Source organism: Carya illinoinensis, chromosome 10 (assembly GCF_018687715.1).
Source record: "Carya illinoinensis cultivar Pawnee chromosome 10, C.illinoinensisPawnee_v1, whole genome shotgun sequence".
Classification (NCBI taxonomy): Eukaryota; Viridiplantae; Streptophyta; class Magnoliopsida; order Fagales; family Juglandaceae; genus Carya; species Carya illinoinensis.
The window spans coordinates 14422527-14494615 of NC_056761.1; the positions used below are offsets into that span (position 1 = coordinate 14422527).

A 72089-nucleotide genomic window follows, 5' to 3' on the forward strand; every position below is an offset into this window, starting at 1 on the left:
TCGTATATATAGTATACTATAGTATACTATATATAATATAATATAATCTATTAAATATAATATCATATATATTATATTAAAAATAATAAATATAATATATAGTGTATTATATATATAATAACATATATTATATAAATTATTATGATAATAAACAATATATTTAATAATATCATAATTCGGTAAATTTCAGTTTATACGTTTGAACGTATTAACGTACCATTCGAACGGTGTTGCATATATAAGTTGCCGTGGACGTCATTTTCACGGATGCCAAACGTGTACATAACTTCCTTTCAAGGTGTTAACCGTCCATTTCCGCCGCCATCTTTGGCACCGTGAACAGTACCCACTCGAAGCCTATTCCTCTAAGTACCGGTATTCTTCTTTTTCTAATCATTTTACCGTTTATATTTAGGTTTTTTATGGATTATTTGTTTTAATTAGGATAAAGCGATTTATCCATCAATACTCACCATAGATTTGCTTTAATCCATTGTAGGAAGGTTTATTTAGGTTTCTATTTGATTTATTTTGGTGAAAAATCTATGGATTCCATGGATTTCAATGGCTGAGTTGACTCGGTCTGGAATACGAAATCGATTCACATACCATTCGAACACTATAAACATCGCTCAAACGGTATCAACTAACCATTCGAATGTTGTTTTAGACGTTCAAACGGCCAGACCAATCCAACCCATTCAACCGTTCATGTAAACGTTCGAACATTACGGGTACCGTTCGATCACTACATTGGGTGTTCAAACGGTAATAGTTATACATTCGAACATTGTTTTACACATTCGAACTGTAGTAGCCAATCCAATGACATTCGAACGTTGTTTTATACGTTCGAACTATACAGGTGTACCGTTCGAGCACTATTTTAGACGTTCGAATGATATAATTAAATTTAATAATATTAGTGAATTGTTATTTTTATTCCATATTATAGTTCCATTAAATTTTAATGAGAATAATTTCTATATTATAATTAAATTAATGCCGTAGTTTATCACTTTTTTAAATATTATATTTCTATTAATATTAATCTAATTAATATTAAATAATGTGATATTATTTATTAAAAATTATGTTGTTCACAATGTCTCACTTTATTAAATTGCTATTCGTATGAAAGTACTGTGAATAGTTATTTATTGTATTTTTATTGTTAATGTTGTATATCTAATTTTTAATTGTAAATTTTAGGTTGATTATAATGTCTTCTTCTAGGGCGGGACGTAAACGACGCAATCCTGTTGAGACTTGTAGTGGTCCAGTCAGGGAGAGGACTGTTTCACTAGAGCGACTGGTGAAGATTTATGATTTCTAGAGTCTCGTCTGAGAGGGTCATTCCCGGCCATCAGTTTTTAGCGATCGTGGTTGGGGACCTATCCTAGATGAGTCGAAGGAAGCATGGGAGCCAGTCTCCTATATTGACATTGTTGCTATTCTATAGAGAGCTCGGTAGTGCCAGGCCAGATGACGGAGGGGCCTACAGGATCTCTGTCCGAGGAGTTTCAGTTGTATTTTCACGGGATGGACTTGTTGAGCATCTCGGTATTGCTAGGCTGCCAGATGCATATTCGAATCTGGTGCCTAGAGAGTCTGATCCTTCAGCTGAGGCGGAGACAACTAATGAGGAGGCATCAGTTTATACCGATGAGGTCGATACCCTTGCTGATCATGAGGTGAGGGATTTGGTTATTGGTCCAGATGCTCCACTGTATGATGGGATGAAGAGCATCAAACATGCAGATCTATCTTCTTTCTTCAAGATCTTGAATTTGATAATTGCCAACAACATTGACCCTCGGTAGCATAAGACAGCGGTTGGCATTGATTGGATGAAATTTATGATACGAGTCGCTCGTGGCATTCCTATCGACCTAGTGGGGTATATATTCGATAGGATTCGATCAGAGTCTCGGTACATTTCGATGGATATACTGCCATTCGGAATCCTGATTACCCGATTTTTGCTATTTTCTAGTGTTGTGCCTAATGTTGCTGAGCGTAAATGGGAGTCGATGGGACCGATAAACAGCACCACCCTCTCACGCAGCATGGGACACTCGAGACTGCGTCTTCGTGGACATGTTCCAGAACCCGTTGATCCTCAGAGAGATGCACAGCTGGGATATCATGGAGTATCAGCTGCTGAGACATCCACATAGGCCGATGCTTCAGTAAACAATGTTACTCATGAGGATATGGCTGAGATCGTGTGTGCAACGATCAGCGAACAAACATCAGCGGTGATCGATGCAGTGCGTATGGAGATCCATTTTGCTGTGTCTGTGCTTCGTATAGAGATTACAGTGTTACGTACAGTGTTTGATGCCATGTCTGCGACTCAGGTCACCATCAGTACTCGACTGATACAAATAGAGGAACGTATAGCTGCAGTTGAGGAAGTGTGCAAAGACTTCCTGGGGTATTTTAGAAAATGTTCAAATGGTATTTTACTTACCATTCGAATGGTTACATAATCGTTCGAATTATAGTCATGGCACGAATGTATATACAATTGTGCTGGGGAAAGGTAAAAACCGTTTGAGCGAGAAATTTAACCATTTGAACTATAACCCATTAATTAAATGATGTAACTCGTTAATAATAAAAATTGGAGAAAATCTATATAAATTCAATAATGAAATGTATTTCTCCGAAAAAAAATAAATCAACTAAAAAAATCGTGAACAATAAATTCAAATTTGTTTTAAAAATACAATTTATGAACATATGAAAGAAAAGTGACATTGCCCATCGTTCCACACTCCACACTTTATATATTAAAAAATTATTCTTTATTATGTTTATCTTTTATTTTATTTTATACTTGTTAACCTAATTGAGTTGTTCTACTTATCATCCATACATCACATGCTTGTTATCAGAAAACGGAAAAAATAAATAAATAAATATGGTGTGTGGTATTTGAGGATGCTAAGTAGAATTATTGATGAAAGAAAACTCAATAATAAGCTAACTCAAGTTAACTCGAATATGGCTCAAGCTATCTTTCTAAAAGGACTTGCAGCGAAGCTACGCCAGTATGAAATTCTCTTCCTTAAGTGAAAAATCCAAATAGTCGAGGGCTTAGTGTTTGTCCCAGAAAGATCAGTGTAATTGGACAGGTCCAAGAATTGCAAGCTCACTAATTTGTTTGATGATGCTTGGAATAAGGCCAGCCTTGCAAGCAGTCACTAACTAATGATAATAATATAAATTTTTTTGTTTCTTTCTTTAGTGCGTAAACTACACGAAGTTGTTAAACTCAAACTAAACACCAATAGATTCTTTGCCCAATAGTAGGGTCACCAACATGTGGAAACATGCAGTTCTCTACTAATAAGGCCAAGCTATCTCGACTTTAACGTTGCCTTGCACCAATTAAGGGGTAGAAAATGTAGATATTGCAAAGAAAAAACAACCATGACTTTTAATTAATTGTCATGTCCTTTGGCATTGCCTGGAGGGCCTAGAAATGAAAGGCTCTGGAGTAAGTGGTCCCAATGAATGAGACAAAATAGATATGACAAAGTTCTAAATTCCTTGTATACTATTCCTGGTTGTCACAACCCCCTACTTTCATGTAATGTTCAACAATCATATCAGTCTAATTAGTGACAACACTTGACAAGTTGTGAAGACAAGAGAGATGTTTTTTAGGATGTAAAGAGTAGGATATTTTAAAAGATTAAAAAAGCATAGAGAATATCATTACAAGAAATTAGATTTTTTTGGACAAAATTTGTTTGGGACGAAATTGAACAAAATTTTTTTGAGACGAAATTTAATTTCATCCCTAAAAGTACTTAATTGGGATGAAAATTAAATTTCATCCCAAAATATGGAAGCGATTTTTTAAGCGTTCAAAAAGAGAAATATATGTTCGAACTAGACTTTCTGGGACAAAATATGTCATCTTTAGAAAAACAACTGTTCGAACGATTTAGAAAACGTTCAAACGGTATTTTACTTACCGTTCGAACGGTTACATAATCGTTCGAATTATAGTCATGGCACGAATGTATATTCAATTGTGCCAGGGAAAGGTAACAACCGTTTGAGCGAGAAATTTAACCATTCGAACTATAACCCATTAATTAAATGATGTAACTCGTTAATAATAAAAATTGGAGAAAATTTATATAAATTCAATAATGAAATGTATTTCTCCGAAAAAAATAAATCAACTAAGCAACTCATGAACAATAAATTCAAATTTGTTTAAAAAAAATAATTTATGAAGTTATGAAAGAAAAGTGACACTGCTCATCATTCCACACTGCATACTTTATATATTAAAAAAATGTTCTTTATTATTTTTATTTTTTATTTTATTTTATACTTATTATTGAGTTGTTTTACTTATCATCCATACAGCACATGCTTGTTATCAGAAAAAGGAAAGAAAAAATAAAATAAATATGGTGTGTGGTATTTGAGGATGCTAAGTAGAATTATTGATGAAAGAAAACTCAATAATAAGCTAACTCAAGTTAACTCGAATATGGCTCAAGCAGTCTTTGTAAAAGGACTTGCAGCGAAGCTACGCCAGTCTGAAATTCTCTTCGTTAAGTGAAAATCCAAATAGTCGAGGGCCTAGTGGTTGTCCCATAACGATCAGTGTAATCGGACAGGTCCAAGAATTGCAAGCTCACTAATGTGTTTGATGATGCTTGGAATAAGGCCAGCCTTGCAAGCAGTCACTAACTAATGATAATAATATAAATGTTTTTGTTTCTTTTTTGAGTGCCTATACCACACGAAGTTGATAAACTCAAACTGAACACCAATAGATTCTTTGCCCAATAGTAGGGTCACCAACATGTGCAAACATGCAGTTCTCTACTAATAAGGCCAAGCTAGCTCAACTTTAACGTTCCCATGCACCAATTAAGGGGTAGAAAATGTAGATATTGCATAGAAAAAACAACCATGACTTTTAATTAATTGTCATGTCCTCTGGCATTGCCTGGAGAGCCTAGAAATGAAAGGCTCTGGAGTAAGTGGTCCCAATGAATGAGACAAAATAGATATGACAAAGTTCTAAATTCCTTGTATACTATTCCTGGCTGTCGCAACCCCCTACTTTCATGTAATGTTCAACAATCATATCAGTCTAATTAGTGACAACACTTGAAAAGTTGACAAGTTGTCATGACTAGAGAGATTTTTTTTAGAATGTAATGACTAGGATATTTTAAAAGATTAAAAAAGCATGGACAATATCACTACAAGAAATTTGATTTTTTTAGACAAAATTTGAATGGGATGAAATTGAACAAAATTTGTTTGGGACAAAATTTAATTTCATCCCTAAATGTACTTAATTGGGATGAAAATTAAATTTCATCTCAAAATATGGAAGCTATTTTTTAAGCGTTCAGAAAGAGAAATATATGTTCGAACTAGACTTTTTGGGAGAAAATATGTCATCTTTAGAAAAACAATAGTTCGAACGATTTAGAAAACGTTCAAATGGTATTTTACTTATTGTTCGAACGGTTACATAATCATTCGAATTATAGTCATGACACGAATGTATATACAATTGTGCCGCGGAAAGGTAAAAACCGTTTGAGCGCGAAATTTAACCATTCGAACTATAACCCATTAATTAAATGATGTAACTCGTTAATAATAAAAATTGGAGAAAATTTATATAAATTCAAAAATGAAATGTATTTCTCCCAAGAAAAAATAAATCAACTAAACAACTCATGAACAATAAATTCAAATTTGTTTTAAAAAAATAATTTATGAAGATATGAAAGAAAAGTGAAACTGCTCATCATTCCATACAGCACACTTTATATATTAAAAAACTGTTCTTTATTATTCTTATTTTTTATTTTATTTTATACTTGTTAACCTAATTGAGTTGTTCTACTTATCATCCATACAGCACATGCTTGTTATCTGAAAAAGAAAAAAAAAATTAAAAGAAATGTGGTGTGTGATATTTGAGGATGCTAAGTAGAATTATTGATGAAAGAAAACTCAATAATAAGCTAACTCAAGTTAACTCGAATATGGCTCAAGCTGTCTTTCTAAAAGGACTTGCAGCGAAGCTACGTGACTATGAAATTCTCTTCGTTAAGTGAAAAATCCAAATAGTCGAGGGCTTAGTGGTTGTCCCATAAAGATCAGTGTAATCAGACAGGTCCAAGAATTGCGAGCTCACTAATTTGTTTGATGATGCTTGGAATAAGGCCAGCCTTGCAAGCAGTCACTAACTAATGATAATAATATAAATGTTTTTGTGTCCTTTTTGAGTGCGTATACTACACGAAGTTGATAAACTCAAACTGAACACCAATAGATTCTTTGCCCAATAGTAGGGTCACCAACATGTGGAAACATGCAGTTCTCTACTAATAAGGCCAAGCTAGCTCGACTTTAACATTGCCATGCACCAATTAAGGGGTAGAAAATGTAGATATTGCAAAGAAAAAACAACCATGACTTTTAATTAATTGTAATGTCCTTTGGCATTGCCTAGAGGGCCTAGAAATGAAAGGCACTGGAGTAAGTGGTCCCAATGAATGTGACAAAATTGATATGACCAAGTTCTAAATTCCTGGCATATTATTCCTGGCTGTCACAACCCCCGACTTTCATGTAATGTTCAACAATCTTATCAGTCTAATTAGTGTCAACAATTGACAAGTTGACAAGTTGTCATGGCTAGAGGGATTTTTTTTAGAATGTAATGACTAGGATATTTTAAAAGATTAAAAAAGCATGGATTATATCACTACAAGAAATTAGACTTTTGGAGATAATTTTTTTGGGACAATTTAATTTCATTCCTAAAAGTACTTAATTGGGATGAAAATTAAATTTCATCTCAAAATATGGAAGTGATTTGTTAAGCGTTCAAAAAGATAAATATATGTTCGAACTAGACTTACTGGGACAAAATATGTCATCTTTAGAAAAGCAACAGTTCGAACGATTTAGAACTGTATTTCGTCATAAAAACTAAATAAAACAACTAAACAACTCATGAACAATAAATGCAAATTTGTTTTAAAAAAATAATTTATGAAGATATTAAAGAAAAGTGATACTACTCATCATTCCACACAACACACTTTATGTATTAGAAATTTTTCTTTGTTATTTTTATTTTTTATTTATTTTTATACTTGTTAACCTAATTGAGTTGTTCTACTTATCATCCATACAGCATATGTTTGTTATTAGAAAAAGGAAAAAAAAAATAAAATAAATATAGTGTGTGGTGTTTGAGGATACTAAATAGAATTATTGATAAAAGAAAACTCAATAATAAGCTAACTCAAGTTAACTCGAATATGGCTCAAGCTGTCTTTCTAAAAGGACTTGCAACGAAGCTACGCCACTATGAAATTCTCCTCGTTAAATGAAAAATCCAAATAGTCAAGGGCTTTGTGGTTGTCCCATAAAGATCAGTGTAATCGGACAGGCCCAAGAATTGCAGGCTTGCTAATTTGTTTGATGATGCCTGGAATAAGGCCAGCCTCGCAAGCATTCACTCACTAATGATAATAATAGAAATGTTTTTGCTTCTTTTTGGATTGCTTATACCACACGAAGTTGATAAACTCAAACCAACCACCAATAGATTCTTTGCCCAATAGTAGGGTCACCAACACGTGGAAACTTGCAGTTTTCTACTAATAAGGCCAAGCTAGCTAGACTTTAAGGTTGCCATGCACCAATTAATTAAGGGGTAGAAAATGTAGATATTGCAAAGAAAAATCAACCATGATTTTTAATTAATGGTCATGTCCTCTGGCATTGCCTGGAGGGCCTAGAAATGAAAGGCATTAGAGTAAGTAGTCTCAATGAATGTGACAAAATAGATATGACAAAGTTCTAAATTCCTTGTATACTATTCCTGGCTGTCAGAACCCCCAGGCCACTTTCATGTAATGTTCAACAATCTTATCATAATCTAATTAGTGGCAACACTTGACAAGGTGACAACTTGTCATGACTAGAGAAAGATTATTTTTAAAATGTTATGACTAAAATATTTTAAATGATTAAAAAATAATTGATAATATCACTACAAGAAATTAGATTTTAAGAGACAAAATTTGTTAGGGATGAACTTAATTGTGAGGAAAATTAAATATCATCTCAAAATATGGAAGCAGCTTTTTATGAGTTCAAATAGAGAAATATATGTTCGAACTAGATTTTCTGAGACAAAATATGTCATCTTTAGAAAAACAACGGCTCGAACGCTTCAAAAAAGGTTCGACTGGTGTTTTACTTACCGTTTGAACGGTTACATAATCATTCGAATTACAGTCGTGGTGCGAATGTATATACAATTGTGCCAAGGAAAGGTAAAAACTGTTCAAAGGAGAAATTTAACCATTAGAACTATAACCCATTAATTAAATGAGGTAACTCGTTAATAATAAAAATTCGAGGAAATGTATAATAATGAAATGTATTTGGTCTAAAAATGAATTAATCAACTAAACATCTCATGAACAATAAATTCAAATTTGTTTTAAAAAAATAATTTATGAAGATATGAAAGAAGAGTGATACTACTCATCTTTCCATACTACACACTTTATATATTAAAACATTATTCTTTAATATTTTTATTTTATTATTTTTTATTTCATGTTATTCTTGCATGCACCAATTGAGTTGTTCTACTTATCATCCATACAACACATGCTTGTTATATGAAAAAGGAAAAAAAAATTAAAATAAATATATATAGTATTTGGTGTTTGAGGATGATAAGTAGAATTATTGATGGAAGAAAACCCAATAATAAGCTAACTCAAGTTAACTCGAATACGGCTCTAGCTGTCTTTCCAAAAGGACTTGCAGGGAAGCTACGTCACTATGAAATTCTCTTCGTTAAATGAAAAATCTAAATAGTTGAGGGCTTAGTGGTTGTCCCATAAAGATCAGTGTAATCGGACGGGGCCAAGAATTGCAGGCTCGCTAATTTGTTGGATGATATATGCTTGGAATAAGGCCAGCCTTGCAAGCAGTCACTCACTAGTGATAATAGTAGAAATGTTTTGGCTTCTTTTTGGAGTGCTTATACCACAGTAAGTTGATAAACTCAAGCCGACCACCAATAGATTCTTTGCCCAATAATAGGGTCACCAACACGTGGAAACATGCAGTTTTCTACTAATAAGGCCAAGCTAGCTAAACTTTAAGGTTCCCATGCACCAATTAAGGGGTAGAAAATGTAGATATTGCAAAGAAAAATCAACCATGATTTTTAATTAATGGTCATGTCCTCTGGCATTGCCTGGAGGGCCTAGAAATGAAAGGCATTGGAGTAAGTAGTCTCGATGAATGTGACAAAATAGATATGACAAAGTTCTAAATTCCTTGTATACTATTCCTGGCTGTCACAACCCCCCACTTCCATGTAGTGTTCAACAATCTTATCATAGTCTAATTAGTGACAACACTTGACGTACAAGCTGACAAGTTGTCATGACTAGAGAGATTTTTTTTTTAAAATGTTATGACTCGGATATTTTAAAAGATTAAAAAAGAATAGATAATATCACTACAACAAATTACATTTTTTGAGACAAAATGTGATATGGATGAAATTAAAATTTCGTCCCCAAAAGTACTTAATTGGGACAAAAATTAAATTTCATCTCAAAATATAGAAGCGGTGTTTTACCGGTTCAAATAGAGAAATATATGTTTGAAGTAGACTTTCTAGGACTAAATCGCTTCAAAAAATGTTCGAATGGTATTTTACTTACTGTTTGAATGGTTACATAATCATTCGAATTATAGTCGTGGCATGAATGTATATAAAATTGTGCTGGGGAAAGGTAAAAACTGTTCGAACAAGAAATTTAACCATTCAAACTATATAACCCATTAATTAAATGAGGTAACTTGTTAATAATAAAAATTGGAGAAAATGTATATAAATTCAGTAATGAAATATATTTCTTGTAAAAGTGAATAAATCAACAAAACAACTCATGAACAATAAATTCAAATTTGTTTTAAAAGAATAATTTATGAATATATGAAAGAAAAGTGATAGTGCTTATCGTTCCACACTGCACTTTTTAAATATTAAAAAATTATTCTCTATTACTTTTATTTTATTTTATTTTATTCTTATTCAACTAATTGAGTTGATCTACTTCTCATCCGTACAGCACATGCTTGTTATTGGGAAAAGGAAAAAAAATATTAGAATACATATGGTAAGTGGTGTTTGAGGATGATAATAAAATTATTGATGAAAGAAAACCGAATAATAAGCTAACTCAAGTTAACTCGAATACGGCTTAAGCTGTCTTTCTAAAAGGACCTGCAGCAAAGCTACGCCACTATGAAATTCTCATCGTTAAATGAAAAATCCAAATAGTCGAGTGCTTTGGGGTTGTCCCATAAAGATCAGTCTAATCGGACAGGTTCAAGAATTGCATGCTCACTAATTTGTTTGATGATGGTTGGAATAAGGCTAGCCTTGCAAGTAGTCACTGGTCATTAATGATAATGGTAGAAATGTTTTTGGTTATTTTTTGAGTGCGTATACCACACGAAGTTGATAAACTCAAACCGACCACCAATAGATTCGTTGCCCATAAGGGGTAGAAAATGTAGATTTATTAACGGTTTGGATTTTCAAGGTGTCGTTCACACGTGATGTCCAATAAAGAAACAATTGCATGAGAAAAATATAAATCTTGATAAATGTTGAAGAGAATTTAAAAAACATCCGGGAGAGTCTGGAAAAAGAAAGTCACTTTCCGCTTTATTTCTTTAAGATTAATGCTATTTATAGTTATGGAGTGCTGTTACACAATTCTTTTAAAAAGAATTAGGTTCACTATTAAAAAATTAATGTTATTTATGTGAGTTTCATATTTATTCAATTTTTTCAAAAAAATTAATTGTGTGGCTCTTGCACATTCTATTACTACAAATATCATTCTCTTTCTTTAATGTGCCTTGTAATGTTAAGAGCACTGGTAGATTTTCGGGTTTGCTCCGGGTTTGCACAAATTATATAATTTTTTTCATTATTTTTAATGTATTATTCTTATTTTTATTTATGCATTATATGTAAAAAATGCACAAATAGTAATAAAAATTCGGTACAAACCCATTGAATTTATCTCGTTTATCTTTTATATTTTTTTAAATGAATACCTTTAAACTGATTTAGTGATATAATTTTAGTGACTTAGAAAAGATCGTTCTTTTGAGTAGTAAGGGTAATGCTACACTTCATCCCTTATTTTAAGTGGATGTTCTTTTAACTGGCATTTTTTAAATGATTGACATTTATTACCTTATAATGCGCTACATAAACAAAATAACTACTATGGATGATAGTCAATATCAATCCCCCATCAATAATATTAAAAAATTAATAGACATTATATATCGTTCAGGTTGAAGGGTGGAAGATGAGCTTCAAATAGGAAAGTTACAAATTAAATGCACGAAGGTAATAATATCCCACAATTATCATGCAGCTGAAGGTGGGTTGGACTATTTTTTAAACCACTTTATGCATCTCTATTAAGCCTGGGAAAAAAAAGTTTATTAAGCCTATCCTATAATTTAGTAGAGAAATGCTATACATCATCTCACATCACACACTTTATATATTAAAATATTATTTTTTATATTTTCCTTTGGTCAAATAGCTTTTATTTTGTCGGCCCCTAGTGCACGGCAATCTTGGTAGTTGAAACACTAGTATTGCTGAAAGCACTGTTGGTGTATTTTTATAATTTGTATCATTAACGAGCTACATTCACTACAACAGATTGGAGTTTTCCCAGCAACTCCAAATCACCGGCAAATATAGAAAAATCCCCGCCATATATATATGCCGGCGATTACAAAATCGTCGCTCAATCGCCGGTACTATTTAGCCATTTCCAATATACTGCGGCGTAAATTAAATATCGCCGCCAAATATGGCACATTACCCAGCGATTAGATAATCGCTGGGAAATGAATTCAAAAACGTAAAGCGATTTACCAGCGATTAAAAAATCGCTGCCAAATAATATCCCAGCGTTTTTTTAAACGCTAGCAAAGGTATTCCATAACCGAATTTTTTTCCCAGCGATTATTTAATCGCTAGAATATAAAATGCCAGCGAATTCTCAAATGCTGGCAAAGAAGATTGAGAACCGAAAATGAAATAGCAGCGATATTTTAATCGCTACCATTTAGTATCCTAGCGATTTAGTAATCGCTGGCAAAAAAATTTCGGTTATGGAATATCTTTGCCAGTGATTAAGAAATCGCTGGCATATTAAATGGCAGCGATTTATTAATCGCCGGCAACTTAATTTATCAACCGAAGAGAAATGGCACAGGAAAAATTATATGCCAGTGATTTATATACCAACGATTCGAAAGTCGCTGGGTTATTTTATAGCAGCGATTTAAGAATCGCTGGCATATAAATTCTGAAACGTGAATGCAATTCCTAGCGATTCAAAAATCGCTGCCATTTAATAAGCCAGCGACTTTCGAATCGCTGGTACATAAATTCAAAGCTTGAAATTGTTTTAGTCGCTGCTAAATGAATATTGCAGCCCATAACCATTTATTTCATGGTTTTTAACATTTTTAAATAGCAAGTTTTCAATCGCCGCCAAAACAATTGCATCAAATTTTAATAACCCATTATTCTTACTGGGTCTCATGAGACCCAATAAGAATAATGGGTCTCATTAATAGTTCCCAAGCATAAAAATTCACCTAATTTTCTCCCTTTCATCCAATTGTACCTGATTGACATCATCAATTAACATTTCCATACATCATTTCAATATAGCTGAGACCATTCTATCAAATTCAATAATTTCACACAATAATTCAATTCAATTAACTATCATTGGGTGGAAATTCTTACTAATCATATCTCAAATAGAAGCTGAGCTATTAATTACATAATAAACTATTTGCACTATTATATAATTGATTTGAAGACTATAGTATCACTAAAATAATCTGTACCAAGTTACACATTGAAAGTTTGAAGTGAGACTTATGTTTCAACAGTTCCACCCACACTTGGGCACTTTGGGCATTTGATTAACAAAGGTGGCGAGCACGAATATAGAAAACTGACGCCTATTTCTGTGATTGGCCAAGCTTGTATGGCCATATCACCCCGCTAATCAATTACTCTTCTGATCTATTGCATGGAAGTCAGTACATCCGTATTTTCTGCTGATCATAAAAACAGTGAAACCCAATCATAATGTATTCAAGTAATTGGAAGAGATACCCTCAAAACTAATATTTAGGTAGTTACCTAAGTCTTTGTATTAAGTGCATCCCGGGCCCATCATTGCTCCATGGTTGGAGTTAGTAGAATTGCTCATTTGCTATGCAGTAGGAAGATCCACCCCCATATGTTGCATGTATACGCTTTAAATCCCTTTAAAGTACTCATCAAGTAGCAATCAGATCCAACACGGATGCAACATATGTCCTGGAAACACAAAATAGAATCAACAGCAGTGCACCGGTACTATTCAGCCCCAAGAGTGAAGTGCAACCTGAACAAGGAGGAAAGGACAAATAAATGTTCCTATTTTGTAGTCAGTTAAATGACCAGGCAATTATTTAGCAATGACTCCATCAAATTTATAACTATGGATCAACAAAGCATTCTAAAAACAGTTGCGATATATGACACAAATCTATTACACCCAACCTATGTATGATGATATAAACATATCTGCCTTTTCATAAACATACATTGTGCTGAATGTATATACCATTAATTCATGTTTATTCTTCTTTTTTTGGAATCTTTCATTTTTTAATTGGATAAAACAGAAGTAATTTATGAAATGCAATGCTTGTGCGAATCAGAACTTGTCCTGTTGTGCTTACAAAAGAGGACCCCTCAATACATTCTAGGAAAGAGATATTAAACAAGGCAAAATGTCTCGTATATGCAGAAGTTCATACAATAATTACACATTCAGCAATTATAACCGAACATATCCAGGCTGAATAATCTGGATATGTTCTTATGGACATCACATCAATATATAATGGTATCACCGAAGTTTTTAGGAGCTCTGTTAATAATTACATGGGAATACAATGTGGTTGTGTTTCTATATTGGTATATTTCTGCTTCCTCTCTACATTACCCTACTGCCAAGAAATACAACACCTGTGACCATTATATAGTTATTATAGTCATAGAATTGGCTTGGTGGGGGTTCACTATTTGTTTCCTTCAAAGTGATTTCTATAAAATAGATGAATGCTTTCCACTTTCTGAACCCAAAATATCTCTAGAAGCCATTATTATTGTCCCTTGGGATATTTTCATGAAAATAATTATCACTTTGAACAGATGCAACGATAAAACATTTCAAAATATTCTGTTATTCCAACAATGTGCTCTATCATGTTGTCTGGCTGCTCAGCATGCATCCATATGTGGCCTTTTACTCAGGAGTAGTAATGTGCAGTTGTTTTTAGCATCATCTAGTTGTTCTAGGTTTAAGGCAGATAGGGCATAATGGTTCCTCAGTCAAATGAGTTAAGTTAGTTTTAATCCCCAAAAGGATGTATGAATCATGGTTTTAGCTGGCAGTCTCTGTCACCTTAGCCTTCTTTGAGCAATGCGCAAGTTATTATTTCTCATTGTTGCGCATGTAATGTGCTAGAATTCGGTGATCTCTCTATCTTTTTTTAATTGCTTGCAGGATTTTTTTAATAGCCATTTCTGGGAAAGCTCTATACTGTAATTTGGCACATCCACTAAACTTGCTAGTAAAGGGATCCCAGCGTATAACCTAATGGGTAGCTTATTTAATCCCCCTTTTGGCTTCTAAAATCTAACGTGAATAATGCCTTGTGTAAGACATGATTGGCAACCTGCCTTAAAGTAATTACATAACTATAGTTTCATATAGAAGAAGCATGGAAAATTAGATTATGGGTGAAAAACCCACCGGGTCCATCAAAATGGTTTTAGTTCATAATCTACCAAGAAACATGTGAAATTTGAGGAATAACAACTGAATTAAAGTGACCAAACCTGGCAGGCAATAACAGCACTACAACACCCTTCCGTATGTCCATTCATTCTATCAGTAGCCCCACCTGCGCCTCCTCCATCACTCCCCTGCAATATGTTTTTATCACAGTTACATATTTTTACATGGAATATATATTCAGTTCTGACCCATCCACAGAATTAAATCTCCATTACCATGTAAAATTTGACAGCCAAGAATTTCGGCATCGACTTCCCTGCTGCTTTGTAACAGGTACCAACCATCTCAGCCAGTGGAGTTGAATGCTCCTTGCAAGCTTCAGCCTCAACTGGAATTGTTGGGAAGTAATTCTGATAGAACAGAGATGTAGGCCTATTCTTGAATTCAGCCTCAACACTCTTTTCCAGCATGGACATGAACCTCTTACCACCCCAGGATCTCCATCTGAAACCAAATCCATTAATAGACCAAGTCAGCGATTGTGGATAAAGTCATAACAACATTACATTCTTCACCAGCCCGCCTTCATTTTCCACCATCTACTTCCACTTCCATTCAAAGTGTTAGTGTCATGTTGCTGAAAGATTTCAGTGGATACATTATTAAATTTCTTTATGACACTTGTGAAAAGATAACACTTTTTTTTTTTTAGGAGTAGCACCAAACAGTCTAAAATGATTTCTTATAGATCCCCTGAAACAAGTAGTCTGAATGGCAAAATAACCATCTAGATGACATAGATATACACCAACCTCTAAGGAGCATGCATGGTTTTCCACTTACTCTAGAATTCAAATAGTAGATCTCCCACACGGTAAATGTTGGTTATAATAGTAGCAACCCAAAACTATCCCAAATCTAATTCCTAGAGTACTACTCCAACATTTATTTTTTAAGTAAAATTCGGTTTATCCAAATCATCGTTACCTTTTCGGGTCAGCTCATTCGTTCATCATTGCTGAGCACACTGGATCCTCTGTGCACCACCAGGCATGTCCTCATCCTCGTCTTATGCCTCTTGGGCATGTGCTTGCTTGCGTCTCATTTCTTCCTCTATGTTCACATCATGTAGTGTAGTCTCTTCGCATTCATTCAGCTCCATGTCCGTCAGCTGCACCGAACTCCTTGGAGGCAGCACTGTCTCCAATGTGTTGCACTACTCTAGGCTAAGGGTGTCTGGGAATTCGACTGCAAAGTGAATGTACAATTTCCCTTTCATGAATGACCTCTGGTACATTGGAGTACAATCATTTATACCCTTGTATTGGTCAGGCATGACTACTTCTCCAATTTCTGATTTGATGAGGAGCTGCCTAGCATCCAAATGGGTGAATATGAATTGGAAGCCGCAGTGTGCTTTTGGTTGGTACAAGGTGTGCTCAACAAATATGATAGTTTCACCTGTACCCTTACACTTCAGCAAGCATGCTGCATTTGCTAAATCATAGAAGGACCAAGGTGCCTAATTGAGACTTTGATTCAAGAACCTTGACAACCAGAACAATTGTTTGAAGCACCTAACTTGGAGCCTTTACCCTTGCACTTGGAGCAGATTGCATTGCGAGAGAGGGACAGCTTCTTGGATGTTCCATTGTAGAGGTCCTCCAAAGAAACATTGAGGGGATGGACCACATCCTCTCCCCTCCTCCGCCTGTGGCCTCTGCTGCTTCCACCACCACCAAAAGGGTTGCCACCAAAGAACGACCGGAATATGTCAAACGCATCATGTCCGCTCTGAGATATGAATCAAAAATTAACTCATGAATTTCAAGGAACAAAGTGGACAAAGAACAAACATTTTAAAATGATATGAGGAATAAAGCCAGCAGCATATCTCCTTTCAGTCACCCACTTTATGATCTCAACCAGCCATAAACAAGATATTGAAATGGGCATTCCCAACTAGATATAAAACAAACAGTACTAGCCTCCTAGTGTTTGAATAAGAATATCAATTATAACTCTACCAAAAAAACTCGGGAGAAAAGACTCATAACAGCCTTAAAAAAGAAAATGATTTGATATGTAAATTTACAATATAATGAACAGAATAAAAAAATACGTTTGTTGAATATAAACAAAACCAGGAAAATAGAAATTGCTACAATAGAACTCATTGTTCCATTGTATAACACAGATTAAAAAAACCATAGAGAAGAAATCCTCATATTTGTCCAATAAAACTCATAATGTCATCAACTCTTCCTGACAACCAATACCATGGAGAAATACAATTGAAGTGTATTCTAACAGAAATAAAGACAAACAATACTAGGCAGAGTAAGCATCTCAGAGAAAACCAATTATCAATTTAATTTTTTACAAGTCAGTCATCTCAGCTAAAATAAGTGCCACAACCAAGTCTAAAATGGTGAAAGGGGTCGGTGCAGTACAATTCCGAAAAGGTACACGTTGTTTACTATATTATTTTTGAAAATGCATAATAAACACTTGACAGATACATCCAGGCGTTTTTACATTCAACCATAACAGCATACCTTAGGAATGCGTTTGATAGTATGTTTGACTGGAACTGCTGCTAAATAAACAACAAGAAGGAAGAAAGAGCCTCAGAGAGAGTCTTAAAGTGAGAAGCATATAAGAGAGTGTCTCGATCAAAAAAGCATAGAAGAGATTATTAACATAGGTCATACTAAAAGAAGTTGTGAGAACGCTAATAGTAACATTTAATTTTGCTATTCGATAAAAGCATACGACTGGAAAGTGACAAATGACTGCTAAATATTGTGCGTGATCTACTACTACGAACATTCATATTAGTCTCGCCAAAGTGCCTATTACGTGCAAAAAAATAAACACGCATGTAACAAGTCGGACGAACTAAAATTAACATGTAAGAAGCCTAAGGCCAATAAGTTATGCATTTAAGTCAAACCTTCTCTTGATTCTATGAGCTTCAACACTTGCTTTGCGTTGCTAACAATTTCCGCCCTTAGACCTGCAACAAATTTCCCACGCTAAACGGCAAGAAAAATTAGTGATTCTATACATCTAAACGAACTATAATAAACTCTAAAATTGTCAATACCAACCTCCAAACTCTCATGTATTTGCAATTTCTGGTTCTCTACGGCTAAAAGATCATTAATTTCTGGGAAGTTCAAAGTTTCTGTCAAGGAAACCCGAATTAGAAGCATGACGGTCAGATATCTGAATTTATTACGCACCAACAGAAATCCTGTTAGATTTGAAAAGATCATTATAAATAAATACAACATCAGGAACATTCATGGACCTGCTTACCATATGAATTTTTGCAAATATATCAATCACTACCTGGCGAATAATCCCTGGATCAGTTTTATAGCCATTCATAGTGAAAGTCTTGCCACTACTAGTTTGTCCATATGCAAATGCTGTTCAGAAATAAAAGTGCTCCTTAATCAGCTTGAATGCTAATAACTAAATGACATGTCTAATTAAAAAAGAAAATCACTACATTCTTCTTTTCACATTCCGCGTTAAATAGACATAGAAGATATTCTGGTTAAGCTCTAATACTGTTGTTGTGGTCACCTCGACCACTTGAAGAGTGGTCGTTAGAGAGTACTTACCTCTTGGTACTAAAGTATTATGAGTTTGGCATGGCAAAGAGGTAGCGGAACTCTCGTATAAGTTTCCTAGCAATTTAGAAGCGAAATACATGCTCAAAAAAGTCCTAAAAAAAGATGACATCGGGCCGAGCCTTGCGTCTTCTCCCCAGTGTTGACATAGTACGTTTTAAGCACATATATATATATATAGTAATATATATATAATATATATATATATATTGCCTAGCTGTCATGGCGACTACCAAAAAACCACCCAAACGTCCAAAAAATGTAGGAACCCCCCTTATGGGTCGGGGGTCTCATTACACTGAGTTTGTCGATATGACTCAGTGAATGACGGATGATCCTTAAAAAAGGACTGAAGCAGTCTGTCAGTCACAAACTGATGCTCCCTAAGAGCCCGCATCTCTGATCTCATTTCTTCCAGCTGACTCTTATAGTCATCAGTATCTTTCTTATGTTGTTCAGCATCTTTCTTGTGTCTTTCAATCTCAGATAGGTAGCATTGCATTTTAAGTTGGTCACGTTGTCGCGAGGACTCGGGGATGACCATCTCCCCGAGTCCTCCCGCATATCCAGGTCGATGGCCAAGGACCTCCCTAAAGACAGTCGCAGCTACCTCATCACAACGTTGCTCTGGTTCTAGGCCATCCAATCTACCTTGCATCTCCTTCTGCACAACGGTAAAACAATAATTATTAACAATCTCAGCATGTGCTATGTATGCAATATATTATTTTTAGAAAGAAACATAGAAGGACTAGGACTATTCCAATGTACTACTCACGTAAGCATCTTCCGCAGCTTCTGTCACAAACTTATTTGACTTCTTCGACCAGCGCGTCTCCTTATAGAAGTCAACCAAATTCCCATTCTCAGCGCGCTACATTTTTGAGCATTAAGTATAAGATTTCAATTTTTCCCAGTTGAAAAAGTATTGGCAACCACATTTAATTTTAAGCTCAACATATGCTTAATGTACTACTACCCAACACTCAGTTAATCATATCACCCAATTACAAAACACACTTTAAGTTCACATGTAGAGGGCAATATCTATTAATACTTAGAGGATACTTAAAAGTTATTGGTATGAATCCTCATACCTTTTGCTCAAGTATTCGGACGAATGATTTACGTCCTGATGTGTGATTAATTGCCTGCTTCTTTCAGTTTTCCCGATTTTGAGATGAAATTTTTTGCCATGCACATAAGTCATGTTAGCTTAGTTAAACAACCAGATTTGCCACAACAACAATGGAACATGACTAAATGGAAGAATTTCTGGTTTAATTTGAATAATTACATATATACCTTAAAGGCATCACTACCCCACCTGCCACACAACTTGACCCATACAAGGGGGTCCACTAAGCTTGTCCCATGAGCTAACGCTTCTTCATGGCTTCCAAAGGATTCGTAAATCTTGTGTAAGTCGTGATGGAAGCTGTTGAAGCGCTTACGAAGTGCCTTTGTCACCGTCAATCGGTGGTTTTCATGTTCCCAGTCGAGCACGAAGTCAGACTACAAGTCATAGCAAACTAGTATTAATGTGATGGTTACCAACACATAAACCACTTACAACTAATAATTTGAAAGTAACCAACCCGATAACTTACCCGAACGTGGTCAATTAGCTCCTCTTTCATGGCTTGTGGGACATCAGTCCATTGCGCATAACTCATGTCGCAAAATTGTTTAACAATCCTTGATACTCGTGTTGTGAACATAGAAGCGTGTTCACAACACGGGGCAGTCTCACCATCGTTAATCTTTAAAAGCACTTTATCGTGCTTCCTCACTTTCTCAAACTCGATGCATCTAGCGGGCCCACGAGATCTTTTTCTCTGTTGCTGTGTTACTTTGGGCTCCGTGGGGGCGTCCACAATTGTATATCAAAATATACACTAGATTAGTGTATGTAATCAAAAAGTGTATCTTTACACTTACAAGCACATATGGAAGGGTCAACGCATTCATATTGACAAATCACACACCAGTTTGTGGTATACTACTTTCTTCCATTCTTGCGTCTTCTCTAGGAGGCGATTGTCCCCGCACTGATTCGGGTTCTCGAATAGGCGCAGATGTGGGAATTGGGTTGGTTGATGGTGGGGGACTTGGAGGCTGTGTCGAGTCATCCGAGGAGGATTGATTACACTCCTCAGGGCTATGATATGAGGCGATTTTTGCTCTCCGTGGTCAGTTGTGGCACGCCGAGTACGGTACATGGCGCCTAGCACGAATACCTCAGAGTCTCCCTCCACCTCTAGAACTAGGTCCCGCTTGGTCACCTGCGTGTGTATGAGTTAATATCATTGTGTTTAAATGTTAGGTCCATTCCACAAAATAACTCAAAGTCACATAAACCAATTGAAATGAATTGATCAGTTATCTATCGTAACCCATGAAGTAATCGAAAACGTGTATTTGAGTGACAATAACTTAACGATCTTCCTTATATACCTTGATAATTGATAGTGCTCCTCATGCCTCCAACTTGAAGATGAGATTGCATGATAACCCAAAAGAATATGTGAAAGCAAATCCAACCCAAACTTTGTCCACTTCAGCCTTAATGCAACATAATAATGTTTTCCCCTCACCTGAGCAAGAATAATATGATACACATTAGAAGTCAAAAAAATTCAGAAGAAATAAATATATGATAACATAAATGTTAAGAACTACATATTAGTTCAATCCTAGTATTAAAAAATTATACTTCAGATGGTTTTAATAAATCAATCAAAAAATGAATGTCATACTTAATGGTTTTAATCTGCCGTGGTCACCTTCCGGTCAGATTTTTGTTTCTGGCTTGTAATTATAAATCTGAAGCATACTCTTCGTCTGTGGATAGGTCATCCTCATCTTAATAGTCCCCCTCACTATACGCATCTCCAAAACCAGAAGGAATCATGTCATCATTAATAAACCCAGATTCTTCTATAACTTGACCAGCCACATGCATGACTTCTCATGCATCAATATGACTAGGTGGTATATCAATCCTATCCAGTGGAGTTGACACTGGATCTGCATTATCGCACTGAACTGGTTCATAATAAAATGATGACTCACTTTCTTGATCGTCTTCATTAGTACTTGGAAAACCCACATTAATATCTTCCTGAGTGCTCAACACGGACGGAATGTTGAATACATTCCTATTTGTATAGTTCTGCACAACACCCCAATTCCCTTTCGACCTTAAATCTCTTATGTAGAAACATTGTTCAGCCTGACTCGCCAACATGAATGGTTCATCCTTATACCAAGTCCTGTTCATGTTGACACTAATCATATGGTCATTCACCCGAACTCCTCGTTTTCTATCACCAACGTCAAACCAAGCACATTCAAATAGGTACACCCGAGCCACTCCATGTAGCATAACTCGATGATATTTTTAAGACAACCGTAAAAGTCTGCGTTATTTGTGGCATCATCCCCGGTTACCAACACTCCAGAATTTTGTGTATGTCGGTGCGTTTCACGATGCTTCGTATGAAACATTTTTCCATTTATTATGCAAGCATCATATGATGCAACCAACCGGTCAGGCCCACAAGCCAACGCATACAGATCAACAGAGACATCAAGTGGATTCTCGGTACGATGTTCCTGGATCTATAAGAAAAAAAAATTGAAAATTTACAATGTATATTTTCATCATTCCAAAACATATCAAAAAATCTATAATATTTGACATGTGATAAGGATGGAGAAGAACTTACACGGTGCTTGAACCAAGTTGGAAAGTCAGTTTGATGTGTGCGATCGATGGAACTTGGGTGTTGCACCTTACATTTCTCGTAGTGTTCCCTACATTTGGAGCACGGAATTGCAAACCAATAATGGCAAGACGTTATTCTTGCATATATAAAAACTGGTTAAAATTGAATGTAAATAGAATTTGCAGTAAACTCGTTGATGCTTACTGTATATAGGGTCCAATCTCTGAACAATTGTTGAGCACATACCAGATGGCTGCCTTAAAGAGTTTATCTTCTAATTGCACATTGGAAGCTATACCCAAGGGACGAACTTTTTGGTTAAAAATTCTGAATCCATCTATAGTTTCCTCTTCATCAGCATCAATATTGCGGTCCGCTCGATTGAACTTCATCTCTACATCTTGGAGGTATATGGAGCAAAATGTCAGGCATTCAGTGTGAATGTAGGCCTTGGCTATTGAACCATTTGGTCGGGCTTTATTCTTAACATACCGCTTGAATTTGCCGAGATATCTCTCAAATGGGTACATCAACCTATATTGTACTGGTCCCCCAAGTATGGCCTCACGGGGCAAATGAACAGCTACGTGGACCATGATATTGAAAAAGGAGGGAGGGAATATCATCTCCAGTTTGCAAAGAATTGTAACAATATCTATTTGGAGCTGGGATAGGCGATTCACATCCAGTGTTCGAGCACACAACTCTTTGAAGAAAGTGCTAAGTTCAGTCAAAGTCAAGGCAATGTCACTTCTTAAAAAACCCTAGCAACGATTGGGAGTAGTCTTTGAAGGAAAACATGACACTCGTGGCATTTCAACCCAGTGATTTTGCAATCGCGTAGAGAAACACAGTTTGAGATATTGGAAAAGAACCCGTCTGGAAATTTTAGTTCAGACAGCCACTCACAAAATTATTTCTTTCATCTCCGTGTAATGTGTACAGTGCATTTGGCATTGTTACATGATCACCTTCATGCCTCAAATGTAACTCTTTTCTATAGCCCAATATCTCCAAGTCATGCCTTGAATTGATATTATCCTTCGTTTTTCCTGAACTGTTCATTAAAGTGAATAAGATGTTTTCGGAAATATTCTTCTCAATATGCATAACATCTAAATTATGCCAAAGTTGAAGTGTTGACCAATAAGATAACGTGAAGAATATGCTGCACTTTGTCCAATTCAGCTCTTCAGCAGTACGTTTTCTCTTCCTACGAGATTTGCCAAACATCACATCCCCAATCATTTGCAATTGAGTTAATATATCGTATCCTCCTATATCTCTTGGTGGCATGCGATGATCTTCTTTACCATTGAACAACCCTTTTCTCCTTCTCCACATGTGATCTGGCTGTAAGAAACGTCGGTGTCCCATATAACAATGTTTTCGGCCATATTTCAACCAATAGCAATGTTTTCGGCCATATTTCAACCAATTGGAGTCTGTGTTGGCATTACAAGTCGGACAAGCTAATTTTCCCTTTGTTGACCAGCCAGAGAGATTCCCGTAGGCAGGAAAGTCATTGATTGTCTACAATAATGCAGCATGCAACCTAAATGTCTCCTTAGTTGAGGCATCATAGGTAGGTACCCCATATTCCCAAAATTCAAGCAATTCATTGATCAACGGCTGCAAGTAAACATCGATCTCATTCCCTGGTGACCTTGGGCTTGGAATAATCAAAGATGTTATAAAGAATTGGTCTTTCATGCATGACCACGGCGGCAAGTTATACGGGACAAGGATCACAGGCCAAATGCTATGAGGTTTAGCCAAGTTGTTGAACGAAGTGAAGCCGTCACTTGCTAGTCCGAGCCTAACATTGCGAGGATCCACAGTGAACCAACTATGATGTTCATCAAATTTCTGCCAACACTCAGAGTCAGCCGGATGTCTCATACTGGTATCTTCTATCGGCCGTTGGTCTTTATGCCATCTCATTTCACCTGCTGCAATCTCGGTTAAAGAGACGCTACAATCTCGGTTTCAATGGAAAATGACGCAACACTTTTTGAGGTATAACACGTGATCCATGCGTATTTGGAATCCACCTTGAAGCCTTACATACAGGGCATTCATTAAGAGCGGCATTTTTCTTCCAGAATAAATTGCAGTCGTTGGGGCATGCATGGATTTTGTTGTAATTGAATCCCAACCCGCACTCCAAAGACTTTGACTCCTCATATGATTCTGGCAAAAGCGCATCAGGAAAGGAAGACTGCAACAGATCAAGGAGCATGTCAAATGACTTAATTGACTATCCACCGATTGATTTGATATGTAATAACTTGACAATGAATGACAATTTTGTAAATTTAGTACACCCGTCAAAAAGAGGACGTCGGGCATCCTCCAGTAGCTGGTCAAACGTAGTTGATGGTGAACCTTTTGGTATTGGTGGCCTATTAGGCGCAGTAGTGTTGTCTTCGGGCACATCAACAAAGGTGCCTGACCGGATGTCATCCAACATATGCTACATGTCGTCGATGTAATCATCTTCTGGTAAAAACTCGTCACCAACAACATCGTCACTGACGTTCAATATTGCCTCCTCCTCCCCATGAAATATCCACTGTGTGTAATTTGGATTGATCCCTTTGATAAACAAATGGGATTCCACCTCATTTGTTGGTAGCCACAGATTGTTAAGGCATGTACGACATGGACAACGAATGCGATCCCGTCCAGAAGCATGCCTTCGTGCTTGTGTGAGGAAATTTTTAACCCCTTCGGTATATACAGGCGATAAAAGTCTATCGGCCTCTTTCATCCAACTTTTGTCCATCTAAAAAAAATAAAGAAGGGAAAAAGAGTTAAATCAACAGAGACCGTTTTGGCACAGTAGTTGATGAAGTCACATTTTGCTATTAGCACGGGAGAAATGGGGAATACTAATATATGGTCGATGGATAGTATGGCGGGGGCAAAATGAAGTATGAACAGTAATGTTTCATGCAAAAGTCGAAGAATGGTCTCATGCCACTTGTTGACATAAAGTGTATAATTCATCCTTATCACTCCTCTACAAGTGTATCATATTTGATTTCATGTCATACTAGAAAGGTGGGCATGTTAGGCTATTAGCATAGAAGCACTATGAGTTGAAGGACTGAGTGATGTTGCACAGTTGTAAGTTAGGAATCGAGTATTGGAGAAGCCTAAAACCCGATGGTACTCCAATATTGATTGAGTGAATATGCAGAATCGTTATCAATTAGACACGTCAACTACCCATATACCGTTAGTTGTGCCCAGAGGAAGAATGTTTAAATTGAAGAACATTTATTTTCAGGGCAAACTAACTATCGCTAGACCTTTCTGGTCATGTATGGCTGAAGGATAATTGGTTGTATGGACGTATATGTACCAGATGAAGATCATGATGCAAATGGGCAGATATTAATATAATTTGCATCTTGTTTATTGCATTAAGTGGGTTGCTCATTTCTGGGAATTTTTCCCGGATAAGTCGTCATCTACATTAAGGTGATGACAAACGTGGAAATGATGCTAGCTCCGTCGTCCCTAGTTGTCTATATAGGAAATGACACGAAATGGATAAAAACCCCTATATAGTATATTTGCTGCTGGTCTATACATCTATTGTATTGGCCAACCCAATCATGTCTACACACTGTAATTAGTAATAGATAACTAGTATTAAAGCATTCACACACGACAAATCAGATCGGGCCATTCATTAAGCTAATTCACCTCGAGCCATTACTTGGAAAAAAAAAAAGGAAAAACATGTGATAGTATTAACTACATGTAGCGTAACAACATGTCAGCCACCCTGACTCTCATATAGAAATGGGAAAAAATCAAGAGTAAGAAGTAGTCATGTGAAACTATCAAAGTGAAAGAAAAGCTATACCTCAATTAAATCATACATTGAGGTATAGTCAAAATAGGGTTTGAATTACTCGAAGATCAGACAACGTAGATATCCAATTAAAGGTCTACAATTCATGCCAAAAATATATTTATTAAACAAAGACATAAAGCCGAACCATTATGTTCAGAGATTTCTTGAAACGAAGTAAAAACATCATATTAAATACAATGATTGCAGTAGTTACCTTCAATACCCAACTAAGAAAGGTTCGGATGTGCCCTGCTTGAAATGACGCCCCAAAACAATTCGCTCAACCTTAGTCAACACAGATTTAACTCAATGCCACTCGATGTCCATCCTATTACTCTGCACTGGAAAATCCAAGTGATTTTCAGTTTCAAATCAAAAGTAGCATATAACAATAACAAGCCACAGGGGAAAAAATGTATGAAAAAATAAATAGGAGTAGTGGTTTTAAGCACACCATTAACTATAGAAACCAACAAGGCTACATTTTAATACAAAGCACATTTGAAGGGTAAAATCAACTACAAAGAACAACTTTAACCCATTTAACTTCTCTCCATACATTTGAGCACACAGCCAAACCTTTAAAACTCCTAAGTACCGCAGAACTACGCATGTAAATGAATCCATGAACATGACTAATAGCATGCGTGCTGTTGAATAACGGCCATTGAGTTTTTTGGGGTGTTCAATATATTTATCTGCACAGATAAATTCAACCCAATAGTTGTATGTTGAAATATGATGCATACACATTCCAGTTTCGGGCCACATAGCAAGCATTAGACCCTTTGCCCTTAAACGTTCCTACTTCAACTTGATGTTTTTAGGATAATGCTTGCTAGACATGAATATATCATGTGCCAATACATACTTTGAAAAAGGTCCTGGAATTTATCGTTCATTTTCTAGGCGATATGATTTTCTGCTTTAGTGATTAATGGAGCATGGGTAGCAAAATGAGTTTCTGATGTTTCACCCAAACATAAGGAATGTAAAGAGGGGTTTTCTTTTGTATACTTCCAATCAATCCATGTGGCTAATTTCTAAACATTTGCTTCTAATTAAATTACTTCCAATCTATGGGGTTCTTCTTTGGAGAATAGAAAATGAAAATGGGTGTCCTGGAATATGATTTGCAAGCCTATGGAGGAGGGGGGGGTCTTGGTATTCGTGATTTGGTGGACGTACAGGAATCGTTGTTTATGAAGTTTGGTTGGAAATTAATTTCGGGAAATTTGATGTGGTATGAATTTTTCCAGAAAAAGTATCTTCGCCGGGAACATGTTTATAAGGCTATGCAAATGAAAAAGGGTCACGGTTTTGAAAGGGAATAATGGAGATTATGCCCAAAATTATACAGAACTCGAAGTGGTTGATTGGGAATGGTAACATTAATTTTTGGATGGATAGGTGGATTGGGAGTGAACCTTTGCAGGAGGTGTGTCCGGTTATTGGGAGGAATGATTTGCTACTTGCAGATGTGGTGGATGAGAGAGGGCCTAATATTGACGTGTTACGTAATCTGGTTCCGTCAAATATATTGCATCAGATTTGTGAAGCAGGTGTGCGTATAAAGGATAGACTAGATGTGTTTGTGTGGGAACATTCTTTGGATGGAAAATTTACTACAAAATCAGCATGGGAATTATGCAGGAAGCGTGGAGTACCTTGTGAGTGGAAGAAATGGTTGTGCCTTGACAAAATTCCAAAAAAAATGTCCTTCCTATGTTGGAGGGCAAATAGAGGAATAGTTCCGACAGATGATGTAATTTAGAATCTATCCATTCCTTTAGCCTCTAAATGCAATTGTTGTATTGCTCCTAATATTGAATCTTTGCAGCATGTTTTATGTGAGGGCCCGAATGCTCAAATGGTTTGGAAATATTTTGCTAATATTAGCCAAATTAGGTTGCCGCATATTAGAAATTGGAAAGGGATGATGTCTTTTTGGTGGCAACGAGCTAATAAACAATCTCAAGCAGGATGGATCCGTGGTATGTTACCTATTGTTATTACTTGGTGTTTGTGGAAAGCAAGGTGTTCGGCAAGGATGGAAGGGGTTCCGTTTCAGGTTAAGGCTATTATTCGGCAAGTTAAAATTATTGTGAAGGAAAATGAACGTTTAGTTATGGAGGAGCTCAATATTCCGGTTGCTTCTATAAAAGGAAAAAAAGTTACCTATGTGAAGTGGGAGTTGCCGAGAAGGGGTATGGTTAAATTGAATGTTGATGGTGGGGCTCATTGTAATCCGGATGAGGCAGGGGGTGGGGGTATTATTCAAGACTCTAACGGTAGAGTTATTGCTGGGTTTGCACATCATTATGGGATTGCTACAAACACGGTTGTGGAATGTCGTGCGTTGCCAGATGGGTTAAGGCTTTGCAAAATCTAGGTATGCAAAATGTTTTGGTAGAATCAGATTCTTCAGTTATCATGAATTGGATTGCTTCTGAAATATGTAGACTTTGGTTTCGTTGGGACTTTTGGGAAGAGATAAAGGAGTTATCTAGGGAGATTAATGCTCGGTTTAGGCATGTGTTTCGAGAAGCTGATATGGTTGCGGATTTTTTAGCGAAGAAGGGGACTTTTGGGGATAATACAGATTTTGTGGGGCTGGATTTTGAGTTTGTAAGGCTTAGAGGTTTCATTCGTATGGATAGGTTGGGGATGGTTGTTATTAGAGAGAAGTGATTTTTTATTTTCCAAGTTTTTGTATCTAAGGTATTCCTCCATTAGAAGTGAGGGTTTTTTAATAATATTTGGGGTAGGGATCCCTCTACATGGGATCCTGACTTTAAAAAAAAAAATAAAAAATTACTTCTTGCTTATCCAAAAAAATAAATAGAGATTCAACTTTATTTAATGATCTATAACAGGGAAAATGTGGGATTATCTTTTTTCCCATCTGTTTTGGAGCAAATATATAGGTTGTATAAGCAAGTTTTGTGTCATATGAATTGGAAACTGTGCTGGTCTAGTTTTATAATGGGTTTTGCATCATGTTGTTACATTCAAACATTAGATGTTGATTGCAAATTTTGGGGGGTATTTGTGAACCTCTATAATTATTTTCTAAAGAATCTGACAAAGGCAATGGCAAGCATCCTTACATTGCTCACTGTTTTAAAACAAATAGAATGCTAGCCTAAAAGACTAAATCCAATGACAGAAATGAAGATCATAAAAAAGTGAATCTCCATTAACAATGTTTCATTCAACTGTGATGACTGAAACTAATATGGTTAAATAAACAAATTCACATTTACCTATACTACCCAGTACTATCATGATAAGAACATTGAAGACAAATATTTACCAGCAAAATGATAGATAGTAGTACTCGGTTTACAGGAGGATGACTTATAATCCTAGCTACATCTTCAGATTTTACCGTGAAAATTTCAAAAAATCAAGAGTACTCAAATCTTTTCCCCTATTGTTTGGAATGAACTCATGAATACATGAAACAGAAGGATGATAAGCATCAACAGATTACATAAGTGCACAAAAGAAGATTAAACTTGACAATAGGTCAGGATTTCTGTTGTTTGTATTATTCCTTAAAAAAAAATAAAGCCTTTCACTTCAAGTTTTAAGTATTTATCAGACAACTTCATGTATGTACATGAAGGTTAAGATAGACAGCTCTGGTGATCTTAATTACTGGTATCACCGGATTTCAAAGGGTCTCATCAATTTCTCGACTCCAGACAATGGCTGGATTGTATTAGATTGTACATCAGAAGGCATTTTAGGTAAATATCTCTAGAACAATAATTCCTCAGCCAAAAATAACATTAGCTAAAAAAATTATAACTCAGCAGTAAAAGCTAATATATATATCCTAAATAATTATCCAAATCTAAATGATATGAGTCAGTACATCACATAAAAATATAAGTAGTACAGTAAGAATGAGATATTAAAAACCATTAATTTGCAGGCAACACTCTTGTACCATTAGGTCTCGTGTATTATATTATATATATGGAGATCACATAGCTATCTAGCTGTTGAAGTTGTGGAGACAACATTACTAACAACTTTCTGTTGCAAGATAAAGGCTACCAATTCTAATTTCTGTACAGAAAGAGAAAATGGAAAAAGAGACTCCATGTATTCAAGTAATTTATTGAGGATATATATCCAAATATATTTATATAATATATTTGGATAATATATGACACAACCAGTGTTGAGAATGGCATTCAAAATACTACTGACATTAATAACACAAAGTATATTATTGGAGGAGTAACCTTTATATATTTATACACTCATGATCATGATCATCATGTACATGCAATATATAAGAAAAGCAGGCAAAAGAGATACAAAGTGGAGCCAAGCCTTTGAGATGCATGGCGGGCCAAAGACCCCACAGAGATAAAGGAAGGGAGAAAACAGCTTTATAGGGAATATGGAGGGGAGTTTTGGATGATTGAACTGAAGTAAACATATACTCTTCCTTTTACTGATCAATTCTTATTGATTGTATAAAAATATAAATTAAAATGTTTTATATTTTTTTAACCTAATAGGGTTTCTAAGATGGTTTATTTTAAGAAAAATTCAAAAAAGAGATGAATAGCAGAAAAAGGCAAAGGGCATGAATATGACATGACTTAGTCCGGGTGGATTTTGCAGTGGAAACCTTAAGCTGTGGAGGGTGGTGGCATGGGAATACAAAATAGAATTAATTATAATTATAATCATAATATATATATATATAAGTGGATTGCAAGAGAGTTTGTAATCATGGGGGAAGCATGTTCACTTTCTGCCTTTTCATCACTTTCTAAGGCATGATTAGAAAAAAGTATCTCAATCTTCTCCCTCACCTAAAGGAAAGCATTTCCCATATCACACCCTCATTCCCTTCACTTTCTTCAATACAACACCAAAACAGAAGTTCGCTTCTCAAGACTTCTACTGCACTAAATAGAATATTGACTAGAGGAGAGATACTTTACTTACATGATTTTAGCAGAGAAATACTTTATCTATATATTTAAGTTTATAAAAGTAAAAAAGCCTTTACAAACTAGCTTTACACAGCGATTTTTTGAACATATATAAATTCAAAATCGAGCTAGATAACTCATATACTTGTTATATAAAAGTGTTTTTATCGTCATTGTCTTAGTTATTTGGTGATGGAAAATTAATAACAAAAGTTGAGATAGATCAAATAATTTATGTTACACATCTAGTCATGTTTAGTTTGGATTTCAAATTTTTCCTTTATATATATATACCATCATTAGAAATTAAGAGAGTGATATATGATCTCATAATTGTGTTTAACTAATCACATTAATCTAACACATTCAATAGTTTAATGATGCACTAAACAGATTGAGCCACTATTTTAAAACTCAAATTATGATAATTTGAGTTTTAAAAATTGAGAAATTAAAAACTGCCGCCTAAATAAGTAATTGGATGATCGAACGAAGTACCCTGATTTCAAAGCAACACGGGTCTCATTGAGAGTGAAGGGTTGGATGAGTACTTAAGCTTAATTCCACTTTGATCTAAAACTAGTTTAGGTTTGTTCAATCAAACAATCAAGAGTTAGATGACCCACTTTCAATCTTTATTACAATATTTGGTGAATCAAATTTGTAACTCAGGATCTAAGACTGTCTTTGCCAGCATGGAATCTGAATCAAGAAGCAGGAATTTTGTCTTCATGCATGAGCTGGTGGGGGTTATATAGGAGACTAGAGAGGAAAGTAGAGGGGTTAAAACATTCTGGAATTATATTGTTGAAATAGTGAGCGATATCATTTTTGGAGGAATTGTGGAGTCTTAGCACCAAGCAGAAAAATATGTTCATCTTTCTTTATAATAATTCAGTATTAATGGGATATAATACTGCTCTTGTAAACATATCTATTACACAGTGTTAAGCTTATTGCCTACAATCATATTATAAAATATATCTAACTTTTATTGTTTAGGCAGTTACCTAAAAATTGACATCTTCATCTGCCTATAATAACATAATACCATATTCCTCCATATCTGTCTACATTTTGTCATGCTAATTAACAACATGTGACTTTGTCAGTGATTCTCAACTAATAGTGGGTTTTGCTAGGAAATAGCATTTTTATCAAAACTGAATAAATATAAGTAAGCTTAAAAAGACAGCTTTAGGAATAAATAAACATTACCATGAGCTTTGTTTGAAAATCCCACCTAGTTTCAAGCAACCAAGCATACCCAAATGGAATTTAACAAGCATGATGATTTTTGGAAAGAACAAAAGAAACTCTTGGTATATACAATTTTTTGTTTAAAGCCTGCATGGACAATGTTGGAGATATACGGTTACTTTTTCCCTAATCAATAATCTACCAAGAATGTAGCCCTAAAACTAACCACAAATGCACATTGTTAGATGAATGGAGAAATCACAGCAACAAATATATTGATCAGTGAAACTGCATATATATTTGAGGTTATATATGCAGAAATTGCCAACTACCAAGAATGATATTCAGCCCCAATGAATCGATAATATGCACCCAATCGACAGATCACAAAAAAAAAAAAAAATACATATAAAAAACTACAAAAAGTTTATTCAGAAATAATTTGTGCATGTCATCCAACAATCCAAGTAGACAAACAAATGGCGCTATGTTCATGCTCAACATATGGAGAAAATAACGAGTTCCAAACAGAGTTTGTGAGTAGGAAAATACCTTGGACACGCTGAGCAGCACCTGAGCAGTGGATTTTGGACAACCGAGGGCTCAGAATGGATTGGCAAGCCTCAAAGACAGGATGTTTGGGACACCAATTTTAGTGGGATTTCTGGTAGCTCTAATGCACAATAGAGGGTGATTTTGGCAGCAATCGCCGTGTGTACATATGCATTCAACAGAAGGGGGATTTAATTTTTGGTAGCTGAAGTATTGGGTGGCCGAAGTGGAAGATTTGAAGGGGGTTCACAGCAAAACTAATGGGTAAGCCGATCGATGGATTTAATCGCTTGGAGACCAAAGATGGAGCTTCGGGAGCATTTCGGAAATGGGGAGAAAGGAACTACCACGTATGGATTCGCCGGAACCGATTTTAGTTGCAGGTGATGGAAAATCGCTGACAAACACACACGGAGAGCAAAGAGGGCACAATACTGCATAAGTCGCAGGGAGGGAAATAAAATCCAAGTTTGGCGCCGGACAATATTTATTACATTTAGCAGTGAAAATTTTCGCCGCTAGAAGCATTAATTTCACTACTATACAGGCAGTGACCCTTCTCGCCAGCTTTCCAATTATTTTCTCTAGCGAGTAAAAAATCACCGTTATAAGTAATATATGCCAGCGATTTCTTTGTCAGCGATTCAAAAATCGCTGGTAAAAGCCCAGATTCTTGTAGTGATTATTTAATTATTTGGCTACGTCAACTATATATAAAAGAAAATTTCTAATATCAAGTAGGTAGATAGAACACATATAATAAATTTTAAAATTAAAATATTATAAATAAAATCTTTCTATTGAAGTAATATATACGGATGATGTGGTCTACCAACTTGAGAATATATAGAATAGTCTATTTCAAAAAAAAAAAAGAGAATATATAGAATAACTCTATATAAAATGCGATTCTTTTAACAATTAAACCATTTATAACTTTTTATAAAATTCTGAGAACAAACTACGGAATTAGTCCCGTCTTTCTACATAAATATAATGTTATTTTTTCTTTTGATTTTTAATTATTGATGAATACGAAGTTTTATCAATTAAAAAAACATTCTGCTTATTATTTTCTATCTACAATATCACACATTAATATTAATTTATTATTTTTCTTATTTTATTTAAATATATATTGGTATATAAATATATATTTAAAGAGAATCATAAAAATGATCAATCATGATATACGTTGTAGCTAGAGACGATAAATATGATTCAACTATTCAACAGACACGTACACGACGTTGAAGAAGAAGTAATTAATTAATTTGATGGTCGTGACTCGTGGGGCTTTTCTCTCCTAATCGTAATTTCGGGACGATGGAATCCCTTTAAATATAAGTGACGTCTCGCTTCTTCTTCCTCTCACAGTCTCACTGCAACAACACCACTATAACTTCAAATACCTCAACCAATATATACGCTACTCATGGCGGACCCAACTTCTTTCCTCTTCCTCCTTTCTATGACGCTGCTTTTGCAACAATCTTACCCATTTAGCTTTGCTAATGCAGAAATTCTAAACGTTACCACCGATAAATCTGCTCTTTTTGAATTGAAAGCTCACATTTCTTCTAAGGACTCTCATCATGTTTTGATAAGCAACTGGTCCTCCAACACTCATATTTGCACTTGGGTCGGTGTTACCTGTGGTTCTAAACATCTCCGAGTCAAAGCTTTAAACCTTTCCTACATGGACCTTATAGGTACCATTCCTCCGCACATTGGAAATCTTTCGTTCCTGGTTAGTCTAAGCATAGGCAACAACAGTTTTCATGGTTCATTGCCTAATGAGTTGTCTCGTCTTTATCGGTTGCAATTCCTAGACTTGAGTTATAATGAATTCAGTGGAGAAATCCCAGCATGGATGGGTTTGTTAAACAAACTTCAAATATTGTTTCTTCATGGTAACAATTTCGAAGGTAGTATTCCACAGTCTCTATCTAACATATCATCATTGCAGTGGATTGATCTTTCATATAACCAGCTTTCAGGCTCCATACCTTCCTCTTTATTCAAGATGCCTACCTTGCAACAAATTGTCCTCCGCTCAAATAAGCTTTCAGGTCCAATAACCTCCATCTTCTTCAATGCGTCTTCACTACAATACATTCACCTCGGTCATAACAAGTTATCTGGTGGACTACCGACGTATATGTTTGATCTTCTTCCCAACTTACAATATCTTTCTATCTCCCAGAACCATTTCTCTGGTGTACTCCCAGAAATAGGGAACTTAACAATGCTTAGAGAATTAATTCTTTATGACAACAACTTTGAAGGTACATATATATGTTTAGGTTTAAATGATCGATTGACTATTATATTCTTTAGTTGGTTTGCAAACTCCAAAATTAATTTCTGGATCTTAAATGTTTCACAGGTACAATTCCATCCTCGTTGCTGAAGTGTACACAGCTGCAATATTTAGATATGTGGAATAATAATTTCACAGGAAGACTATCCCCAGAAATAGGGAATTTAACTATGCTTACGTACTTATATCTTGCCCAGAACAAGTTTGAAGGTACGTATGCTCATAATTAGTCTTGTTTTAGCAAAATATACATGGTAAATATCAAGAATGATTTAGTATGCATGATTTATGATCATATCTGATTAAGTACCTTTTCAATTGAAAGCACAAAAATAGTTTTCCACAACATATATATGTGCATGGAAACTAAAAGATTTTACTGTAGTCTAGGAAAATAAAATGCATATAGAGGATAAATAATCCTTTATTGCCCCTTTCTGAACGTCATTCTTTCTTATTTTTCATTAAGAAAGAGGACTTTTTTTATAATCGAGGATCATACTCTTATCCGTTAATAGCGCATGAAATCAATAACTAGTTGTTGAAAGTGGCCGGAATGATCCGAAAAGGAAAATGGAATTTTAGGTAATTAATTAGAAGTAGACAGTTATAATAAAGTTTAAAATAAAAATTTGGATATTGAACAGGTAGTTGCAATCCAACTCATTTTATTATTTCTTTCATTTTCAGTATAGATTCACAAGCTTGTTATTGTTCATGCCCCCAATATGGTAAAATCCCTGTGTACGTGTATTAATCATGTACAAGATCAGTTGCTTGAGGAAAAATCTATGGAAATATCCAATGATAATATTAAATCGATCCATGAACATATCATTCCCTACTCATATATTTAGAATTATGGATTCCATATCTAATTAACATGGTATCATGCGTCCATAGCAGGGCTGAAAACTGAACCTACCAATTTTTTTCTGTTTTCAACTTGGAGCAAACCGACTGGGGAAGAGAGAACCGGCAGGACTAGTTCCGGCTGATTTGGCTCTTTGGGACAAGAGATGAGAGAGAGAGATGGGAGAGGAGAGAGATATGCCAGCCAGACCGAATGGAGGCCGGTGGAGGCCGGGAGAGGCGAGATCTACGTGAGGTCTGAAAGATGATAGAGATAGAGAGAGGACGATGTAGTGAGTGAAGACTGAGAGAAGAATGAAGAAATGAGGAAGAAGATCATGAGAGCTGGGAGGGATGGCATTCGGGTCCCTTTTTTTTTTTTTTTTCTTAATCGCAGGGTGACAATTAACCGATGCTATTTGAATCATTAAACCAAAAAACTTTGTTTTTATTATTTTTTTCTAACTGCACGGTAATAAAATGATGCTGTTTAACTTAAACGGTATTGTTTTATTTAAGAATAAAATAAATATATATAAAAATTTAAATCGGAACCGAACAGATCCATATCTATTAATTCTCTCGAGTTAAACTGTTCTCCACCAATTTCTCCACCATAAACATGGCCAACTTATCGGATAAATAAATTAAAGTGCCGCTTTGTCAATATTTTAAATCTTTGTTCTTATCTTGGGCTCTTTTACAGTCAACTATATTAGTTGAAATCTTAGTTTTTTTGCATAGGAATTATTATTCATATACTTGTATGATTTACCATATGCACCTTTTTTAATAAACATATATACGAATTATTATTCATATACTTGTGCAGGTGCAATACCCAGTCAAATTGGAAATCTGCAAAAACTAGAGCTATTCGCTGCTGACATAAACTATTTATCTGGACCGATTCCGTATGAGATCTTCAATATCTCAACTTTACAAAAAATTTCAATGGTATCAAATAATCTCTCAGGTCACCTTCCATCAAGTACAGGCAGCCTTTTTGTTCCAAATATTCAGATCCTTACTCTTGGTGATAATGAATTGAGCGGAAGGATTCCCAACTCTATTCTCAATGCTTCACAGCTCATCATGTTAGATTTAAGTCATAACTCATTCTCAGGCTCAATTCCAGAAGCAATTGGTAATTTAAGGTTCCTCGAGGTTCTAAATCTCGTATCAAATAAGTTGACAATTTCGTTTTCAGAACTGAGGAGCCTTTTCTCTTCTTTGTCAAGCTGCAAACATCTCAGATTTTTAAGTTTGTCCAAAAATCACTTGAATGATGTCCTTCCTAATTCAGTTGGGAACCTCTCAACATCTCTTCAAAGACTTCACCTATATTATTGCAATATTAAGGGCAACATTCCAGAAGAGATTGGCAATTTAAGTAGCTTGATTGATTTGAGCCTACACCACAATGAACTGGGAGGACCTGTTCCAACTACAATTGGAAGATTGCACATGCTCCAAGGTTTGGTTCTTTATGGTAATAGACTAAAAGGTTCAATTCCATATACGCTCTGCCATTTAGGAATCTTGGATACACTAAATTTAGGTGGTAATGAGCTTTATGGAAACATTCCAGCATGCATAGATAACATGACTTCACTACGAACTCTTGACTTGGGTTTCAACCAATTAACTTCTTCAATTCCTTTGAGGTTGTGGAGGCTTACAGATCTCTTGTTGGTTGATTTATCATCAAATTCTCTTAATGGTCCTCTACCTTTAGATATTGGGAACCTGAATGTCTTGAGAGCATTAGATTTGTCAAAAAACCAAATAACAGGTCGTATCCCAGTTACAATTGGTGGGCTAAAAAATATTGTGAATCTATCTTTGGCAGTCAATCGACTAGATGGCTCAATTCCTACATCTGCTGGTGAATTGGTAAGCTTAGAGGTTTTAGATCTTTCCTACAATAACTTATATGGAGAGATTCCCAAGTCCTTAGAAAAACTCTCAAACTTGAAACATCTAAATTTGTCATTCAATAAACTACAAGGAGAAATTCCTTCCAGAGGACAGTTTGTACACTTCCCAGCTACATCTTTCATGTCAAACAATGGACTTTGTGGTGAGGCTCAAATGCAAGTCCCCCCATGCAAAGGAAAAAAGGCCATAGGATTGCAAATACTGAAATATGTCTCAATTACAGTGGGGTTAGTGGTACTTGGAATGTGTCTTGTATTTTTCTCAATAAAACGCCGTAAGAGGAATGCTAAATTGTCACATGACACAAATTCAATGCCTTTAGCAACATGGAGGAGAATTTCACATCAAGAACTTATTCGAGCAACAGAAGGGTTTAGTGCAAACAACTTACTTGGAGAAGGGAGTTTTGGGTTTGTTTACAAAGGAACACTCTTAGAAGGTACAACTGTTGCTATAAAAGTTTTAAATTTGCAAGTGGAGGGGGCATTCAAAAGCTTTCACATAGAATGTGAGGTATTACGCAATATTCGTCACCGGAATCTTGTCAAAATCATTACCGCTTGTTGTAACATGGACTTCAAAGCTTTGGTATTAGAATACATGCCTAATGGGAACTTGGATATGTGGTTGTACTCTGAAAACCGTTGTTTGAATATGTTACAAAGGCTAAGCATAATGATTGATGTGGCAAGAGCAATAGAATACCTTCATCTTGGTTATGCAACACCTATTATTCATTGTGATTTGAAGCCTACCAATGTCTTATTAGATGAAGATATGGTTGGACATGTCGCTGATTTTGGCATCGCCAAACTCCTTGGTGATGGAGTTTCTCTAACACAAACAATGACTCTCGCTACAATTGGATATATGGCACCAGGTGAGGTTAAGTTCCACATTTACCATTCTAGTACTCTCATAAAAACACATATATTGTTCTCTTTTGGTAATGTATTGACCATTTTCATTTTAGTACCATATAATTATATTTTCTCATTGTAAGTTGTAACATATGTATAGAGTATGGCTCTGAAGGAATTGTTTCTACAAGGGGAGATGTGTATAGTTATGGCATTTTATTGATGGAAACTTTCACAAGAAAGAAGCCCACAGATGATATGTTTACTGGAGACATGAGCTTGAAGTGTTTGGTACAAGAATCATTAGCCCTTTCTGTACTTGAAGTTGTTGACACCAATTTGTTAAGCAACCAAAATGATTATCCTGCAATGGAGGAGTGTTTGCTATCCACCATGGGATTGGCTTTGCATTGTTGTGCCGACTCGTCTGAACAGAGGATTGGTATAGAAAATGTTTTAGCTACACTCGACAAGATCAAATTGAAGTTTCTCAAAGATATTACTGGACACTAATCTTGTGAGAGAATAAGGTTTGTTTATACTACTGATTTCATGTTTATGGCTTTCCATATGGTAATATTTACAGTAAATTGGGACTCTTCGAAAATGACTTTTTTATGGTAATTAGTTTGTCATGGGACTTACTAGCTAATAGAAGTTAGAAGTTTACATATGTTGCAGCCGATGACTGGATTTAATATCATTAGCATCCAATGGGTTTTGAAATCATATTTTAAGCAATGGAGGCAAGCAAAATCATTGTTTCACTCTGGTGGCATAATGGGAGAAGAGTTTTTTTTTTTTTTTTGGTGACGTTCGTATATATCATTGTCTGTAGACATGCTGACTACAAAATAGGGAAGAGTGAGGGTGGTTTCAAGTATATATGAAATCTTACCTTTTTCTCTACATACAGTTACTTGAAAATAAGTACATAGTAACATGAATTCTTGCCATTTTGTACCCAACTATCTTCAAAATCATCATTATTATATCATGAAAAAAAAGTCAGTCTAAGGAAATCATTACTCTGCTAGATTTATGTCTACTATACAAGAATTTGATCAAATGGTGGAGAACCTCAACCTAAGCTTTCTTTTATTCACTGGGAAAAAAATTAAAATACTTATGCGAGTCAATGATGTGATTTATGCAGGTTAGTTGTATTTTCTCTATTTCTCAAAAGACGTCAAAAGATTCATATTAAATGTGTTGGCCGGACAATTGTTTCAACAGGCCTTTAGCTTCTCTTATTTTGTTTTGTCTTTACCTTAACCGGATTGTTTTATTTTGTATGCAGGTATGTTTTGTTTGTTTTTGTTGTTTGGTCTTAGTTTGTTTGTGTAATGTTTAGATTGATTTTAATATTGGTTTTAACACCTGGGTTGGGATTTTATGTTTATTTGTAACCCTCAGGTGTTTTTGGTTGTAACCACGGTATTCATCCGCTATAAATGAGGGTTATCAATAAAATTAGAGTACCGTCCTCTTCTTAAATAAAAAAAAAAAAATGGCCTTTAGCATTATGCGTTGGTTATCATGATTTGGTGGTCGAATAACTTAATATAATGGGTATGCTCTGCTAATTAGATGGGACGATATTAATGGACTACAGATATACAGAGATTATATCAATGAAATAAAAACGATTGTGTGTGTATGTCTACAGTGCAATATTTGGGATTCACCTCACCTCCGAGTGGTCACCAACGTTAACCACGAATGCATTGGGAATAGAATTACATTGACCCACTGTCCTTTATGCTGCACCTGAAGGCTGGAGATCCCATTATATATAAGGAGGCTCAAGAGGCAGTGATCAGAATGAGACGGCATGCCCATTGCTACTTCTGGCACTGGACATGGCGGATACAAGTTTGCAGCTAGGATCTATAAACCTGATCCCAAATTCATGGCCTTTTCCACAAATCCATCTTCTAATCCCAAGCTCACTGATATATTCCTTCCATCAAATCTCCAGCTAGTTTTTGGGTTCTTTTGCCGTACTTAGGCCAATGAGATCTCTCTGTGGCAATAAATACAAGAGCCAATTGAAATTAAATTGACATGGTTTCACTGAGATAGAAACTAGGAAGCATATTATCCAATATCCAACAAATAAAACAGAGTTTGAAGCCCGCTCCTTGTTATTATATGGGTAAATATTAGTGATTTAATTGAAGTATTTTCAAGTAAGTCTATAACTAACTGGTTTTCTATTTTTTACTAGTTAGTTACTTTACTTCTTTTACCTTTACGTTACCTTTACGGCCTTAGCCTTTAGCCTTTTAGATGTATAAAAACAGAGACCGATGTAACTGTAACTCCATTCATACTATACATAGAATAAATTTCTTCTCTCTGTCGAATAATTTTACATCCTCATCTTTCTTCCTCTAGGGTTCTGTCCCTTTCTTCGTTGCAATGCCAAATTCAACCTCCGTTAAGATGTATGGTGATGATCAATCAGCGAATCCCTTTCATTTATAGAGTGCAGATTTGACTGGTTCTATCTTGGTAATTTCTCAAGTCCTAACGGGGGATAATTACCACATATGATGTAGATCCATTCAAATAGCTTAGAAGGCTAAGAACAAGATGGGGTTTATCAATGGAATCATAAATCAACTAGTCGATTCCAATCCTATGTATGAAGCATGGGAGCGATGAAATAATATGATACTGTCTTGGATCTTGAATTCTGTATTGAAGGACATTGCAGGGACAATCATATATGCAACGACTACAAAAGAAATGTAGGAAGCGTTAAAGAATCAATTTTCTAAAAGAAATGGGCCACAGATTTTTCAATTGCAAAAGGATCTTGCTTCACTTTCACAAGATCAGTTTTCTACAGAAAATTTAAGTTCTTGTGGGATGAACTTCTTAACTACAACCAATTCCTACTTCAATTAAGTCTGTAATAGTGAAGACTTTAATTTTGGGAGATATGACCTCAGGGCCAGTACTATTAGACGATATGTAGTTCATGGGTGGATGCGGTACATGAGCAGAATACTTCTACACAGTCGAGATTATAACACGATCCAAATAGGATTTCCCGTCGATCTTGTTGTTTTGCTCATGAAGTTCCATGAATTCCTCAAGGGATGGTCTACTTCAATTTCTCTGGCATGCTTGAGCTGGGTGAAGAAGAATACACGTTTAATAGTCATTTTCATGCTTTTTATGTCTTTTCTTCACTTTTGTAGAGTGAAGTTTGAAGCTTCCATCTCCAGCCCTTGGAGCTGTCATCGCCTAGCACACATCTCGTGGACTTGTTCCACAAAATACATTACAACCTAGTCTCTCCCCTAAACAGAGTGAAATATCCCCATACCATATGAATTGCAAATCTATGTTGATTTTTTTGCTCCTTTATTTTATTTGAAAGTTCTATCTACCATTGATTTCAAGGATTTTAATTTTTTTTTTTTTTTACTTTTTTTAAAAATGGTCCTTTTATATCATATCAAAATATGATAAAAAGATACAAATACTAAGAAGGATAAAGTTAAATGTATTTAAGAAAAATTTACATAAAACTTACTTCTCTACTAGTCAGTTATTAATAAGCTGAAAATTATGAAATTTAAATTTCAAAAGAAAACTAATAGAATGAATCTTGTAAGTAAAAATGTAAGTAAAAGAGTAAGTATATGTAGCTACACTTAAAAGAACAATGAAAAACACTTTTCTAAAATTTCTAGGTTGGTTCAAATTAAATAGAATATTTTTTGGACCAACGATGCCCTACCTTCGGTCGAGTAATCTGGAGGACTTGACACGAGTTCAACATATCTACCAAGTAGATTCCTTTTAAACTTAATTTTTTTTTTGTATGTGCATTTGAGTCGTTTTAACACCATGCCTAATTACAGCCTCAATCAAGGCCACCTTTTAGACTAATGATACCCTATCCTCCATTGAGTAATGTGGAAGACTTGACACGAGTTCAACATACCTTCCAGATAGATTCTTTTTAAAAGTATAATTTTTTTTGGCATACATTTGAGTCTTTTTTTTTTTTTTTTGGCGTATGTGCATTTGAGTCATTTGTCACCTTATTACATCTTAACCATAAACTCCAGGAAAAACAAGGTGAAATCTCCCTCATTCCTTCTTTCCGAAACAAACCTAACAGTTTCCTTGAAAGTTAACTGGTGTTGAATTTGCTGCAATAAAGAGAGAATATACTGCCATAACAGTCTAACATGAGAGCAAAATAGAAGAGCATGTGTCACATCCTCTCCACTCGCCTGACATAAACAACATATATTTGCCACATCAATTTTTTTATGCCTCAAGTTTTGCAAAGTTGGTAGAATCTTTTTACTAACTCGCCATGCAAAGATCTTTATTTTTCTTCGAACTTTCATTTGCCATATACCCTTCCATATTCTCTTATCAGACATGAGAGATGAACTTTCCCCATTACCACCAAAACTTAGATTTTGAATCAATCGATAGGCACTTTTCATAGTAAAGTTCCCACATGATTATTCATTCCAAATCCACTTATCCATGTAATCATTGTTTGACAACCTGATCTGAAAAATCTTATCAGAACATTTGGATTGAAGAGATCTTACTTGACATATCTTCCACGATCGAGTAGCCTGGTCAATAAGAGAAGCCACTGTTTCTTCCTCTTGTGCCTCATTAACTGAAATCCCATCTAAAGCTAGCTGTAAACATCTATAATTTGGCACCCAAAAATATTTCCAGATTTTAATATTCTCCCATGTACCAACTCTCCACCAACACCCTGCCCATAACCACTCCTTAGCTTCAAATATCCCTCTCCAAGCATAAAAAGGATTAGGACCCAACTTAGCTTGAAAGAAAGAACCATGTGGAAAATATTTTGCCTTGTAAATTCTTTGTAGCAAAGAGCCATTATTTTGCAAAATCCTCCACCCTTGTTTTGCTAGCAAAACCACGTTAAAGAAATATAAATTCTTGCAACCCATTCCACCTCTATATTTCGACATGCAAAGCCTTTGCTAACTCATGCAATGCACTTTCCTCTCATCTTCCTTTTGCCCCCACCAAAACCTAGTCATTAACCTCTCCAATTCTCTACACAAACCCAAAGGTAATTTGAAACAACTCATAGCATAAGTAGGCATGGATAATGCTATAGATTTAATAAGAACTTCTCTTCCTCCTTGAGATAATAATTTTCCTTTCTAACTTTGCAATTTAACCCAAACTTCCCTTTTAATAGCCTCAAATGCTCTAGTTTTAGATCTCCCCACTAGGTTAGGCAAACCTAGATACTTATCACATTGCTGAAAAGTTCTAATACCCCACAAACCAAGAAGCTCTTATGTCTAAAATCTGGAACATTCTTAGAAAAAACCATACCAGTCTTTGTTTTATTAACCTTCTGACTTGAGGTTAAATCTAACCTTTGTGGATGAAAAGAGACAAGTGTGTTTCTTTCATGGGCCTTCACATATTTCAAAGTCTACAGGAGTTGGTTTAAATCATAATCCGTTTTTTTCGCATCTATCTTACTACTTTCCTTTTGATCTTTTTATTGTTAATTAAAATAAAAAAAGAGTTTGTCTCTAGGATGCTTGACTGTAGAGATTGAATTTTATCTTTCTATGAAGGGTGAGGTTGGGTTTCTGTTTAGACAGAGAGTGTTGTCTCTTAGATGTTTATCTTAGAGAATATCGGCAATAGTGAAGACCAGACCAGTCAAAAAAGAAAATAGTATATTGGTAGAGCTCCAAATACATTATTTTGGTTTATGATGTCATGTTTGACATAGAAACATCACAAAATGTATCCGATCATGGATGTAAATTTTTCTAATTAATGCATGATGACAGTTTCCCTTAAAAAAAGTATATATTTAAAGCACTTTCAAACATGTTATATCTTTTTGGAAATAAAGTAAAAAAGTGTTTTCTGAGCTAGGAATGTCAATTATTTGATTTTTTAAATATTACCATATCATTGAAAATTTGAAAGTAGTAATTATCTTAAAGTTGTATATATATATTTTGCCCATTGATAATCTTTTAAAATTTATATTACATTCTACATTATTCAAAAAAGTATGCTTTTCTTCGAACGTAATGTTTAACGTATTTTAAATTAAAAAATATTTTAATATGTAACATCAAAATAGTCTAATTTTTTTATAAAAAATTTTAAATTTATTTAACATTTTTTAATACTCTTAACGCAAAATCCAAACTGACCATATTATTTCTTAAAAGTGAGTTATCTAATGTGAAAATAGGTATGAAGAGATAGGGAACATTATATATCACATATTGTCTGCATTAGAGTATAAAACATAACCCATCCTGCCTAACTTACTATTTAGGACAAGTTTGGGGAGTGATATGAAATGAAATTTTTTTGAATACTAATAAGATAGTTTGTGAATATTAATGAGATAGTTTAAGTTTTGGAAAAGTTTTATGGAGTTTTTAGAAAGGAGAGAGAAAAGTTTGAATAAAAATAATATAAAGTTAAAATATTGTTTAAAATATAGTTTTTAAATATTATTTTTGTTTAGGGATTTGAAAATGTTAAATTATTTATTTTTTGAAAGTTTGAAAAAGTTGTAATGATTAGTTTAAAAAAATTGTAATAATTAGTTTGAAACTATTTGTATTTGAGTGATGTTTGAGAATGAGATAATATGAGATGAGATGCGATGAAGATTTTGGGATAAAATATTTTTCCAAACAAGCCTTTAATATTCAAGTTGCTGTCATCATTTCAACCAAGGTTTTAGAATTTCAGATGTTGCTGGCCTACCAATTTGAGGAAATTTACTTAATTAAGAGCTAGCCTATTTTATTTAATCCCAACTACGTTTGTTGCCTACAAATTTTTTATGATAACATGTAGTAGTATATCATATTATAATTATAATTATATATATATTACGTTAAGAACTACAATAACAAAGATTTTTTGCAACTAAAAGTTTTTTCCTAGCTAGCATATACCTTTTTTGCAACAAAAGTCTATTTCTAATTGCAAATGTGGCCATCAATTGTGACGAAATAATTTTCTTGCAAAATCATTGTTGCAATTAACCTCAAGTCTGGAATGCTAATTTATCCTACAATGATTTTGAGACAATAGTAATGACATTATGCAGTTTCAAAAAGTTTCTATTCATTAGCGATGATTTAATTTTGTTGAAAAAACAAGTATGCTCATTCGCTGTAAATAGATTTTTCTTTTTTGTTGCAAATAACTATTTGCAATGAAAGTATTTCAGTGCTAACATATCATTACCATTTCGTTGGTGTAGTACATTTGCAACGGATGCAATTTGTTGCTTGAGTCTGTTTGCAACGAATGCTATTCGTTACTTCAGTAAATATGCAATGATTCAAATTCATTGCAAATTCACTTTTGCAATGAATAGAAATTGTTGCTAATGTATATTTGTAACAGTAAAATTTGTTGCAAAAAATGACATATTTTGTTGGTAAAAGACCAATTGCAACTGTTGTCATATCCTCTATATGGACAATAGCAAGGAGAATATATATATATATATGCATTTGCAATGAAAAAAAATCGACAATTCTGAAAGGATGATAACAAAAAATGTTCGTTGCAAATAGTCAACTGCAATGAACATTAATCTCCTTCAGTTATGACATCCGAAAATTGTAAGTGCTTTGCCATATTAATAGCAAGTCTAGTTGCAAGCGCTTTTGCTACTACTGGGATTGTTGTGTCAATTTCCTTTATCCATATTTCTATTGCATTCCCTTTTGAGTCGCGACATACTACAGAAGCCCCTGAAGATGAAGACTTGGCTACCGCATTGAAGGAAATGCTTACATGATCGGGATTAGGATTTTGCCATAGTAGTAATTGCTGGTGAATGCTCTTCAATTCCCAAGCCTTTAGGTTTTCTTGATAGGATAAATCTAGTTGTTCCTTTGCTTTCTAGAGAGATAAGATTGATTGATTGTGGACTATATCATTTCTCATTCGCCAAGTAAAATCCAACATAAAAATAGCAAATAATTGGAAAGGATGCACTTCCTGTGAGCTTAGACCCAATTTTAGCTTTGGGTTGAGAATGATAGAAATCCAATCCTGTATTGTCGTAATTGCCAAGAAGGAGATGTTTAATGGCCACTTACTTTGAATCTACGTGTCTTAAAAAAGGGCACTCAATATAGAGATGGAGCAGTGTTTCTTCTTGCTCATTGCACAATGGGCAACTAAGGGAAGGCAAAAATGGTAAGAAACTCTTTAGTCTTCCTTTGGTGGGGATTATATCCTGGAGAATTTTTCATAGGAGGAGCTTGTGGTGATCATGGATTTTTAATTTCCAAGTTTTCTCTAATGCAATATTTGGGATGTTTGCTTGGAGAGCATTGCCGATTTTTGCTACCAGGTGGTAGGTTGTTTTAACTGTGAACTTCCCACTATGGTTTTTGATCCATATGCGGCAATCGTCTTTGAAGCTTGTACAAGGCAATGGTATTTTTAGAATTTCTCTAATGCTTTCATGTTGAAAAAGAGTATTCGTTTGCATGTTCCAAGAGTGGGTTACTTGGTTGATGAAATCTGAGACTTTGAGTAATGGAGATAAGTCCATGATATGATTGAGCAATATTGGTTTGAAGTTTTCAAGAGAAGGTATCTTGGGTCTAACCAAGCTCTCACTGATGTACCATTAGAGTCTGGTAACACATACCTTGTTCTAATAGTTTTCGAGTTTGTAGTAAATTCTTCTACAAAATACAGTCCATGGCCTTTGAAATTACTTGCCAGAATGTGTTTGTCTTCAAGTATTTTTTTGATAGAAGTGAGTGCCATATATTTGTACTTGGTTGGCTTATTTCCCATCCCATCTTGGCTAGTAGAGCAGCATTCATATTTTCCACCAATCTCAATCCCAATCTACCTTATTTTTTTTGGTTGGTAGATCGATTTCTAGGATTTCAAATAAAGCTTGTGCTTTTGATCCTTCTTTGTTCCCCACCAAAGATTTTTAAAGCTAATATTCATCAACTTACACATAGATTTTAGTAAAAGATGTGTCAACATTTGATATGTGGGTATTATGCTTGCCAATGTGTGAATGAGCATCGTTTTACCTGCCTATGATAATAGTTTTGGTTTCCATCTCTCTAACTTGTTATTTATTTTTTCTAACAGCTTGCTATAGCTTTCTTTCTTGGACCTTCCAAAAGAGGTTTGAATTCCTAGATACCTCATTTTGGATTTAGTTTCTTTATACTCTAACTTCTCTAGCCCTTTTTGTTGCTTGGTTTGTGTTGCCTGTGATGAAGATTGAGGATTTTTTTATTATTGATTCTTTGGCCTAACCATGTCTGGTAATTGTCTAGATTCTCATTTATGGTCCTTGCTACACTTTCTTCGGCTTCCCAAAAATGATGAGATCATCAGCAAAAAATATATGGGAGATCGGCGGGACAATTTCTACTCAGTTTGAGGCCTTTCATGTTGCCAATGACCTCCGACCTAACAATTAATCTTGATAGAACCTCCATGCATAATATAAACAAAAATGGTGAGACGGGATCACCCTGTCTGAGGCCTCTCTCTACTTTGAAAAAATCTATTGGAGAGCCACTTATAAGGACCGAAAAGGATGCCGTCGTTATACATTCTCTGATGAGATTGATCCACTTATTGTTATAGCTTATAGCTTTCATTACTACAAACAAGAAATCCCATTCTATAAAATCAAATGCCTTCTCCATGTCTAGCTTGATTGCCATTTGGCCCGTCTTCCCTTTTAATTTCTTGAGATGGTGAAAAAGCTCATGGGCAATAATAGAGTTCTCCTTTATGTTGCGACCAAGAACAAATGTTATTTGAAGAGGAGAAATTATACTTGGAAGGGTTTATTTTTTCAAACAATTTGTCAGGATTTTTGTGATGGTTTTATAGATAACATTGGTCAAACTAATTGGCTGGAAATGTTTTGGTGAACTTGGATTTGGTACTTTTGGAATCAAAGTAATGTTTGTATTGTTTATATGTTTTAGTAGCTTCCTGCTTCTAAAGAAATTTTGGATTGTTGCAATGACTTCTTTTTTAACAATATTACAATAATGCTTGTAGAAAAGAGCTGTCATACCATCCAAACCTAGAGCTTTGTGGTTTGGGATTTGTTTGAGCACCCTATAAATTTCTTCTTCTTCTGGTATTACTGTTAAACAAACATTTTCTTGATCTGATATTTGCTTTTGAAATAAATTTTCGAGCTCTAATGGAATGATAGGTTTTGTAGAGGTGTAGATGGCCGTGAAATGATCTATAAAAGTTAATTCAATAATATCTTAATCCATAGTCCAGTTACCTAGACCAATCTTGATAGAGTTGATTCCATTGCTTCTTCTTCGGATTGTTGTTGAAAGATGGTAGAACTTTGTGTTTAGATCCAATGTTGTTAGCGAATTGATTCTTGACTTCTGTCGCCTTAGTGTTTCTTCATATTTCAATTGGTCTTGAAGTTTTATTTGCAACTAACGTTCTTTCTGAAGACCACTAGGACTTGGTTGGGCCCATTGAAGATGAGTGATCTTTGATTCTAATTGTTGGATGTTCTCTTGAATTCTCCCAAAGTGTACTTTGTTCCAATGCTCGAGTGCTTCTTTTGTGGCTTTAATTTTGCTGCAAAGAACCAACAGGGGATTACCATTGACCTGTTTACACCATGCTTCTTGGATGATTATACAACTAAGAGGTTCTTTGGATCGGAATTCTTGAAATTTAAAAAGGATGCTCTCTTTTGTACTCTCACTGTACTCAACAAAAGGGGATGATGGTCTGATGTCTTGAAGTGAGAAGTTGAAAAGTAGTGTCAAGAAACAATAATCTCCATTTTGCATTCACTATTCCTCTATCAAGTGGTTCTCTGATAAGGGCTCTTCTGTGTAGATTATTAGTCCAAGTGAAAGTGGGTCCCAAGAAACCTATATCAAATAGTCCATGAGTAGTCATCAAATTTTTCAAACCACCTATTGAACTAGAAGTTACCGGACGCCCCCTGTTTTTTCTAATTGATTCACTAGATCATTGAAGTCCCCTATGCATAGCCAAGGACCCGGGTATGAGTTGTGGATGGTGTCTAAAGAGGCCCAAAAATGTGCCTTTTGTTGCCATCGTACTGGAGTATAAACATAAGTGGCTAAGCAAGGAAAGTGAGAAGGGTAAGAGTATACCAAAATAGAAATAGCAATAGTATTTATATACACCGGTTCTATATCTACAAGATAGAAATAGCCCTCCGTTTTTTCCTAAGGCAGGGTAATTAACAAAAATATGGAAACCTAAACTGATTACTATACTATAAGTGCGTATGTTAGGCATCACGTTTTCCAACAAAAAGATAATACTAGATTAAATTTCTTAATATTGGCCCTAATACCTCTAATTGCTTTAGGATGGGCCAGGCCCCAGAAATTCCAAATTAGTGTCTTTATAAATCTAAAGAAGGCCCAAAATCCCCCACCTTGCCTGCAAAGTATACGACTCATTTTTGGTGTAGTCCTTTTTTTTTAATTTTCCCAGTAGCTTTGTTCTGCATGGAAAGGAGCATTTGAGACAAGTCTTTATCCTCCTTGCTAATATTGATTCCCATAGCCTGTTCAATCTGATGATCCTTTGTAAGCTTCGGCATTTTGCTTTTAGTTTTCTACTCTTCTTCAATTGTCGAGAACATATTCCTTTTCAAAGGGCTAGGGACACTAATCTGGCCATCAAGAAGGACAGGGTTGGGCTATGACAAATCTGTGACTTGCTCAATTTGGATTGTGGGGATAGGCCTTTCAAAAGACTTGAGCCCCTAATAGCTACTGAAAATAGGTGAGAGAAGTGGGTTTGCTTGAGTAAAAGAGACCACCGTATTAAACTGGCCCTATTTTGATTTAGCGAGGCCTTGGGAGACTTGTGTGGATAGAGTTTCTTAGGACCCTATAGAAGTCTGAATCAATTTTGGGCCCATTGATGAAGACCTACTTGAGTGGACCGAAATATGAGAATTAAAGGACCCAACCCATTGAGAATGCTGAGCTTTAAATCTCATAACCATAGTGTGTATCTGCTTCCAGTTCTTAGACCATGCATCAGGGTTCAAGGCAGAGAGGTAAGTGAAACTCTGAAGCACCGATTCCATCAGGTTGCTGTAAAGAAGCTACTGTTCCGTCAGTTGGGAGTGAGCGTGACTCAATGGATTGACTGATGCGAACAGGTTCGAAGGAAAGGTATTAACTTCCTATGTAATGGGGGACTTGTTGGTTGTTGAAGAGACTTTATGGTCTATAGTGATCTGATGAGGGATGGTGAACAGTGAGCTTGTGGAAGAGCCGCTTGCGAGTTTCATTCCCTTCTGGTTTCTAGTGCCATCGTGAGCATTTTACTTTTGTGACAAATTTCCTGCATATTTTCCTTTGCTGGGATTACTTTTGTGCCCTTGTGTTTCTATATTGCCGATTGGAACTCTTTAGTCAAGAGGTCTCCAAGGGATGAAACCCTTGTGGGAATTTGAGTGAAAATTGGATTTTTGGTAGCCAAAGGAGGGTTCTCAAATATAATCCGGGATCACTTCGGCTTTTCGATTAAAATTCCTTTGCCTTTGTCTGAGGGGTCAATTAATTCGCTTGGCTCTGATTCTTTGTCTAAAACCATATGAACGGCCTTGTTAGGATTTTCTGCATTAACATAGGCCATTGGCCCTTGAAAAACCACAGAGGGGGACAATTCTTTCATACTCTGAATTTCAATGATAGCAATAGCATTTGGACTTTCTAAGTAATTTTCCTCTTCTGGTAGTTTGTCCAGTTGAATGGATCTAGGGGGAATAGCTTGAACCTGGTGTGGGGGGAGTATGGTTCCCAAATTTTGGTACTTAGCTCTTAGCCATGGGCTATGGGGAGAGGGTCAAGGATGACTTTTAGAAAGTGACAGAAAATTTGGGAGTACCCAAATCTACCACAGGCATGGTAGAAATCCGAGTATCTCATATTTGAATGATACCCATGTGTCAATGTTATAGTCCGTACAAAACCAGAAGCATTGTTTGAGGGTTTTTTTTTTTATATCTATTTCAGCTTTGATCTTAACAAACGTTTTGCAAGTGATTCCAAAATTAGGATCAATGTCTATGTCCAGTAGAGTTTCGAGTGCTTCTCCAATCTTTGTAACATTTCCAATAGTTGTATGATCAAGAATAAGACCATGAATTTGAATATAAAATACTGATGAGTTGAGGCTTATCTCTTGCTAGATTGATCCTACTAGCCAATCCTTGAGGATCAAAAGATGACCCTTAAAATTCCAAGGAGCCTAGTTCAGGATCCTTTGTTTATCTCGAGCAGATTGGAAAGTGAAGATGAACTTATTAACCTCCAGATCTTCAATGCAGGGCCGGCTCTTCCATTAGGCAACTTAGGCAATTGCCTAAGGCTCCTAGTGAAAAAAGGCCCAAAAAAATTATAAGTAAAATTAATTAAAAAGAAAAAAAAAGACCTAATTAAAAAAAAAAACAAATTAACTCAATGGGAAAATATCAAATGTATCAAATAGATATTATGTTATTACTAGTTTTAAAAGTATCTCCACGTAATAATTATCTCTCGTACTCTCCTTATAAAACTTCACTTCTCCTTTGTCATTATTAATTTAATATATAATGTGAAAATTATAAATAACATAATCTAATTTTTGAGTGTTTATAACAAGTTTTTGTATTATCATTTAAAGAGGCAAGGGCCAAAATTTTTCCAAATACGTAGATTGTTTATAGAAATTTATTGAAAATAATTATTATAATTGCTTATAAGAGTCTAAAGCACATATTGTAAAATTAAATTAGATCAAATCTTCTCTAAATCGATAATTTTCTAATCAGATTAAGTCGATTATTAGTTAAAAATGTGATATAAAATTATGCTCAATAATTTACTTTGCAAAAGGATATGAATTATTTTTAAATAGAAAAGTAATGTAAAAATTAAATTTAAATTTATTTTATTTTTTTAAAATAAAAAATATTTTGCTCAAAATTTTCGCCTTAGGCCCAACAACATATTGAGCCGGCCCTACTTCAATGTGAAACTTCTTGGGAAGCTCCATGTTACTTTGAAAGTGGCATGTAGTGAGATTTTGTTTAGTGGCCTTGTTGCCACAATTATTCCTATTAATACCAAGTCAATTGTTTCTTTTGCAAAGTCATCTATTGGGATGAGATCAAGATCTTCTCAAGATAGTGATTCAGTTTGCTCTATGAGAGAGTCCATATCCATAATGCGAGCTAGAAGATAGCCTACAGATCTCCAAAGAAGATGCTCACATGTTCTGCTTGCCAGACCCACAGAGAGAGTTCTTTTCACCAGAATCAAAATGTACTTGCCATAATATTTATAAATTTGAATATAAGGCCCATGTACTTGACAATATCTAAGAGCTCTAAGCTCACCAATTCACCAAAAGATATTGGAAATGAGCCATCTAGTCGATTAACTGCCAAAGAGAGAGTAGTAAGACTTTTTAGCAAACCAATTGTAATAGGGATATGTCTTGTTCTTTGGTTTTTTGACAAATCTAATATTCTCAAGGCATTCATATATCCAATATCTAAATAAAAAGAGAACCACTACTTAAATTGATCAAGTAGTTAATTGCCAATCTCTTTTGGAATGTTGCCCTTAAATTTCAATCATGTAGTTGAAGATTTTGAAGAGAGATTGAGAGGTTCACACTAGAATTTGGAAGAATTCCATTTAGGTGATTATTGGATAACCCTAAATATCTGAGATATCTGCAGTTCGACAAGGATGATAAAAGGCTCCTAAGTTCTGGAAATTGAATGACCAAATTATATGCGAGATATTGAGCACCTCGAGAAGCGTAAAATTCCCAATTGGTTTTGTAATTGAGCATGAGAATGCGTTTTGACTCAATTCTAGCATGGTGAACTGTGAAGCTTTAAGAATAGAGTTGGGAATCGTTCCACGTAGTTTATTAAGGCCAAGACTCTTTATGAAGATTTGGAAGCAAAGCCCATATTTGATGGATGGTGACCAGAAAGATTATTTGATATCATTAGAACAACTTGTATTGTTGAGATATTGAAGATCAAGAATGGAATTGGTCCAGAAAAATAGTTTAATTCAATTTCAAAATGCTCTAGTTTTTGCAGATTTCTAATTTCACTTGGTATTGTACCTGCCACAATATGAATAATAATTAATATTTACGTTCATGCAAAAGGAAAAATGTGGTCATAATAAATCACACAACTTAGAAAATTCTTAAACAAATACCGTTGACCGTAAACTGCCTAAGATAAGAACACAATTTAAATACCATTGAGGTGGAATATTTAAATTGGTTGAGAGCTAGCATTATTGAATGTATTTATTTTCTTGAGGTCTCACGGCAGTACATTCACGGTGGACTTGCCTTGCAGTGCTGAGGAATGCTGGTAGCTGGAGGGCTTCATGCCGTGATGCTTGCTGTGCTTGGGAGGGACTGCTGTGGTGTTGAGGGAGAAAGGGATGGGCGACTGACGTGAGGAAACGAACGGTATTCCTAGGGCTTGAAGAAGTTCTTGATGCATGAAGGAGATAGGCGTACGGTCTTATGTATGTGTTATATATGGCAGCCTTAGCTCTGTGAGGAAAGGAAGAAAGTCCTGTGTGCATGCATGGGTTTCTATGTGGGTTGGGTCCCACATTGGGCTTAAGTCTTGAGCATTTCATTCGGTTTTGGGTCGTGGTTGGTCCATGGGTCTTGGACGTAAATATGGAATTCGTCGCTTATCAACTCATCTTACAAATATTTTTAAAATTTTAAAATAACTCTTGAACCAATCACTAAATAAATAGGACTAACTTGATCCATAAATATGAGTAATTCTATTCGTCAGCCTACTGTTCACTTCACACTGCATACCTTACGTGTATTTTTATTTTTTTAATATCTTCTATGTATCTGTGAAAGCCTTCACTCCATTGCCATATGAAGCTTTTGTCAAATAATTGATTTGACTGACCTTCTGTCAAAAGATGTCCATCCTAGATTTGTACTTTTGTTTTCCTTTTGAAATTCAAATCCACAAATCTCATATCCTCTTGTTTTCCTTTCATTTTTGCCTATAATCCTCTACCTAATGCTTCATATCCCTCTCTCCCAAAGTGGCACGCCTCCCTCCCTCCCTCCCCTCCTCTCATTTGAAACCACAAAACAGAAGCAATCTCAAAGCTCCACATCCATTTCTCTCAAAAACTGAGCAGCAGAGCTCCATTTTTGCGTGGAGATGTATGCTTCTCTCTTACTCTGTATGCTTCTCTCTCTAATTTTCACTTCTCAGTGGTGTGGGTATGAATTATTAGTTTCTTGTTTCTATTTATGGGTGAATTTGGATTTCTAATTCGTGATAGTGGTGATTGCCTGTGTGAGTAATCATTTTATGGGCTTTAGGAGTGGGGTATCAGTTTTTGTTTTGTTTTATTTTTTTCTAATTTGATTTTATTCGTGACCACTTGTTTGTTTGCTAAGGAGAAGTTGAAGGAAAGTTCGGTTTGGATATTTTTTGGGGTTTTCCAATAGACTTAACTGTCTAATTCTTCTATTTTATTATGCTTGAATACAATATTTTGATTTGGTTATTTTGGTTTCACTATGCTCATCATTCTAGGTGTTGGCACCAAGTTGTGTTGCATTTTTTTTTAAATAATAGTTGATGGATTTGTTATTTGATTTTTCTCTCAGAAGCTATTTTTTTTTATTTGAAGAAAAACCTATATGTTGTATTCATGTAATTGCTGAGTTACATAGTTTATCAAACTTTACACACTTAAGAATCTCTTGTGGATAATCTTCCATCCACACCCTCTCCTCTTGTATACTTAATGCAATTTTAGCAAGACTATGTGCCACATTATTACAGCATCTGTTAGCATATACCACAGACCAGTCTATTCTCTTCCTTAATACATCTTTAAGATCTTCAATTACCTGACCGTGTCTCTCCCAACATTCATCAGAGCTATTTACAGCATTCATAACAGATAAAGTATCACCTTCAAATTGAACCTTTCTGAAATTCAGTTCAGCACACAATTTCATGGCCCTCCATAGTGCATACACCTCAGCTACTATTGCATCTTGCACCTTTGTTCTAGGACAGCAGAGAGAAGCAATTATTTTCCCACTACTATCTCGGATCACCACCCCAATCCTACTTATATCCTTCTTAATTTTCCATGCCACATCCCAATTAATTTTCAATACATCACCCATAGGTGGTTTCCAATGAGTAGCCTTGTTGCTTATAGAAACACCACTGCTTGCTTTACTGGTTTGCTTCACTTGAGCCAATTGAAAATTTGTCAAACATTGAACAGCTTGGTTAAACACTTCATTTGGCCCTACAAGCTTATTATCAAACACCAAGCCATTACTTCTCAGCCCTATCCTCCTCATTACCACAGCCATAATTTCTAATTGATCTCGAGACAGCTTTAGAAACCAGTCTGACCAGAGCTCAAACATGTCCCTTTCACCACTCGACCATTTATGCACTGGACTCCTCTCACAAGCCCATACATCACTTGCCCCCTCCAACTCCACAAGACATGATAGACTGATTCATTTTCATTCATGCAAACTGGACAGGTAGCTTCCTTCACAACAGACCTCTTCATTAAGTTCATCTTTGTTGGCAGGCAGTTCAACATAGCCTTCCAAAAAAATACTTTAACTACCCCTGGGATATTCAATAACCACACCTTCCTCCACACCTCTCCTGATTTGTTTGACATCTCCTTTTTCTCCCTTCTTTTTCTATTGATTTCCACATGATATGCACTTCTAACTGTGAACAAGCCATTTTTTGAATATGCCCATATCTGCTTGTCTGGTAATCCCGAGAGACTAATAGGTAATTTGCATATTATATCTGCTTCCTCTTCATTCAGCACTTCTTTCACTAGCTCCACATTCCATTCTTTTCTCTCAACTGAAATTAGTTGCTCCACCTTTGCCTCAGCATGCAAAATACTGATTGGGGATTGAATTTTAAAAGTAACAGCCCTTGGAACCCATATATCCTTCCAAATCTTAATACTCCTTCCATCTCCCACTCTCCAAACCAATCCCTCACTCAACAGGTCCCTTGCATTTGATAGGCTTCTCCAAATAACTGAGGGTCTGAATCCTAAGGGAGCATGCAACAGATCAGTATATTTGAAATATTTTTCTTTTAATACCACAGCTGCCACAGAATAGGGTTTCATCATTACTCTCCAACACTGTTTTGCAAGAAGAGCTTGATTAAAGGTTTCAAGCTCTCTGAAACCCAATCCCCCATCATTTTTAGACCATCCCATCTTTGCCCAACTTCTCCACTGAATTCTATTCTCCTTTTGCTTGAATCCCCACCAAAATTTTGCCATTTGAGAAGCTATCTCATCACTCAACTTTTTTGGCAGCTTGAACACACTCATATAATAGGTTGGAATTGCTTGAATGACTGCCTTAAGTAATACTTCTTTTCCTGAGGGTGATAGAAACTGATTCTTCCAATTACTCAACTTCTTCCATACCCTATCTTTTACAATGCTGAAAGATTGGTATCTCGATCTATCAACCATGATTGGCAATCCTAGATACTTCTCACAGTTGTTTTGTTCTCTAGATCTACAATCTTTGATAATGGCCTTTCTCATTTCACTAGCAACTGTTGGACTGAACAAGACTGTTGTTTTATGCTTATTTAAGCTCTGACCAGAAGCCTTTTCATATACCTCCAAAATCTCATTGATCTTCCTCCATTCATTCCAAGAAGCTTTCCCAAAGATTAAGCAGTCATCTGCAAACAAAAGGTGAGTCATTTTAACACCCCTACGAGCCACTACAACCCCTTCCAATTCACCTCTTTGCTTTGCTAGCTCAAGCATAGAGCTTAACCCTTCAGCACATATTAGGAAAAGATAAGGAGATAAAGGGTCTCCTTGTTTTAATCCTTTTGAAGGAGAAATAAACTTCCCTGCTCTACCATTAATTAGAGTAGCATATGTTATTGTTGAAATACACTTCATTATCAAGTTTGTCCATCTTGCCCCAAATCCAAGCTTCCTCATAATTGCCTCTAAGTATTGCCACTCCACCTTATCGTAGGCCTTAGAGATATCAAGTTTTATAGCCATGCTCCCCACTCTGCCTTTTTATCTACATTTCATAGAATGAAGAACCTCATAAGCTGCAATAACATTGTCTGAGATCAATCTTCCAGGTATGAATGCACTCTGACATCTTGAGATAACTCTATCCATAACCTTTTTGAGCCTATTTGCTAGAGTCTTTGCAATGATCTTATAAAATACATTGCAAAGACTTATCGGCCTGAAGTCATTAACAATTTTTGGATCATTAATTTTAGGAACCAGTACAATAAAGGTCTGATTGATAGAGTCCTTCAACCTGCCTCCATTCAGAAACCTCAACACTGCTTCACTTACATCATTCCCAACCACATTCCAAAAGGATTGAAAGAAAACAGCTCCATACCCATCAGGTCCTGGAGCTTTCATAGGCCCCATCATTTTCAAAGCCACCTCCACTTCCTCTCTTGTAAAAGCCTTCTCAAGAAACTCATTCATAGATTCAGACACCCTGGGCTCCAACTCAGCAATACATTCATTAATACTTTCTTTAGATGGTTGTGCACTAGAGTAAACTTATGCAAAATGTTCTCTGAATGCAGCTTCAATACTCTCCTCATTATCCCTCAAAACTGACTGATCATCCATTATCGCCACAATCTTGTTTCATTTTCTTCTTTGATTAGCACATTCATGGAAGAATCTAGTATTTTTATCTCCCATCATGTACCAATTCCTCTTAGCATGATGTTTCCACTTAATATCCTCCTGCTCCAGTAATGTACCAATTTTTTCTTGCAGCTGTTTTAATTCTATCATCACTTCCTGAGAAAGCTCCCCTTGGAGCTCTTTAATTCTCTTTGAAATTGTTTCAATTTCCTTGATTCTGCCTTTATCACTCTCCTTAAAGCAAGATGACAATATGCCACTGTAGACTTTTAGTCTAGTTTGAACTTTCTGTACAGGTTCAGTGTCAGCTATTCTCTTCTCCCATCCCTGCTTAATTGCTTGCTCACAGCCCTCTTGCTTGATCCAACAAGTCTCAAACTTGAATGGAACTCTCAACCTTCTTTTGTTATAATCACCATCACCAGCAGTGAGTAAGATTGGCAAGTGATCTGAACATCTCCCAATTAAGGCCTCCACCTTCAGTTCCTTAAACAAGGCTCTAAAATTATTGTTTACCACAAACCTGTCTAGTCTTTCCTTCGTAAAGGATAAATCCTCTTGTTTATTTGACCAAGTAAAAACATTACCTCTGCATCCAATGTCATCTAAACCACATTCCTCCAAAGCTTCTCTGAACATTTTAATCTATTCCTCTGGTCTGCTCTTACCTCCTACCTTCTCATTCTGCCATAAGATCTCATTGAAGTCTCCCCCTACACACCAAGCAGTGGCATTGGCAGGTTTTAACTGCCTCAATAGTTCCCATGATAGCCTTCTTTTTCCTGTTTCAAGGTGGCCATAAAAGCCAGTAAAGTGCCAATCACCCCCTTCCTTTTCCCCTTTAACTAGAACACTAACATGCCAGTTTAAATAATTGATCACTTCCACTTCCTTGTCATACTTCCACATTAACACCAAACCTCCTCTCCTTCCAACTGGATCCACAATTAGGCACCCTTCCATGCCTAATCTTCTTTGCAAACTAGAGATCTTACATGATCTAGCTTTTGTTTCACAAACAAAAACTATAGTGGGCTGCTTATCCTTAACCAACAGGCTAAAGTTCCAACATAGGATTCTCATAATGCCAGGTGGTGCTGCTCAGCAGCAACCACCCTTAGTCTGTCATCATTATAAACCATCTCAATATCACCTTTAATTCTTTTTCCTTCACTCACCACCTCACTAGCATCTTCAATTGATTCATGATTTATTTTCAACAGAGAGTGAGGACTAGAATACTTACCTGACTCAGGTCTAGCTCTAGTTCGTCTCCTCCATCTAGCAGCCTTTTTGTTGTCTGGAGCTTGGTCAGCATCATTTGAGTTCAGTTTTTCAACCAACAACCTACTCTCATCCACAATAGTTTGAACATCTTCCACATTCAAATAGGATTCTGCAAATTCCTTATTCAATTCTTGCTTCATCACTGTTAACTGTTCTTCATTAGGCATCATCACCTTGGAACTCTCCTCCCTTACATCCACTTCCTTTTCACTAGAATTATGTTTGTTATTCCCCCCTTCATTCTCTTTATTAGCACAATTTGATCTCAATTGTTTCTCACTCTCCTCACTCCTAAGATTTGTTTGCTTTCCCCCACACCTACCATCACTCTTTCTAGCTTGAGGCATAGCTTGAAGCCACACTCCATACTGACTAGAACTACCTTTCTCAGCCTTACAGCCCTCCTTTTCATGAACAATTCTACCACAACCAAAACACATTCAAGGCAATTTCTCATATCGAAAAGGAATCCAGCTTTTCCTTCCATCTACTAAAATAGTTCTCCCTCTAGCTATAGATCTCCTTAGGTCACATTCCACTTTGACTCTCAGACACCTTCCCCAAGCAGAGCCATCCTCCTGGACATCTACCTCCTTCACCTCCCCCATCGACCTCCCTATAACTTCCCCCATCTTCTGATTCATATAGCTTAATGGCAAATCCAACATCTGTACCCATAGATATGCATGATCGAAGTCTATTCTACTAGGTTTTGTTTCACCATCAAACTCTTTTATCACAAGCAGATAACTGTCAAAAAGCCATGGACAGCCATCTAAAACTCTCATTTTATCTCTTCGAGTAACAAAAGTAATTACGAAACAGTTACTCCCTATCTCATAAAATTCCAATGGCTTACTGACTTTCCATACCTTTTCCATCATCGACCTCACCACCTCCTTTCCTATCCTACGATCCAAAATGATCTTCCCTACCAGACTTCGTTCACCTTTCAACCTCAATGCTCCAATCGAGTTTTGCTGGATCTTAATCGGATGCTCTTCTTCATCATTCAATTTCAGATGCTTCCATACTTCCTCCATTTCCTCCATCCTTTCCTTTATTTACAATTGCAAGCATAGAAACCTTCTCTCCTCAATTGAGAAATGAAGACTCACACTTCTCCTTAGTCACTTTCCATAAACAGAAAACGGTTGAGAGAAGACAAATTTTGATTCTTAAAAGCTTATAATTTATAATTTAAGTAATCTCTCAGAAGCTATTTGTTATAATATATAGACCTAGTTTTTTTTTCAGCTAAATAATTCTACTTGTTAGATTCTGAGTGTTGGCACCAAGTTGTGTCGTACAACGGTTGATGGATTTGTTATTTGATTTTTCTCTCAGGAGCTATTGTTATAATAAATAGGCACGTTTTTGTTTTTTGGGCTAAATAACTATGCTTGTTAACAACAGATTTATCTGATCTACATGTCCTTGATTATTTTCTATGGAAACAAACACATATTTGGTGTTTTAAAATTTTCAAAAGAAAAGGTTTATGTTCTCAAGTGTATGAAACAATGTGATAAAAGCACTTATGATCTTTTGATTTTTTTTTTTATGTGATAAAACAATGTAAAATCATGAAAAGCTCTCTGCCACACAGTAATAGGATCAAAATTTGATTTTTTTATGTGCCTTGACTATGTGTTGCTTGTATCTTTTGAAATTCGATTTTTGATCTACCAATTGGCTGTTGAAATAAATTGATTGTCTTTTGTCTATATACTGGAATTTTTGGATCATACCAATAGAAAAATCTGCAAGATTGCCCAACCTGCAAAAGCGACCAGTACATACTGGCAAACAACAGTACAAACACATATTAGCAAACAAGACTACTGAGTGTCTCAAACATTGGGCACTTAACTCTTGGATACTACTACACACAATCAAGGCACATTAAAAAAATCAAAATTTGATCCTATTATTGTTTATTAAGTTGCCTGCACTTTTAGTGGCAAAGACCCTTTCTTGATTTTAGATCACAAGTGCTTCTGTCAAATTCTACCATGTTACAAATAAAACTAGGTTTCTTATAAACACGGGAATTTCTTGACAAATTGACTCAGAGGGATGAAATATAAACCTGTGATGGACAGTTGGTTCAAAAAATTAGGACACACAATCAAGGCACATAAAAAAATCAAATTTTGATCCTGTTATTGTTTATTTAGCTGCCTGCACCTTTAGCGGAAGAGAGCCTTTCATGATTTTAGATCACAAATGCTTCTATCACACTGTTTTATACACTTGAGGACACAACCTTTTCTTTTGAAATTTTTAAAACACTAAATGTGTGTTTGTTTCCATAGAAAATAATCAAGGACAGGTAGAGATGACTCTGTTGTTAATAAGCAGAGTTATTTAGCTAGAAAAAAAAAAGCATTTCTATTTATTATAACAAATAGCTCCTGAGAGAAAAATCAAATAACAAATGCATCAACTATTGTAAAAAATAATAATAATAATAAAATGCAACACAACTTGGTGCCAACACCCAGAATGATAGAGATGAATCTGTTGTTAACAAGCAGAGTTATTTAGCGAAAAGAAAAAGGTCTATATATTATAATAAATAGCTCCTGAGAGAAAAATCAAATAATAAATCCATCAACTATTGTTAAAAAAAACAAAATGCAACACAACTTGGTGCCAACACCCAGAATGATGAGCATAGTGAAACCAAAATAACCAAGTCAAAATACTGTATTCAAGCATAATAAAATGGAAGAATTAGACAGTTAAGTCCATTGGAAACCAAAAAATATCCTAAATTTCCTTCTACTTCTCCTCAATGAACAAACAAGTGGTCACGACTAAAATCAAATTAGAAAGAAAAACAAAAACTGATACCCCACTCTGAAGCCCATAAAATGATCACTTGCACATGCACGCAATCACCACCGTCATGAATCAGAAATCTAGATTCACCAAGAAACAAAAACAGGAAACTAACAATTCATACCCATGCCATGTTGGAAATAGAGAAGTGAAAATTAGAGAGAGAAGCATACAGACATATTAACAAGCACTTCATAACCACACTAGAAATGGAGCTCTGTCGCTCAATCTTTGAGAGAAATGGAAGTGGAGCTTTGAGATTGCTTCGATTTAATTTGTGGTTTCAAATGGAAGGGAGGGGAGGAAGGAGGGAGGGAGGCATGCGACTTTGGGAGGGAGGGATACAGAGCATTAGGTAGAGGATTAGAGGCAAAAATGAATGGAAAACAAGAGTACATGAGATTTGTGGATTCGAATTTTGAAAGGAAAATGAAAGCACAAATTTGGGAGGGACATCTTCTGACAGGGTGTGAGTCAAATCAATTATCTAACAGGAGCTTCAAAAGGCAAAGAGCAGTGAAGGCTTTCACAGATGTAGAGAAGAAATTAAAAAAATAAAAATACACGTAAGATGTGCAGTGGGAAGTGAACAGAAGGCTGACGAGCAGAATTACTCCATAAATATTAATTGAGCTTTAAATTAATTATTGAACCTGACGAAAATTCCTTAATTTACCTTAATAATTTATAGGTACTTAGCCAACTCAAAATTATCAACTAAATCTTAACTAGCCTTAAATAATTGTGGAATCCAAGCCACATAGAAACCCATGCAATGCATTGTATATGACCTATGAGCTTAACTAGAATTCCTAACCAAGCTCAATAAATAATAGTTAATTTTATTATCTAATACGATTAAACATAGTAGTTTGAATAAAATTATTTCTATTTATCTCTAATTATTTCGGATCAGGTTGTTACATATACAATGTTTGAAAAACTCTATTTACTAGAGTTTTTTTCATACCGTTGTTATCCAATATATTAAGGCGATCAAGTGTCATTACTTATCTGCTAGCACTTTTGAATTATTTTTTAAAATAATTAATAATAATCCGAAGGTCATGATTGAAAGTACAATATCTATAAAGTGCGATGCAAGTGAGATATGAATATAATATATAGCTAACATTACGTACTCATGATAATATCTTCTAGTACTGACTCACTCATGACTCCCAAGATTCTTCGTGGATTCTTTCGATTTCTTGTATACTAATTCACATAAATGGACTTAACTCTATTTGGGAATGATCAAAATAATTATAAGTCTGTGAATGTTTGTTGAAAACGGAATAAATAATAAAAAAGGAGTTGGATTGCAATTGTAACTCTCTACCTTGCGACAATAATTTCTATTGTATTTCTCTATTTATTTATTTTTTTAACTAGAGTCAAGTGGTTAAATATTTTAGTTTCCACATATGTTGCGGAAGTACAAATTATTTTGTGCTTTCAATGAGAAGGTACCAGCTACTTACTCAGATACAATCATAAACATTGATAATAGTAGTAATACCATATATATTTGCTAAAATAAGACTAAGCATACCTTCAAAATTATTCTGACCAAGTTCAAATTAGTACGTAAGCATAGTTAAGTTCCCAATTTCCTGGAGTAATCTTCCGGTGAAATTATTATTCCACATCTAAACGTTCGTGTGCACTTTAGCAACCAGGATGGAATAGTACCTGTCATGGAATATCTAGCTACCATTTAGAAATTAAGTTGGAGTTAGCTAATCATTGAAAGATCAATATAATCAACTAATCAAAGCTAAACATACCTTCAAAATTGTTATCGTAAAGGAATCACGATGTAAGAATGGTAGAAATTAAAGAACTAGAAAGAGAAACTATTATCACAAGATGGAAAGGAGATCCTCATCAAAGCAGTTGTGCTGTCTATACCCACATACTCAATGAGTTGCTTTAAGATACCTGAAACTTTGTGTACTAAGCTAGAGCGACTAATGGCTAGCTTCTGGTGGGGTCAAAGGAGGAATGAGTGTAAAATCCATTGAGTTAGCTGGTCCAAGATGTGTGCATCCAAGTTAGAAGGAGGGATGGGCTTTACGAATCTAAAAACCTTTAATATGGCCCTTCTAGCAAAGCAAAGGTTGCGCATTCTACAATAGGAATCATCCCTTATGCATAAAATCTACAAAGCTAGATACTTTCCCCATGGCCAATTTCTAGAAACAGGCCTAGGACAACATCCTTCCTATGCATGGAGAGGAATATGGGAGGCAAAAGGTAAGCTGAAACAAGGATGTATTGGAGGGTAGGCAATGGGAGATCAATCAACATATGGTCTGATAACTGAATAGAAGGCTTCAGGCCATTGACTTACAGCTTAAGGGAGGCAGAACATGCTCATATGGATGCCACAGTTACACATCTCATTGATTAAACTATCATGTGGTGGGACCCGGAAAAAACCATAAGGTTATTTCAACCATAGGTAGCAGCAGAGATCTTAAAGATAGGGCATGGAATAGGAGAACATGCCGACAAACTGGTATGGGGAGAAGCAAAAGATGGCAAATACAGTGATAGGAGTGCCTATAGGTTCTTCAAAGAAAGAGGCAAGAAAGGTAGTAAAGGGGAAAGCTCAATTGCAAGCAGACACAAGGGGGTGTGGAAATTGGCATTTGAGTTGAAAAGGATCATCTCTCACTAGAGTCTTTCTCCACTGAATAGTGTCTTCCCATTCTCTTTTGCTATCAACTTTTCATCACCTTCAAACTTTCTTTCTCATGAACCCAAATTTATGCCCCTGAAAAAAAAAAATGGATGCGGAGAATCCGATACAACAAACAAAGGCCCTCTCTTGGGAATATCTCAACCTTCTTCTAGAAACAAACACTACAAATGAAAATTCTGAACTATCACTCATTGGAATGATAGTGGCCACCCATCCTCTTAATAGGATTTATCTTCATTCAACCTTCAAAGCAGCTTAGAGCTTTGTAAAAAATTTCCATATTGAAGACTTGGATGTCAACCTTTTTCTCTTCACTTTCCAATTAGAAGGTGACAAGCAAAGAGTTTGGAATCAAGCCCCTTGGAAAATAAAAGGCCATCTTCTCATCCTCAAGCAATGGCCAGCTGGTTCTACATGGCAAGAGATAAGTCTTAATACTTCAAATTTTCATGCTCAAGCTCATGGCTTTACAAGAGACTATATGAACGAAAAAAAATGCTAAGAAAATAGGGAATGCATTGGGGAATTTTCTGGAAGTAGATGTGGACCCTCAGTTTGGTATTGCTTGCAAAATGGCACTTAGAATCAAGGTTGAAATTGACATCACAAAGCCTTTGAAAATAGGCTTTTGGTTCCCAAGAGATCACAATATTGACAGTTAGGTATCTTTCCTTTCAATCATCAACTATACAGAGGAAAAGATAGAGGCAACAATTGATAAAGGGAAAGGATTGATGGTGGAAGAGGAAAATCCCTTAGCTGTAAACACTGAGAAGTGGATGCTGTCGAATGAAACCTTCCCGAGAGCTCCTCTATTAGCACCAATATGGGTTAATTCACCCCGAGATCTCCTCACAAAAGCACCAAACACACTGGTTAGAAGAAGTGAAATACAAAAAGAAACTCAGAGTAGGAAGATGAAAAGCTTTACTAAGAAAGAAATCCTCTTAACTCCAGCTGATCTAGGCGGTGGTACAATGTCAGCCTCTCAGATCCGATCGAGCGTGCACAAAATTGTCTAAAAAAGAATCGCTGCAAGCAAAAGGAACGGCCAATGTAGGTCACTGTAGCATCATGGCTAGATTCAGATGTTGTACAATTCAACATGTCAGATGCATGGGGAATGAAGCAGCTCATAGTTTAGTTAGACATGCATGGCATGTAGATGACATTTCAATTTGGTGGGAATCTTGCCCAAAGTTCTTACAACAAATTGAATGGGTAAACAAATTATTGTAACAGCTTGATTATTTCAATGAAGCTTTTTCAATAATAATAATAATAAAAAGTAATGGTACTTTTGACATTGGGTGGAAAGTATTTCATAAAAGGAATATATAAAGCCTAACTCTTGACAGAATCGATTCATGTAGAACCTGCTAGATTAGGGACTTGTTGAACCCAAGGTTTCAAGTTTTGTATAATTATATATCCACACATAGATTTTGATGATAACAAATAAATTCAAAGAATAAATGAGTCTCAAGCTTAAGTTGTCTACACAATGGAGTTAAGCACATCAAGGAACCAAATATGAGCAAGAAGGGAACAAGTTCACATTAAAGTAGGATTAAGGCTTAAAATTAATATTTTATCATAAAGTATTAAAATACATTTTCTACATGTGCATGAATATTTTGAAAATTAAATTTGAAAATTTTGAAAGATGATTGATTGTCATCTTTCACATGTGCATTACATGATGAAATGTTTGAACTTTGAAAATATTAAAGATGATTGATTGTCATCTTTCACATGTGCATGCTTTATTTGAATTTTTTCAAAAGTGATTGATGCTCACTTTGACTTATGCAAAAGGTAGATGATTTTATTTGAAAATTTTGAAAAGTAAAGTGTGCTCCTTTTGCAATATGCAAAAAATAAAAAAATTAGGTTTGAAATTTTTGAAAAGTAAAGTGTGCTCCTTTTGTTATATGCAAAAAATAAAAAGATTAGGTTTGAAATTTTTGAAAAGTAAATGATGTTGTATTTGACATGTGAATCTTTTTAAATTTGAATATGAAGTCTTATATGCCTATAAATAGATCATTTGAGAGCTTTACATTTACAACACCAAGAGTATACAACATTCATTCAAAACTTTCATTCTATCTTCTCTAAGCATTTAGTTTTAATCCTTGTTTATTTTGAGAGAGATATAGTTTGCGCTGTATTGTTCTTATTTCACTCATTGATGAGTGTTTTCTGATAATCTACCCACTATCAGCTATTATATTAGTAAAATGATGTGTATAACCCTTGTGCATGTAGAAAATGTTTTACACAGGAAATAGTTGAATAACTACGTGTAAGGTGATTGCAAATGTAGAGGGTGTTCTACAAGGATCATTTGTAGCGGTGTTGTTCAAAGGTGTAATAGGTTTCTATCTCCACCTGAAGGAGGTTGAATAGTGAATTTGATAATCCTCAAGGGGTAGCTTGAGGCGAGGACATAGGCAGTGGGGCCGAACCTCGTTAACATACTGAATTTGCTTCTCTCTTACCCTCACTCTTTATATTTATTGTTTTTTCGTATTTTTTTTTATATTTTATATTATATATTTAATTTATAGTTGTTATTTTTTTAAATACAACTCAATTCACCCCCCTCTTGTGTTAGTAATATGGGCAACAGGACTACATGCATATCCCCCAAAGAGGACTTGGTAATTTTAGTAACTAAGTAATTAAACAGAAACGGTAAACCCAGAGCATTCGGGCCAAAAAAATATAAGCAACATTATAATTCCCCACCGGCCTCTGCTAATTATCTAAATAAATCCAATATGTATATATCATGATGTGTGTATATTGTTAATTAGGTACTACCACTAAATTCTCAGATATTATAATCATAGACCTTTACTCAGAACATGCTCGGTTTGGATTGAGATAGGCTTTCCACCTATCTCATCTCATCATTATAACTTTCACAAATTTTCACACAAAATATAATAAATAATTTAACTTTTTTAAATTTCAAAGCAGTAATAATATTAAAAAATAATATTCTAACTATATTTTATTCAACTTTCAACTTTTATTTCTACTCATCTCATCTCAACACACTATCCAAACCTAACTTAAGAGTTAGACAACGTTGGATACTGAGCTGAGTTCTTTATGAATAGTAGTGAGTTGAGTTGGTGGAGTGAGTTATGTGAAATGCATCTAAAATGAGTTTAGATGTGTTTGAATATTAAGATGAGTTTTGTGCTATTTATAAAATAGTTGAAAAAGGTTGTGGGTCTGACGTATAAGGAGGTTTTGAGTTGAGATGAATTTTGTAATTTGAGAGTTTGGTATTTGGATGTTAGATTTGACTTAAAATTAAATTGATTTTAGTTGAGCCTTACAACCAAATGAGTCCTTAATATGGATTCGGTACGCAATGGGAATGCTTAATTTGTACTATATTATTGTACGTATGTCTGAATCGGTCCATTTGACGAAGTTGCATATATGTGTGTAAAAACGGGTAACAATCATATTTGTCTATCGCTATATCTCAATCATTGTTTTAAGTGCTCCATAAATGCTATTGAGTCTTAGTACATATATATGATCTCCCGCTTTAGACCTTAAGAACTCTAGAAGATCCAAATCATTGTGATTTAATCATATGCATTCTTTCTTGAATATAATTAAAACCATATTATTGTTTGCGAGGATCACATAGACACTCAGCTCTTGGATCAAACTCCCTTAATTTTTTTCCCAAACTCAAAGATTTCAAGTACAAGAAAGATAAACACATACAGTGAGCCCTATAGTTAATTGTTGCTCGTTTAAATAATTTGGGCAATATCAAAGGAACAATAAATTTTACTTGTACAACAATCTTTATTCATCGTATCTCTTTTTGTTTTTGTAAAATATATTCGTTAATGAACCCATTTATGAATCGTATATAAGACTATAATTGTTGGAAAAAAATGAATAAGAAGATATATACGTGCAAACGCTTTGTAAACTACAGATAAGTACTAACATAAGAAGAACAAATTAGAAAGAGAAAACTCAGTGTTGAGGCACGTTGTGATGGACACTCCTTAGAATAGATCATGTCACCTCCAAATCTTAACATGCAATAAGCTTCTTGACAGTCTACTTCTAAGATACAACAACATCAATTTTCATTAATCTCATTTTCGGTGCTCACAAAAGAAAATATTTGAATCTAATATAAAATAGCCAAAACCCAAAGAAAGTAAAATAAAATGAAGGAGGAAGTATTTTTCTAGATTTCTAAAGAATTTAGAGGTACTAAATTCGTTCGTGGGTAATGTTCTCTATTTATAAAGAATGAAATGACACTTGTGAAAAGTCACAACTAAAATAAAATAGTACTTGAGAAAAGTCAAAACTTCTCAATTTGTAGAGAACACATTGAAAATGTATCTAATTCCCCAAATGACAAACCCCCTTGTTTGGTGACCAAGCCGTTAAGGCTCTTATCCCAAATAGGCATGCATTCATTCGAGTAACCATGACAACTTTTCATTTAAACTTTTGACCAACAAACCAACAAATTGACTAATAACACTGATTCACATAATTGCTTACATGTAGTAAAATATTTTAATCATCCCAAGTCTAAAGGAAACAATCCACCACCTAATTAAAGTATTTTAAAAGACAGAGTATATGAAGTTTATTTGGGCAAAGTATTATGCATTAATAGAGGTAGCTTGCAGCTTCAGATGTTTACCTAGTGTTAACATGTTTCCATTTGAAACATCCTTGGTAAACCAAATCTTAAACCAGAATTTTTTAACTCAAGTTTCTTCACACCACATACATAGTACGCCTGATATGTATGCCATATATCACGTTCCTATCAAAGTGGTGCATGACCTTTATGCACCATATTTGGATTCATGAGAGCTCTAGAGAATAGCCTAATTATCATAGACTACAGCCCCACACCCACACTCACATAGATGAGTCCTCGAAGGGTACATGCAATTCAATAACTCTCCTCAGTCTTGGATATGTTCAAAGCATTTAGCTTTTTCTTTGCCCTTGCAGTTGTTGTGAGAACCGCAGTAGCAGAAGGGGACATACCATCCATCAATTGTGAGTGGGAGGCAACGATAAGAAACACTCCATTGCTTTGATGAAAAATAGATGCAGGTGCAGGAGAGTGCATCTAATCTAGTACATGGGCAAGCAAACACTTTGTAGAAAGCCATCACAAGGTGAATAAGGACTTTTCACCTTATGGTAGGCAAGCCAGAAAAACTTTATAATGTGCAAAGGCAAGAATAAGGAGTTGTAGAAGTTGGTAGCCTAGACGAGAAAGCGAGTTACCCACCTAAGGCAAGCAATAGTCAAGGAAGAATTAAGGCAGATATGTGAGCTTTCCAAAACAATATAGAAATGCTCATAAGGTGGTAGTCTCATATACAAAAACCCACACTCCATTTGAAGAGTCACATATGGTGTGTGTCTATAGAAAATATTATGACTCGGCAGATCATATCATCTAATTGAGATGTATGGTCCGATGCCATGTGGGAGATCCTCATTTGAGGAGAGACTAAGAACATAAAAACCATATCCTGCAAGGTTGTCTTTGTTATCCTGTAGTAGGACGTTTAAAACTAAATGACTTTTTTTTAAGCATTCTTGGAGTCAGAAATACGTTAGAAGGATATCTAACGGTCCCATCCTATAAATGAGATTGGACAAGGAACAAAATCCCACTTTTAAGATCGCAAACACATGAGCGTCCATAAAGTTAGATTCTTTAGGGAAAGCAAGAGATTTCAAGGGAGGCAAAGAGAGCAGCAGTGCAACACCATCGTGGTAATGTTGTGAGGTAGATTAACTTCCAAGACAATGCTGATAAATGACAGATGAATGTTGTGAGAATATATGAAAATGGCATATGCATACTCTGTAATCTCCCCATTTTTGATAATGAATTAATAAATGTTTTGCCATTATATTTATAAATATTTTTACTTCTTATTTTATGAGATCTTGAATAATACGGCGATTGGATTAATTCTGTGTGATATTCGGGTGTGCGTAACCTTATCATGTGTCAATCATTATAGACGGGTAGAGAGAGTCCCCAGACCATTCCTATGGTACGTTGCCATGAGCTTCTATAGGTAGAGAGAGTCTTTATGATGATTGGGGTGGGACGGTATTGTGTTGACCTCACCTGATAGACGGAAAGGAGAATTCCCCCAAGTGTATCACATGTGGTATATTTGAATTAGTTGGTTGGGTAGACGTTCCCAGTACAACATGTATATCTCTATGTGAGTGTTGACATGTATGAGATAGGCAAGTCTGCTTGCACGTTGTTTGGGTGGGAGTGATTCCCCAATTTTGACCAGTGAAGTGGCTTCCCATGTTGCCATATCAGGTGTCAGATGTTTGTGTGAGAATGTTTTAGTATGATGAGCATATGTGGGATGATTTTTATGAGTTTTATGTATTGAAGAGGAGGGTCATTCTTCGCCTTAGTGATATTTATGCTCAATGATGTTTTACACATAAGGTAACTC

The 72089-nt window shown here is 35.4% G+C and overlaps 2 protein-coding genes across 4 annotated transcripts; one reads left to right on the forward strand and one right to left on the reverse strand.

The window, feature by feature from the left end:
* Window positions 1–34251: 34251 nt before the first annotated feature.
* Window positions 34252–41286, forward strand: LOC122279342 (LRR receptor-like serine/threonine-protein kinase EFR). 3 transcript variants are annotated; one of them, XM_043089941.1, is made up of 6 exons: window positions 34253–35219; window positions 35321–35464; window positions 36939–37583; window positions 38817–38927; window positions 39068–39437; window positions 40064–40380. In XM_043089941.1, exons 1-5 carry the CDS (start codon window positions 34367–34369, stop codon window positions 39418–39420), a joined length of 2106 nt encoding a protein of 701 aa, XP_042945875.1. In that variant the 5' UTR covers window positions 34253–34366; the 3' UTR covers window positions 39421–39437; window positions 40064–40380. The 3 variants fall into 3 exon arrangements, with proteins under 3 accessions (XP_042945874.1, XP_042945873.1, XP_042945875.1); XM_043089940.1 differs by lacking the exon at window positions 40064–40380 and adding an exon at window positions 40577–41286 and having other exon boundaries at window positions 34252–35219; window positions 36939–38927; XM_043089939.1 differs by having other exon boundaries at window positions 34252–35219; window positions 36939–38927.
* Window positions 41287–55701: 14415 nt separating this feature from the next.
* On the reverse strand, window positions 55702–56385 carry LOC122278459. The gene has a single exon (XM_043088649.1). The coding sequence runs from the start codon at window positions 56383–56385 to the stop codon at window positions 55702–55704; it is 684 nt and encodes a 227-aa protein (XP_042944583.1).
* Window positions 56386–72089: the final 15704 nt, after the last annotated feature.

Bases quoted from the DNA above. Each gene is read 5' to 3' on its own strand.
- LOC122279342 (XM_043089940.1), top strand. From the start codon at position 34,367: ATGGCGGACCCAACTTCTTTCCTCTTCCTCCTTTCTATGACGCTGCTT. The intron at 35,220-35,320 runs GTACATATATAT...AATGTTTCACAG, and splicing joins TTATGACAACAACTTTGAAG to GTACAATTCCATCCTCGTTG. The intron at 38,928-39,067 runs GTGAGGTTAAGT...ACATATGTATAG, and splicing joins AATTGGATATATGGCACCAG to AGTATGGCTCTGAAGGAATT.
- LOC122278459 (XM_043088649.1), bottom strand. From the start codon at position 56,385: ATGGCTGTGGTAATGAGGAGGATAGGGCTGAGAAGTAATGGCTTGGTG.